The following is a 72,089-nucleotide window of genomic DNA, read 5'->3' as shown; positions in this document are numbered from 1 at the left end:
ATAAAATAGTATTTGAAAACAGATCTCTTGAGCTGGGGATGTGGCTCAGTGGTAGAGTGGTAGAGTGCTTGCTTAGCATGCTCAAGGACCCAGGTTCAATCCCAGGGCCACAATAAAATTAAGCAAAACAAAACAATAACACACCCCCCAAAAAAACAATCACTTGATTAATCTACATAACACTACATGATCTCGGTAAAGTCCAATTTGTCCCACAGAACAAACTTCTATACAAGGGGCTCCCTACCTGACCCTCCAATAAGGGTGCAGCACTTGCCTGCTCCTACATCCCTGTATTCACCTTACTTCTTTAGAGAACACATCAGCTGTTTGAGATAGGGTCACAACAGGCCCATCTTAAAAAGTGTGTCTTTGTGCCTCCATCATCCCCTTCATTCTCCTCTCCCTGATTTCCACACAGCTCACTCCTTGTATATTTCAGCTTCTCAGAAGTTTTCCATGACCACACAATCTAAAGAGCCATGAGAGAGTCCCCATAACATGAAATACTATCAGAACAGATTCATCCTATCTGCCTGCTGTGAGAACCCAAGTTCCTCAATCAGGAGACTCAACTGTCCTAGCATGCACAGCCAAGATGCAGTTGAGGCACTAACTCCTTTTGGAGAAAATACAGAAACACTGAAGGTGGCCCACATGCCAGGGTAACGTTGCCACTGGGCCATTCCCTTGGATGCCCATTAGAGTGCAGTGTATTTCCAATGGCTTCACATGGCTATATTTTGTATTCTTATAAACGAATAGAACTCTTTTCCATATCATTCATCTGCAACTTGTTTCTAGTTTCTCCAAGTGTCTGGCTTTCTTTAAATGATCATTCTTTCATTTGTCAAAACTAGAAAGTCAACCATGTCAACTGGCGCTTCCTGGTTTACTGAGCTAAGTTTACTTATTTCTTTGTGCACACTCAAATTTGAGATTGGGGAACCCATGAATTGTAAGGCTTAGCACATACTTGACATCACATCAAATGTAATTAATCATTTTTACTCTTTTTGCACCAAGTACTACAGAGCTAAGACTTCTAGACATGTACATTTTTCTATCTGAAGACTGACCATATTTTATTTTTATCCAATAGTACATCTACATGTTGAAAACTATTCTAGCCACTTCTAATGCTGACAGAGTGGCCCTGCTAGAACTGTCTAATGATGCCATATTGCCCCCTACACAGGCACTTGAACACATGGATAATGGGCGAAGCAGTCCTAGTCCCCAAAGGAGACTCTGTTAATACTGTATAATCTATGCTTCCTAAATAAGACTTCAGAGAATTTGATTCTACTAAGGTTAAAATTTCTAAGATTCAAATATGTTTTATAAATAAAATTTCGTACCTGCTGGTAGAGGTCCACAATGCTGGTTTGGCTGCCATCTGTTTTTTTAAATGTATCTCTGGGAGTCTGATCCCAATTGACGGCATCTACCCTGTAGGTTCTGTTCTTGTATCTGTGGTGTAATCCCAACATAAGAGGGTATTCCTGACTTAGTCATTGCATACAAAAGTATTTTTAATCCTCCAAGTAATTGGAGGATATATTAATACTCAATTTACATACTGTACAACTCACCCATTTAAGGGGATTAGCCAATGGCTTTCAGTGTATCTGCAGACTTGTACAATCAACAATCTTAGTATATTTCTACCTCCCCTGAAAGAGCATCAGAACCACAAGCAACCACTCATTTCTACCCCAGTCTACTAACCCTAAGTCAGCTAGAAATCAACTTCCTACCTCCTAAGAGTTGCCTTCTCAAGTATCATGTGAATTGAATTATACATGTAATCTTTCCTGACTTTCACTTAGCTTTATGTTTTCAAGGTTAATTTGGGATGTAGCAAGTGTTGGTAACTGATTTCTTTCTATTACCAAATAATGCCCTATTATAACCAGAAGCAATGCCCCATGTGTATAATCCCAGAGACTAGAAAGACTGAGTTAGGAGGATGGCAAGGTCCAGGCCAGCCTGAGCAACTTAGCAAGACCCTGTCACAAAGAAAGAGGGGGCTGGGACTTTAGCTCAGTGGTGGAGCACTGCCTAGCATGGGTGAGGCCCTGGGTTTTGTATCTAATATCAAAATCTTATATACATACAATGCATATGTATACACACAAATACATACATATTTTCTGTTGGATGGATGTATCACATTTGTTTATCTGTATACCACTTGATGAACCTTAGGGTTATTTATACTTTTGGTAATTATGAAGAATGTTATGGACGATCTAGCACCGATTTTGGCAGACAAAAATTTTCATTACTTGGGGTGGGGCTGTGGCTCAGTGGTAGGGTGCTTGCATTGCATGTGTAAGGCACTGGGTTTGATTCTCAGCAAACCACATAAATCAATAAAATAAAAGTCTCTCAACTAATAAAAATATTTTTTAAAAAATTTTAAAGTTTTCAGTTCTTTTAGGTATATAACTAGGAGTGGAATTTCTTGGTCATGTGGTGTGCTATCTTTAGTCTGACATTTCTTCAAATAATATTTTTCAAAGAAACTACATTATTTTACATTTCTACTGCAATGTAGGAAGGTTGGTGCTACATTTCCCAAATACTTACCAATTTGTTAATATCTAGTTTCATTTTAGCTATCCTCATGGATGTGGAGTAGTACCTTACTTTGAGTCTCACTGGCTGATGATGTTGAACATTTTTTTATGTGCTCACTGGCCCAGAATATCTGCTTTGGAGGAATGTCTCTAGAGAAATGTCTAATCAGATGATGTGTCCATTATTTAAACATTGGCTATCTTTGTGTTGGGTTCTGTTCTTTATATATTCTGGATACATTTTCTTTTAAGACATGTTACTTGCACATATTTTGTCCTTGTCTGTCAGTTGTCTTTCCACATTTTTGACAAGATGCTTTGAACAAAAGTTGTTAACTTGAAGTTCAATCTACTTCATATTGTTCTTTATCACTGTGCTCTTGATGTCCTATCCAAGAAGAGTTTGCCTAATAAAGTCAAAATTTACTCCTATACCTTTAAAGAAAATTCTCCCTTTAGCTCTTACATACATATAGGTCTATTTTGAGTTAGTTCTGGAATTAAATTTGGGTAAACTCTGTGCATTGTGTGAGGGGTCAGATGGATATCCAGTCACCCCAGCATATAACTGAGAAGACTTTTCCCCCTTGTTTAATTATCTTGACATTCCTGTCAAACTAAGTAACTGCAAAGATGAGGGCCAACATCTGGACTAAGCTCTATTACAGTGGCCTGCAGGTCAATCTTTGTGCCAGTATCACCCTGTCTCAATTATTGTCACTTTTTAATAAATTCACAGTTGGGAAAAGTGAGTTCTCCAACTTTGTTCTTTGAAGATTGCTTTGGTAAAGTAATTGGTTATTCAAATCCACTGTCTTATCAAGTGAATACTTCTTGTGTAGGAGAAAAATTAAGATAAAATGTTCCAATAAAAAAATAGCCAATGCATTATACTTAAATGCTGATTTTTAAAATAGCCTGTCATTCACCCAAAAAATAAAAAGAGAAAAGAAATGCAGAAAAAACATGCTGCTCTGGGCAAGCAGACCCAATGAATGGGCATCAGGGACTGAGGGACAGTAGAGCCTAGAGACCCTCTACCAGGCTGTGTAACCAGATGAGATGAGCAGCAAATAGTTCTTATGATGTAGAGTTCATGCTATTTCTAGTCCTAAACTTCAATCTTCAGTGATTCAACAAATATAGGAACATCTTTTGTTTGGGCAGAAGCAGTAATCAAATTGATGATTGTGTAATAATTTTTAAAAACTTAGACTTACTTTGTAAAAATAATTAACCCAACAAATTCTTTGACTACTTTCTCTTTGGTATTTCTTGCAGTTTTTTCAAATATCTTCATTACAAAATCATAAGAAGTTTCCATTCAGAGTACTTCATGGCTCAGGTTGGCACAGAGAGTAAGGCTGTTTTCATATGGAAGAATGGAAGGAATATAACCAGACAAGATTTCCAACCAGCAAGCAGAAGAAACTGCAGGACGGGATGAAGGTCAAGCTCTGCACATTAAGCAAAATGTTTCAGGGACTGAGCTCTGGGTCTAAAATAGATACAAGTCAACTGGTTTTGATTTCTTAATTTTAGCAATAATTTTACATAAATATATATGTAGATATATGTACACATATATAGATATAGATACATATATATACATATAAATATATGTAGACATATACATATGTATATGTATTATATATTTTATATTATACATATATTATACGCAAACATATATATGCACATCTCAACTAATAATATAGATGTATAAAATAAGTAAAACTGCTATTAAAATTTTTTCAGAGAGAAAATTATTTCTCAATTTTTAGTTGATTTAGGCTTCCTACATTGTTTATTCAATAACTGAATACTGGGGTCCATCCCTAATATCAAAATCTTACGTAAATATAATGTATATGTATACACACAAATCCACACATATTTTCTGTTAGATGGATATATCCCATTTGTTTATCAATATACCAGTTGATAGACAGAAGTTTAATTGCTTTGCAAGCAAAGGAAAAACACAGGGGACTCTTATACCAGAGGCTGTGATTCTACACCTCAGGGGGAACAGAGGGTTTTTAATGATGTGATTTCAGGTGTGTCTGGTCCTACTTCACTTGCTAATCTGAGATATAATCATTTTTAAAACCTTCTGGTGCCATCCCCAACTCTGAATTTCTTCACTCCTGTGGTGGATGTGTGCTCAAGGACAGATATCTGGACAAAAAGTAATCCTGTTTCCCCCCAGATTATGTACAGGGAGACGAAGATGAAATTTTAAAAATGTCGATTTTAAAATAAGCTTCAGTGGCAGAGCATCATGCTGGGGTATTTCATGTTAAGTTTTTATTTTAATTTATACTTAACTGAACTTTATTTGCCCATGGTGGGTGGGTAGTATTGTTTAAAAGGGCATCAATTTTATACCAGTTCATATAGAGCAACTTTCTAAAAATCATACATTAAATCTGTAGAACATAATATTTTTCACTTTATACAAACTTATAGTTGTTGAAATCACTTTTATTCCTGCCACTGGAACCCATTTGCTTCAAATTCATCTGCTTCAGAGTTCTAGAAATTTGGAAATCAACTGAAAGGACTCTTTGTGTCAGAGTTGGGGAGTTGACCACCTGGGAGGATAAGGAGGTGTGGAAAACAGTATATGATGGATGGGGAGGGAGATAAAGCTAGAAAGAGAAACAGGATCCCATATGGGGGAGCTCCCATGGGACCTGATGATGCCCAAAAAACACTTGAAGAAACAAAAGAGAGATGGTAGGAGCAAAAGTAGGGCTCTTCTGAGCCCTTTTGTTCCCTGACAACTAGGTAAGACACTTGTTGAGGGTAGGGATGCCCAATGCTCACTGTCCTCCCTGCCCCACTCTCCACTGGAAAATGGCTCCCTAACAACTGAAAACACAAGTAGAAGCTGTTGAGGGTGTAAGGGCCCTTTCCTGGGGGCTGCTCTGTGAGTTCATCACACAAAGTTGGGAACAGACAATTCTATGGTGGACCAGTATTTCATGGAAAACAACATGCTCATGAGATGTCACATGATGGAGTCCCTTATTCCATCAACTGCCAACCACTCTACAAGCACCAGCCCAAGAATTCCTGATGCTCAGAACCTGGTGATCTCATCTTTAGAGAACAATGGGACTGGGGCCTTCTAGGGACTCCCATTGGTGGGCAGAGTAGTGGGTGAGTTCACTCTTTCCAGAGCCATAGGCCTGGTAACCAGAGTGAAACTTACGGATTCACAAAAGGAGGACATGGGCCTTCCAGGCAGTAAGTCAACCCAGACTTTTGAGTGTGGGGGACAAACTTTCAGGGAAGACCCTTTGCATGAATGGGGGTGGTGGCTGCCGGAATGGAGTGCTATTTAATTAAGAGACGGACTCCTCTAGGAAACTAAGGACTCCTCGAAGGCAGAGACCATGTTCTGCCCAAGCAGAAAAGATACAATTGAGGTCCTTGCCCTTAGTGAGGCTTCTTGGTCTGAATGACTGCATGGGTCCCAGACTGGGAGCCAGAAAGCCTGTCTTGAGTCTGGGCAGGTCTGGCCCCTCTACACCTAGTGTTCCTTATCTGTAAAAGGCTAATGGGGTCGCTTACATGCCTTGCAAATATAGTTTGACTGAATCAGGAAATTATTAGGCATGTCTTTGAGAAGGGTGGGAGGGAATGAGAGGATGAATGAGCCAAATCCAGGGGAGGAATGAGAAACAGTTCAGGTCCCAAGCTAGAGCTGTCAGTCAGCTTGCCTCTTTTCTTTTTTTTTTTTTTTTTCTTTTTACTGCCTCAGCATGGGTCCCGTGGTACCTCGGATTGTTGGGGCTCTGCACCATAATAACTGGTGGCTGCATCCTCTTACTCCACTGGCGGAAGAATGTGCAGAGGAGACAGCGTGCCCAGCAGTGGGTGGAGGTGATGAGAGCTGCCACCTTCAGTTATAGCCCACTGCTGTACTGGGTCAACAAACGCCGCAGATATGGCATGACTGCTGCCATCAGAATAGACCCTCCCCAGGCTATTGACAATACTGACATTCAACTCCAAATTCCGGATCTTCCATCAGAGCCGCACCCCCGTGAAGACAGGCATCATGCCTTCAGAGGCGGAAGCCCTAAGGAGGAAGCCTCTGTTCCCCTGCAGCCTGCTCTGGTGGTCCCACAGCAGCCCTCACCTAAGGGGATGCCAGAGCGCCAGACCCCATCACCCTTCCCGATTGTCTTTCCAGAGATCCCCTCTGCCCCTCCCCTCCACACCCTGAACTTTCCTCCCATGCTGTCCCACTCTGCCTCCTACCCCTTTCTCAGGGCTCCTAAAAGGCAGGTCCCCTTCTATTTCCTTCCCGCACTGGCCCAAGGGGTGAACTTACCCAATGTGTAAACTTCAGTGTCGAAGCCTCCTGTCACTGAAAGTGAGAGATTCAGGGGCCAGGTATTATAACCCATATAGATGTCACATAGTAAAGTTTTTTCAAAAGTCAGAGTCATTTGTGTCTCATTTGCCAGTAGGAAGGCAATGTCCTTCCCCTGTGTGATGGTGGCACACGTCTCACCAATACAATGAGAACTGGAGGCTGGCTCTGAAGAGACACATTGAGCCAATACTTGTGGATGAACTCAATTCCCTCCATCAAGTATTCAATGTGTTCAAGACCCTGGGCTAGGTCCCCAAAGGCACTGCTCTTCTGCAGGATGGGAAGTAAAATTGCCACAAGAGTAACAATTGCCAATGGCACACAGCTACAGCAGTCCACAGTGGCTATGCCACTGGCCAAGCAAGTCATCATGAGGTCAGTGAACCACACCACACTATGTGCTGACTGGGTGATGTCCATGATGTATCGATTCTTAGCTGGTTGTTTCTCTACATTATTTCTAACAGAACAACACTGCAAAATGGTTATTATGATTTTTCTTTTACTGATGAGGAGACAGGTTCCAAGGTTTCTTTTTTGTTGTTATTTTCTCTGAGCCTCTTCTCCCATTTACATCTGCCTGGCATTACAGTTCCTGGTCTTTCCACCCCATGGTATCCCTTCCCTAATCACGTCTTCTTAAAACATCCTTGATGAATGAATGCTTCACTGTGTGTAGAGTGTCATCAGCTTGGTCTACAGATTTGCTTACTGGAAGGGCTGGTGGTAACCGCCTAATATTATATGGAGTAACACATCCAAAGCGTGTATCTTAAGATATCTATGGCTGCACAAAAGTTGAGTCCCCTGTCATTCTTCTACATGGGAATATTAATAATTTTTATACTTTCTGGATAAGGTCCAAAAAGGAGACACAAAGATAATTATGAGATATTTGCCCCAGTTTAAAGATAAGAAAACCTGATTCTGTCCCAAAAATTTTTCCCATTTACTCTAAAAATGAGCAAAACCACTTACCATAATTCATCTAAACTTTAAATGTACATGGCCCTGAGAGAAGTGCCTGGTTTTGCCTATTTTGTGGTGTGTGGTGTGTGTGATTGTGATTCTCAGAAGTTAGTAAACATGTAGCCAATTTTTTTCTTCCCCCCACTCCCCGTGTGTGGGCTGAAGGGCTTAGATCCAGCAACTGCAAAGAAAGCCTGATTCCTATCTATATGGCCTCTAGCAATATATTTTAAGCCATTTTCATTTTTTAAAGTTAAGTGGAACCATTTCTTCCTTGTGTAAACACGATCTTATATTGTATCTAAAAATACAAAACAGGACTACGCAGATCTTCTCTGGAAGAACAAGGGCAGAGGCTCACTTCTCCCTCACCTTGCCCCCTGGTCACCTTGCCCCCTTCAACTCTGCAGAGACCTAAAGCCCCTGACATATAGTCTTCACTGCTTCACACCCAAGACTCTAATTCTGAAGGTAGATTCTAGGACATTAATTTGTGCCAATGATCAGTTAGCCCCTGCTTTCAAAGGAGGAGAGAAGCCATAAACATAAATCAAAGAAGATTTTCTTTTTCTAAAGAATCAAGGGATGGGGGAAGGCTTTGTAACACACAGTGACAAAAAACATGTTTTATTCAGATAAATTAAAATGGCTATCACTGATATGAAATGAAGCTCAAACTGAGTTATAAAAACCTTGAATTCACCCCCTAAACTGAACCAAAATTGCTTATATGTGACCAGAATAGCTGCACTAGAACAAAAGTAGATTTGCATTACTTCATATGAGAATACAAGTTAGGTTAGGTTCATATAATAAAAAATACACACTCTGTAAAATATCAGGATATCCAAATGTGTTCTGGTTTGGGTATGAAAGAAACAAAATCTAGTTGGTGTTGGTAAATGAGCCAAGGAGATGCACAGCAAACAAAAAGCTGTCAATAAAAACTGCTTGACAGGACATTGACCCCATGGGAGTCAAAATTCTCCACTGTGACCAGCAGGGCCAGCACAGGAGGGTAGAGGGGTTATGTGCAGCAATGCAAAGAAAGGAAACTGCTGTAGAGTGCAACACAGCCAGCAGCAGAGGAAGGGTGTCCACTCCTCAGCTTTGTTGCCTCAGACCCATTCCTGGGTGCCAGGTACATTGCAGCATCTTGAAGCCAGGCACTTTATTCCTCTGGGAATTCTACAGGACCTGTTGCCTCTCTGAATAATGGAGAGGCTCTTTAAGTAAACATTATGATTCCAGATTTTATATATATATATATATATATATGTATATTCAGAAAGCAATGCTTTGGGAAACTAAAGAAAGAAGAAGTAGGAGCTGCCACACAGAATAGCTAAAGGATTGCAAACGAAAGCCATACTCAGATCACTAACCCAATCTTTCTCAGAGAGCTGAGGATGTGGCAGTTGATGCTTTACTATAGCTCAACACAAGGACTAGGCTGGGTAAGTGAGGACCCCATACAGATATAAATCCCACATTCACAGTAAGTAATTGGTTTCTGGGGCTTGTAAGCTGGTATTCTTAACTAGAACAAAGGAAGTTGAGATAAGGACCTGTGTCTGGAGACATGGTAGTTTCTCAGGCAGGATGACAAGGGATCACAGGCCTGAGTGCAGAATGGGTGCATGTGTGGCAATGACCCAGCGATTCCATTCCTAGGCATATATTGGGGGAAGAAAACATATCTACAAAACCCTGCACAATAATATTCACAGCAGTATTATTCCTAATAGTCCCAATGTGGAACAAATCAAATAACTCATGAATGGATAAATAAACATGGGCTATGTCCATACAATGGAATATTATTCAGCCAAAAAAGAAATGAAGTACTGCTACATGCTACAACATAAACAGACCAGGACAGCATTACACTACAAGAAGCATACCCAAGGCCACTTATTATGATTTTGTTCATAGGAAATATCCCAAACCCAGCATCACTCCTAAAAGACACTCCAGTCCCATTAGTGATCACTCTCACTCTCTTCTACTCTCAGCCCCCAGTAACCACTAATCTACCTTTCATCTCTATGGATTTGCCTATTTTGAACAATTATTATAAATTATATAAGATGTGACACTTTTGTCACAATACAGGAACAAAATAGTGGCTCCATAAATATTTGCTGAACCAGTGGAGAAGCAGTATAGAAAGAAAGGATATATGGTCTAGGAAAAGGTCACACAATTGTAGAGGTAGGAGAAATGTCATCTAGTCCAAATATCTAATTTTGTAGGTGAGAAAATCTAGATCCCCCAAAATCCTGGACTGACCCAGGGATAGTCAGACATAGAGTGACAGAAGTGAGAATTAGAACACAAAAGGTTTGATTTACAATGTAGGAGTTTTTGTAGACTAACTCTTCAAAATAAAAGTTCCCTTTTTCCTTCACTTCATCTAATATGATGCAGTGATCAGTACCTCCTTAGGTGTAGGGCTTCCTTACTTGCTTGTGTCTAAACATGGTTGAGACTTTTTCTGGTGTTTTAGGATGAATTTGTTTCAAGAAAAAGACCCAAATCATTTCTCAATATAACCAGGCCCTTTCAACCTCTAGTATTTGGTTACTACTATTGTTTCTCCCTTTGAGCATGTGTTTTGTGGAGATCTCCTACTAAAGTACAAGCTCTCTTAATTTTGAAAGCTCACAAGCTGGCAGCCCCAGGAAGTATGACTCTAGAGCTCACCCATTCTCAGAGAATAGCTCTGACATGTATTGTATCACCTTATTCTGATTCATTATCTAAAAACTAAAAAGATATTTCACAACTATAGATTTTAGGAACAGAACTCTAAAATGTCTTCTGCTTATATATTTGTTTGAATACTGGATCCACAAACACGTATTATTCACTCGTTTGATATGTTTTCTCTATGATGAGGATTAATGATCTTCTTGACAATAAAGATTTCTGTGATCCTTTGAGGAAAAAAAAAATTGACTCCAGCCTTACCTCTTGACTTCTACCTCATTCTATTTTATACTCATGGAACAATTACTATTTTACCCTTCAGTTTGTGAATCCAATACAAAGATTAACCAGCTGTTGCTTTTTTAATTCAGAAGTAAACCATCTTTCCCCCTCCATTCCAAGTGAAGCAAAACCCACAATCTATTAAGTTTGTCCAAAAAAGTCATGCTTGATAGACTAAGGATTTCTTTTTTTTTAATACTAAGAATTTCTATACATTTTCATCAAACTTCTAAAACCATAGTTTTTACAGGAAAAATCTATCAACTGGACAATATATAACAGATGAATTCTGAATTTCAACTAGATGGCCTTTTTTACATATATATGATATGAAGGATAGCTTTGCTCAAAGGAAGTGCACATCAGAAAAAGTGGGTTGAAAAGATTCGTAAAACTAGAAGGGAACAGTGATTTCCTCTAGTATCAATCTGACCCCTTCATTTGACAGAAGAGGAAAGTGAACTTAGCAAAGGAAGGACAGTCTTCTCAAGAAATAGTTGTAGAACAAGACAATGTCCCAGCCAGAGAGAAAGGAAGGAAAGGGGAGGGGAAAAGAACCTCACCCTAAAACTCACACCATGTACAAATATTAATTCAAAATGATCATGGATTAAAATGTAAAACATAAACCCATAAAGAAAAGGAAAGTGAAGCTCAGCAAGGGAACTTGGTTTGCCAAAGTTCACCCAGTGACTTAGACTTGTCACAGAGCTTGTTTCAATACATTATTATTCACCATCTCAGCAAACTCCAATTGGCCCTGATAATTCTCTACTCAGGCTCATTCAGAGTAAATGGTTGCCACTCTGTTGACTGGATATTTGTTCATGCTCTTGTGGTCTTGAAAAATCTGTGCTACTTCGATTACTCATTCAGCCTTCACTAGGCAACTGCCCTGTGCCAGCCACCTTGCAGGATTAGAAGCTGGAAGTCATGTTTCCCATCTCAAGGGACTCAGAGTTCATGGGGGAGAGAGTGGAGTCTCACCCTAATGAGATTTAAACCCCTTCAGGGCAACAACCATTTTTCCTTCCTTTTCTCCAGGTGAGCACAGCCAGGGGAGCGCTGGGCACACCTGGCACATTTTGGTGTTGGCCAGTCTTGAGGTCCAGGACACTGGCTGCCCTGGTCTGTAGAGAGGACTGGAGTCTACAGAGATTAAGGGGCAAACCCTCCATAAGGTGAGAGAGGAGTGCAGGTCGTCCCAGGGGACTGGGGGCCACCTGGCTCATCTCTTGGTCTGCCACAGGCAGTGGATACAGGGGGACCCGCCAATGGCGGAGAGAACCTGGCAGACGGAGGAAGACCCCCAAAGCTCCACAGGCGCCTCCTCCCAGGGCACAGCCTGTGGCTGCCTGGTGGCTAATGATGGCTGCAGGGCCCTCACCCAGGTCTGTCCCTGCAGTTCCTCCAAAAAGGACCTTAAACTGCTAGATGGCAGGATGCAGGGGTCCCACTGTGTTTCTATTTCCTTCTCTGTCTCCTTTCTGTAGTTTGGAATTTTTTTCTGGTGGAAAGTCGTGGGTCACCCATGGCCTCCCCTCTGTCGCCCCCTCAGCCCCGTGTTTCTGCTTCTCCTCAGAAAATTTAGGTCCCTCGGGGAAAACTTTAAAATTGAACTTCCAATTTCAAGAAGAAGAAAATTTCAACATGAAGTGCTCTGGACTCACAGGGCCCAAGCGCCCTTTCTCCGGAGACAGGGCCTACTAGGACAGCATTCGCCTCAAGGGTCAAAGCCTCGCTCTCACCCTGTTGCCCTGGTTCCTGGGCCTTTTCCAACTGACTTCTCGGTCTCATGAATAATCAGCCCCGCCTTCCTGGGCGGGGCGAAGCTTCCTCATGAATAATCAACTAGTCTCCTTGGGCGAGTCGACGCTGCCTCATGAATAATCAGCCCAGCCTTCCTGGGCGGGGCCGAGGCTTCCTCATAAAGAATCAGCCAGGCCTTCCTGGGCGAGGTGATGCTTCCTCTTGAATAATGTATTTTTCTCTTTTTTTTAATTTAATTTTTTATTTTTTTTATTAGTTGTTCAAAACATTACATAGCTCTTGATACATATTTCATACGGGCTTTCAGGAACAGGAGGCGGAGTCAGTCTCATGAATATGCAAAGCAGAGGAGATTGGCAGATAACGCTCTCCTGCCAGGAGGGGCCCCTCACAGCCTGCTCCAGCTCTCAGTACCGAGCCCTCCAGAGCCATTGCTGTGTCTCTCCCACCTTTCTGAGGGCTCTCGTCGCTCTCCCAAGCTGGAGGGACCCACACCAAGCTCCTGCCGCCTCTGGAAGCTGGCGTCTCTGACTGCCGCGGGTGGGTAACCTGTAGGTCAAGGACAGCCTCCTGGGGCTTTCTGAGGGAGCACTGCCCTCTGAGGTGAGGCACCAGCTGGGTGGGTGAGGTCCCAGGGACCTTGGTCTCCTAGGTCAGGCCACTGAGGTGGGGTCCCAGGCAGACCCGAGGCCAGCGCAGTGCGACGTGGGCCAGGGCTGACTAGACTCCGGAGGGACCTGGGGGCCAACGGAAGGATCCAAAGGGCAGAGCGCCTCAGTCTTCCAGGGCATCTCCCACCTCTTCCCCGCCAGTGACCCTCTATGTGTCATTATGAAAATGAAACAAACTGTACATCGAGTCCCCTTACCCTGCCCCTGAGCGGAGCCCCTTCTGCAGAGGTCGCCCCTGCTGCGGCAGGACAGGGAAATCAAGAGGAAGGGGATTACTGTATGTTTTCTTCATTTACATCTAAGATCACCTCTGCAATCACATAGGGCAAGGTGGTATTTTTAAAAATGGTGTTGGAATAACACGAGCATGGAGAATAATAAACTCTTATCCTTCATCCAAGCTATACACACACACACAAAAAAAATGTTTTTTAGATTTATTCTACATCTATATTCAAAATCAAAAACAAATTTTTTCTGATATTGGATTGGGGGAGGTAAGGATTCTTATATTGCAGGACTCAATGCATTAAACCAAAACAGAAAATTGGTAAATCAGCCCTGATTAAAATCATAAACATCTCATTATCAAAAGATATCATTAAGGCTGTAAATACATCAGCTATCAACTAATACAGAATCTATATAGAGAATATACAAAGGAACCCTAAAAATCCATAAGCAAAAGATATTTCAACGTTAAAATGAACAAAGCACTTGAGCAAGCATTTCACAAAATACATTCTAACAACCAACATAAATCCTAGGGGTGCTCAGGATATGACCCAAGAAATTCAGATTAAAACTACAAACAGATGCTCAGCAAAATGGTTAATGAATTTCAATGGTCAATCTCAAGGGTTGCTGAGGATATGCAGTCACTGGAACTCTCATGCATGCTATTTGTTAGTTCCTTATGAAACCAAACATACACCTACTCTAGGACTCAGGACTACACCACATGCTCAAGAGAGATTAGTTCACTGCCCATGAATGACTTCTACAAGAACATTCCTGGCAGCATTATTCCTGATAGCCAAAAGTTTGACAAAATACAAACATCTATCAACAGAAAACAAAACATTTTTTATATAATCATACAATGGACCATGATCAGCAATAATAAAAAATCAAGTACTAGTACACAGAACACCACAGCTAAGTCTACTAAACATTATGCTGAGAGGAAAAGTTATACATAGGGCTGGGTGTGGCTCACTATTGGAGCACATGCTTTGTATGCACAAGGCCCTGGCTCCAATTCCTGCAAAATACACACACACACACACACACACACACACACACACACACAGTGTCCAGGAAGCAGGTGGAGCCAGTGGGAAGGCCCTATGCTCTAAGTTCTGCACCAGGACCCCTCATGGCCCATCATGGTGGTGACTCCCACTGAGGGGACCCAGCACCAGAAGAAGGGAAGCTAAGGAGCCTGAAGGCCCAAGGCCTAGGCCACAGTGGCACAGCACCCACCTGGCCTGCTGAGTAAGTGTGGCCTTGAAGAATCTACCCTATGAGAGCACATGACGAGTGCCACTCAGAAAAGTCTCTGTGGCAAGGAAGGGAACAGAGAATGTGGCTTCTGCTACGGCCACTGCAATGCCAAACGCACAGGCAGAAGTTCCTAGGTCACTACCTGGCTGAGCACATTCATGAAATCCAGGACTGGACCTTTCCAGCCAGCAGGGAGAGGCCTAGAAGAAGAGGTCAGGCCAACGTGGAACAGGAGGGGAAGGTAGCAAGCAAGCAAGAGGGGGACAGTGACTCAGAGGATGAGAGTGAGGCTGAGGAAGAGAGTGAGGACAAGAGCAAAACAGAGAATGAGGAGGGCCCTGAGAAGGAAATAGAAGATGCACAAGAAAAGGAGGCAGAGGAAGACAACCAAGGAGAGTCTGAGGAGGGAGGAGATGCCACCAAGGCAGAAAGCAAATTTCACCCAGAAATAGAATAGGAAGCAGAGTGGCCCAGAGGAAGTGTCCAGACCAGGAGTTGATTTGAGCCCAAATTGCTAGAAAGATAGGCAGCTCCTCTGTTTCCTGTGTCTGGTCATTGAGGCTCACCAGGGCCACCAGTTCTCCACTCTAGGTGAAGCCTTCAAAGAACTCAGAGTAAGTATTGGTCATTGAGAGCACAGGCCTAGGGGTCAGGTTTCAATTCAGATGACCTAGCAGTGACTACATGGACTTGTCCCTCAAAAGCTGGACTATTCAACTTGTTGGGAGCTGTTCTTATTCACAGCTGTTCTTTTTGGTTGAACAACTTTGAGAATCCCATGAAGGTATGGACTTTAACCTGAGAAAAACTACAGTACATACAAAACCTAGTATATAATTTCTAAAATATCACAAGCCTCTAGTCTCTGGATCCCAGGCAAAGCAATCCTTGAAAGTTTTTAACCCCACTTTGGTCAGTGTAGAAATCATCACCATTGTTAAAACTAGTGCCTTGACTGAGAGTTCTTGATAAGGGGATCTCTGCCTACTTAAAAACAGGAAACCATGATTTTATCAAATGAATCCAAGGGATGATTCCTCCCTAGGATAATGGTTTGGATAATGACTTGATGTGTGCCTTAGATTGCTGCTTTTAGGTTCTATGTGTGAAACTTGGTAGGAGAGTAAGAAAGCCAAGTCTAATGGGGATGGAAATGAAAGTTCTCAGGTTCTCTGTTTGACCTTTTACTTATCTTGGACCTTGCTGGTACCCTGAGAACAGTCTTTGGCAAGCCTTAGATGTTGGTAAACATTTGTTGAAGGAATGAATTTTCAAATGTATTTGTGAAAGGAAAGTGACCACAATACTCAGAGTAACCAAGAGATCTGTATTGCAGCAGTAAAAAAGAGGAGAGAGAGAGAGAGAGAGAGAGAGAGAGAGAGAGAGAGAGAGAGAGAGAGCGCGCGCCTGGCAGGGGAAGGTTTTTATAGCCCTTCTGCTGTTATGCCTAAATCTAATCGGGTCTCTGGGTTTGCAAGCTGCCTTGTTGGCACAAGGTTGGTTAAGTATTCAGCCTTGAGCGGGGGCTTGAGCTTTTGGACTTGATGGAAACAGGTGATAAAGAACCTGAAAGAGGGGTGTTGAGTGGCCAGGTCATCCTGCAGCTAACACTTGTTTAGCATGCCCTGCATACAACTTAGTTTAGCCTGTCCTGCACATAACATTCCTCCCTTTTTTTTTCTAAGTGACATGGGGGTGGCATAAAATCATCCGGCTACTTCCTGCTTAATGTTGGGGCAGTGTAGAACCTATGAGGGAAAATGGAGGAATTTCTGGGGGACAGGTCTGGGAACACCAGGGCAGCTAGAAATAACACCCAGATGCTATAGACTGTTATTTCAGCAGGGGCAAAGTCCACACAATTCCTTGAAGCCATAAGTCATCAATGGTATCAAACCAGTCCTGGGTGGAGGAGATCCTTGGTATCAGCCACTGGACCTGTTGTAGGGATTCTAGGAAGTATTGAAAGTGTTGTCTTCCCGTGGCTTCACCAGCACCTGAAGAGGATCAGTGAGCAAAAATAGCATGAGGATTAAAGCAAAGGTCAGTTTTTGGCAGGAGTTCCACGCTGCAGGACTAGCAGAGAAGAGGCCATGAGGAGGCTTAAAAGGGCATAAAGGCTCAAAAATTCAGGGTGGCAGACTAAGAATTTCTCTGGGTTCCTTGTCTCTTGCTGTCTGATTGGCCGTAGTTTTTGCATTGTCAGCATCGGGTGCAAGCTCCTTGAGAGGAGATGGAGTCATCTAGGTTGTGAAGCAGTTGGCAGTCCCTGAAAAGAAACTGGTTAAAGGTATGGTTAGAAATTGTGTTCATCTGTTTTGGGAGGAACTATATTATGCATGGGAGGAAAGTGCAGAAGAGTATTATGCCTATAAGAGAGACTAAGAAGGGCTTGACAAAAGGATTTGAAAAGAATTCCAGAAAAGAAGTTTGGGTAGTAGTTTTAGTCAGTTGGGTTGGAAAGTCAGTGAGTTTGTTAACATTCTGTTCTACTAGGCCTGATTCATTCACATAATAGCAGCACTCTTCCCTTAGAAATAGGCAAGTACCTCCCTTTTCAGCTGTCAATAAGTCTAATGCTCCTTGGTTTTAGAGAACCACCTGAGCCAGAGGTGACCTGTCTCTGGAGGGAGGAGAGTGACTCTGCTGTAGCATTGAGAGCTGCTTGAAGCATTTTGTGAAGGTCATCTTCAGTCCAGATAGAGTGCCCTGTATCTCCACCTGATACTCCAACTGCTACAGTTGCAGTTACAGAGATTCCTATCAGAATAGGCAGGAAGGCTGCATGCTTACTGTGTGGAGAAGTAGAGTGAGACAAAAAGTGTTCAAATTCTGTGGTGCTATATAAAGTAAGTTGAGGGGTTACTTGGACAACAAAACAGGGAGTGGTTATATTGTCAGGGATGTAGGTCATTAAGGTTCCATTACACCAAAGAAAGTCTCCAGGATTTGTGTATTTGTTTGTAGAAGCAATCCTGTAATGCCACCATCTGTCATGTTGGGTGTGTGACGAGAGGCGAATGCAGAGCCATGGGGGCAAGGAAGAGAAATTGGTGTTATCGGGTGTGGGTTCCCACAAAGGGATATTTGAGGCATTTTACTGCCAGTGGGGGAGAGATCATATGAGAATTTGAGGGGGACTGCAGCCAGGAGGGGCCTTTCCAGGGAGGCACAAGGAAAACAGTTTGGGGGATTTAGGGTGAGGACTGTCGTGTTTAGAAATGCCAGTGTGTTTTGGATGATTTTGATCAAAGTATGGATCTGAGAACTAGGTTTGGAGGGGTCTGAGGAGGAGGGACCTTGGAGTTCCTCTGTCTTTTTAGTTAGGACTTTTTCAGAGTGCTCTATGTCTGAGGTAAAGATTGTTGACTTGGTCGGGGCCTGTGTTGCTATGCTCCTCCCTTTCCATAAATATTCAGAGGGTTTGGTCTGGTAGTTAGCCCAAAAGGGAGGGGGCACATGTGACTCCTGAGGCCCATCATGGGTGGGCTGGGTCATAGATTTTTAGTTCAAAATGCTATTTTCTCATCTTCTATGTGCTCTGGCCTCTTTCCAAGTCTCCTCAGGTATCAAATGGAACATATTGGTATCTAGTTTCTGGTATCTGGCATAATGATGGATTCTACATGACCAGTAAGGACAACCTTTATAAGTGTCTGGACACCATTTACAATAATCTTGGGTCTGATTGAATAGATAGCAGAGATAGGGTCCTATTCAGGCTGTTTTGTAGAATCAAGAATTTGCAAGAGAAATGGTAATAGGGGCAGTTGAGTTGAGGGGCATGTCAAAAATGGCACTTTGTTCAGTTTTTGATATGGATCTATCCTTCCATTGATCAACTACTGTGAATTTCCATATGTAGGATCTGAATGAAGGAGATATGGGAAAAGGCAGGGTAGGCTAAGAGGAGGTAAGGGAGGTAGACCCAGATCTGGAGGTTATTCATTGTTTCTTGGAGGACCTGGTGAAATGAAGTTTCAGTGGGTTAGTGGGAGAAGGGCTTCAGGCATATGCCAGTGAAGAAGAAAAGGAGGTATCCACAGACTCAGGCTCAGGAGCTGATGCAGGTTTTAACCTAGAAATGTGAATCCAGGGAGTTAGCATTGTTGGAGACTTTTGAAACCTCACAGTGGTGGGGGTATATAGGGTAACTTGTAGGGGTCCTTCCCATTTTGGTGACAAGGGAAAATCTTGGTGTTGTGGGAGAGAGAAGAATACCCAGGCTCCTTGCCTTAGGGGAAAAGAAGCATGAGTCCTCTGGGGGTCTGGGAGTAGGGTTTCTTGGTTTTACCAGAGGTGAGAGTGTATAAAGGAGAGGAGAGGGAAAGAGAGACTTTCTGGTAGAGTCCACAGAGAAGCTATGACACCAGGGGAAAAGGCAGGATGGCCATACATGACTTCAAATGGGGAGAGAAGGGTGGGTTTTCTTGGTGATACTCTAAGTCACAATAAGTCAAGGGGAAGAAGTTTGGCCCAATCTAGGTGAATTTCAAGGGTAAGTTTGGTTACAATTTCTTTTATTGTTTGGTTGGCACACTCCACCTTTCCAGATGATTGTGGATGATAGGGGATGCGCAGGTGCCATGGGCTGTTAAGAGCTTTAGCAATATGCTGTGTAATCTGAGAAATGAATTTGGGTCTGTTGTTGGACTGAAAAGATGTGGGTATTCCAAATCTGGGTATCGTCTCAGAGACAAGGATAGAGGCGACTGTGGTAACCCACTTGTTGGCAGTTGGGAAGGCTTCAACCCACCCTGAGAAAGTATCTACTAGAACTAGTAGGTATTTAAGTTTGCAAACTGGTGGCATGTTTGTAAAGTGCAGCTGCCAGTCGGCTGCTTGAATGAGGCCCTGTGCTTGATGTGTAGGGAAGGTTCCAGGTTTCAAAAGGGTTTGAGGATTTGTTCTTTTACAGATGGAACAGTTAGAAGTTAGCTGTTTCAGAAAGTGAACATCCTTGGGGCTGAGTGTGAGAAACGAGTTTGTAAAAGCTTTTAAGCTTTGGGAGTTAGTGTGAAAGATGGAATCAAGGTATGAGAGCATGAATCGGGTTTACACTGGGGATTTGGGTTGTGGGATAACTGGGGCTAGGGTACAATGGGGCAAGGGCTGCTAGTTAGGCTTCCTGATAAGCCCTTGAATTGCCTCTTGTAACAGGTGAAGAGTCATGTTGGTGTGGAAGGAGTGAGGCTCTAATGAGATCAGCACTGGTGACTGTGGAGCCCCTAGTTGTAAGAAGTCCTCTCTCTTTCCATGTGGCAGAGTGGGAGAGGATTATGTGATAAACATATTTAGAGTCTGTGTATAAATTTAGGGAATGGTCAGCCGCCAGGTAAAATGCCCTAGTGATGGCTATAAATTCAGCTTGTTGGTTGGTGGTGTGTGGAGGTAGGGATTTTGCCTTTATTGTAGAAAATTTTATGCTGAGTGAGTCAGTCAGGGAGATAACAGAGTATCCTGCATGATGATGGCCATCTAGTGTGAAGGTGCTGCCGCCGTCTGTAAACCAAGTGTAAGTGGCATCGGGCAAAGGCCCTTGATAGATATGAGTGAGTCAGAGGATAAGGTTTTCTAGTACTTCAAGGCAGTGATGGGAGGAAGGTGTTTCTGTTTGGGGAAGAGGAGTGGCTGGGTTTAGGGCTGAGCAGGCCCTAAAGGAAATGGGGGGGATCATGGAGGAATGAGACCAGAAGGAAAAGGATGTGGCAGGGAGTAAAGGTCTTTAAGCGTTTGTAAGTGAGAAGATCCTCCAGAGTGTGAAGGGAAATGATAATATTTGTGCTACCAAAGTCAGTTTATTTGTCTCCTATAGTAAAGTGTGTGCTGCAGCGAGAGCATGCAGGCATGGGGCCTGTCCCCTAACAATTGGATCTAGTAGTTTGGGAAGGTAAGCGACAGGAGCAAAGGTGGGCCCTTTATTTTGACTTAACACCCCAAGGGCTAAGCCTGTTTTTTCATGAATAAAGAAGAAAGTTTTGTTGGAAGTCTGGGAGATGTAGGGCTGGTGCTTGTAGGAGGGATTGTTGTATGGAGAGAAAATAAGATTTAGGTGATGAGGGGAGGGGCTCCTGTTTGTCTCCCTTGGCCATTTCATATACTGGTTTGGCCAGGAGTGAGAAATTGGGAATCCAGCCCCCATATATCCTGCTCGAAGGATAAGATTTTCTCCTTAGTTTTTAGGATTGGGGTAGTCACAATTTAGAGCTTTTTGATCTAAAGTGATTGCCTTGGAATCTTGGGAAAGTTGGACTCCAAGGTAGGTGACCTGGGTTTGTGATAATTGTACTTTTTGGGGAGACATCTGGTAACCCTTATCAGCCAGAAAGTTAAGAAGTGTGTTGGTGTCAGTTTTGGAAATATTGAGGGAGCGACTGCAGAGGAGTAAGCCATCTACGTATTGGAAGAGAGTCAAAAGAGGGAGGTTGAGGCTCTTTAGATTGGTGGACAATGCCTGACCAAAACGTGTAGGCAGTCACTAAAGCCTTGAGGGAGGAAAGTCCATGTTAATTGCTGAGATCATTGAGTATCTGGATCTGTCCAGGTAAAGGCAAAGAGGTCTTGGGAAGGTGGGACCAAAGGAATGTTGAAAAAAGCATCCTCTAAATCTATAACAGAAAAATAGGAAGTTGAGGCCAGAATAAGGTATAGGAGAGTATATGGTTTTGTAACTAGTGGTGGATAGGTTTGATTGCCTTGTTCATGAGGCGAAGATCCTGGATAAAACAATAAGTCCCATTGGGTTTTTTGACTGCAAGAATGGGAGTATTGTATGATGAATGTGTGGGCCTAAGAAAGCCTTTTTTGAGAAGGCTGGAAATGATGGGTTGTAGTCCCTTTTGACTGGACATAAGGAGGGGATGCTGAGGCTCATTTGGAATGTGATAGGTATTTTTAAGTGTACCTCAACTTGGGGGCATTGAGCCAGGGATGGAGTCTCTGTGTCCCAGATTAATGGTTTTACTTGATCTTGAAAATGCAGAAGGGAATGATCTGGTGTAGCCTGTAGGGCAGCCATGAGTATAATTGAGGGGATGGAGGATGGTGAAAACAGCAGAAAGGAAATCATGGCCTTAAATTTAGATAGAATATCCCTGCCTAATAGGGGAATGGGGCATTGGGGCATCACCAGGAAGGAGTGTGAGAATGGTGGCCTAAATAAGCAGGGTAGGGGTGGGGTGGTTTTGGGATATATTGTTTTTCCTCCTACCCCAACATTAGGGGACTGAGAGGGAAGTAAGGATCCCCAAAACTCCTGTAACACTGAGAATGTTGCTCCAATGTCTAATAAAAAAAGAATTTTGCAACCATCAACCGTAATTTGGACCCTGGATTCCAGCATGGTGTTTGGACTTGTTGGGACAGGAGTCAGGAGGCCCCCATCAATCATCAGTGGCCAGTCCCATGAGATTATCGGGGATAGGGCCTGGCTGAGTACCTCTTCAGGTACAGGGACAATAAAAGCCCAGTGGCCCATCATGGAACATTTTGGGCATGGTCTGGTAGGCAACCATGGATTGAGGCAGGCCCTGATCCAATGTCCTTCTTGTCCATACTGAAAGCAGGCCCTAGGGGGTTCTAAATTTGGGGGATGATCTTGCCACATAGGAGATGAGTTTTGAGAGGGCCCATGGAGGGCCTGAGCCAGCATGTGGCACTTTAGGCATTTAGCCTTCTTATCTCAGTTATGATAGACCTTAAAAGCAGTAGCAAGAATCTTGGTCTGGGGAGTGAGGGGGCCCATTCTAATATTTTAAGTTTGATCTGAATATCAGGAAAACTTTGGGCAAAGAAATAATTCATCAGTAACTGTCAGCCATCAAGGGTTTCTGGGTCCAAATTAGTGTATTGCAGGAGAGCCTTAGTAAGGTAGTCCAGAAAGCCTGGGTTCTCATGTTTATCTTGGATAATTTCCTGAAGTTTCTCAGAATTGACTGCTTTCTGGGCTGCCCTTTTTAGACCTGCTAGAATACAAGTGGTGAAATAATCTGGGTTTGTGAGGCCATTATTGGTGTTGTAATCCCAGAGGGGTCTTGTCTGAAACTGCTTGGGGCCCATTGGTATGTGCTAGATTGATTGGTCTGATGGATCTCGTCATCCATGAGTGCAAGCCTGTTCACAGACTTGTCTCCTCTCCTCAGGAAGTAAAGTATTGTAGAGGATCATATAGACATCATGGAAGGTGAGGCTATAGGCCTGTGTTAAATATTGAAATTCTTTGATACATATAACTGGGTTGGAAGTATATGAGCCTAGTCATTTTGTCAATTTGGGAAAGGTCAGCCATAGAAAAGTGGACAATGCCTTCAGTACCTGCTACCTCACACAAGGGGACAATGATTTGAGAAAGGGCAGTGGTTTGGGTTTTTGATCTAGTGATTGGAGGGGAGAAAAGAGTTTGCTAAAGTAGGAGTGACAGCAGAGAGGCTGGGGCAGAAGGTTGAAAGTGAGGACCTATTGGTGATAGGTTGGAGGTTCATCAGCAGGGTCAAAAGTAGTGGATGAGTCCGGAGAAGGAGAAGGTTGGGGATCTGTGGTTGGGGGAGTTGGTTTGCAAGCTAGAAGAATTTGTAGAGGTTTGCAAGAGGGGCAGACAGCAGGATTGGATCAGAGCAAGAAGGAAGCTTGGACATAAGCGATCTCTACCCATTTCTTCAAATGCTCACAGTAGTTGTAGAGACCCCTTAGAATGGAGGGATCCTGAGACCCAAAAGGGGGCCATCTGCTTTGGTTGTCTAAGGGATAAGTGGGCCAGGCCTGGGTGCTATATTTGATCCATTTGGGGGGTTTGATGTCTGGTGTCAAGGAGAGGGTTTTGAATTATCCAAGAGGCATTGTAAGGGAGAGTGGACCAGCAGAGAGGACGCAATACCCATGTCGCAAACATAATATAAGGGTGAGAGAAGGGGACACAAACATAGTATAGGGAAGAAGGAAGGAGACGCAAATGTAGTATAAGGGAGAGGGAGGAAACTGATTTATAGGCAAAAGGGGAGAAACCGCTAGAGCCAAAAATCAGGAGTGCCTAGTGGCAGGTTGGAGCTGCAGAGACTGAATTCTGTCAGTCAAGGTTCCCATCCTGGATGGGGCCAGAGCCATGGGAGACCTTGGACAAGGCTTTTCGGGACCCCTCCTTGAGAGAGAGACCCGGGACTCCCAGGGCCGCAAAGAGGAGAGAGAGCAAGAGCAAGGAAAAGAAAGAGGAAGGGGAGGGTAAGCATATCTCTAGTGGCTGAGTCTTAAAGTGAGAGGACTTTATGAGAGCCACCAAAACAGTGAAGTTCTGGGTGGGGTGTGATGTTTAGTTCTCTGTTTTGTGTTCCCGGACCTTACACAGATTTTTGAGGGTGACCTACAAAGCCTATGCTAGTAAACTACCAGCTGGGAAGGGGAAGAGAAATAATTTTGAACCCAAGAGTTGAATCTGCCTAAGGAAGGAGTCCCTGAGGGCCACCATGGCCTTAAAGGCTACGGTGGGGTGTTTTCCTTCCCGCAGGTGGGTGAAGAAGTTTGCTAGATGATCAATGATCAAATCCTCCTGACACCACCATTGGGTTTAGGACTCTAGGAAGGGAAAACTCACCAATCAAAGGCCGGGGGTGGATGTAGTTCTGGCAGTTGAGAATATGGGTTCAGGCCATCCCGTGAGTGGGACTTCTGAAGGAAGAGGGACCCAAAAGTGGGTTTTAACCCTCCTTCTTGGTTTTGGCACTGATGAAAGAAAAGTGGCCACAACACTTGGAGCAACTAAGAAATCTTTATTGCAGCAGTGCAAAAGAAGAGAAAGAGAGAGAGAGAGAGAGAGAGCGAGCGAGCGCCCGGCAGGGGAAGGTTTTATAGACTTTCTGCTGTGCTCCTAAATCTAATAGGGTCTTTGGATTTGCAAGATGCCTTGTTGGCACAAGGGGGTTAAGTGTTCAGCCTTGAGTTCAGCCTTCAGCAGTGGTGGAATGTGTTCATCTTTGAGCAGGGGCTTGATCATTTAGACTTAATGCAAACAGGTGATAAAGAACCAGATGGAGGGGGTTTGAGTGGCCAGGTCATCCTGCAGCTAACATTTGTTGAGCATGCCCTGCAGACAACTTAGTTCAGCCTTTCCTGCACCTAACAACTTGCATTATGGATTCTTACAACAAGCAAGAGAAACTGCTGTTGTTAATCAAGTTGAGAAGTTTGTGAGGTTAGCATTTAGTGATTAGCACATTAGTAATGTCTTTTCATGATGGCTTTTGCTCCTAAGCAACCTCAGAGTTGCTGGCATTGGGGTCAGAAAAAGTGTTCTAGTACTTGGAATTGCACCAGGGGAGCTTTACCATAGACCCACACCCCAAATTTTTTAAAATTTTTATTTGGAGACAGAACCTTGCAAATTTGCTGAGGCAGGCCTCTAACTTGTCATCCTCCTGCCTCAGCCTCCTGAGTTTCTAGGATTGCAGGCATGTGCCATTGCACCTAGCTGGATAACAAATATTTTGATAATCAAGATGCCTTGTATAAAAACATGTACAGTAATAATTATAAAGCAAATAGTGATATAACGTCCACCCAGGTAAGAAGTAGAATATTACTAGCAGTGTTGACACCACCCATGTCATTTTCCAGTTACATCCATCTTTCTCCACATAAGTAACCATTCTGCTGACTTTGGGGTAGTTTCCTTGATTATCTTTATACTTTTACCACCTATGTATGCCTTCCTAAATTTATTTTAACTTGTCACTATTTGTCTTATGTTTTTATTATGCATTCTTTTAAGTGTTGCTTCATTTTTAAAATGTTTATGAGATTCCTCAATTGGGTGTGGTTCATTTTTATTGCTATATTGAAGTCTATTTTATGAATATGCCACAAGTTACTTATTCAGTCACATATGAATGTTTTTGGAGTTTTGGACTGTTACAGTGTAGGTATAAACATTCTTTTTTATGTGTCCTGGTATATAACTACTTGTATTTTTAAAATGGATGATGAATCTAGGAGTGAAATTGCTGAGTCTATCTTCAGTAGTACTAGATGCTACCAACTGTTTCCCAAAGTGATTGTACCGATTTGCACCATCATGAAGAGTATGAGTTCCTGTGGCTCTATATCTTTACCACCACTTGCTGTTGTAGAGTTTTTATTTTTTGTCAATCCCAAGGGTATTTAATGAATGGTATCTTATTGTGTTTTTCATTTGCTTTTCTCTGGTTACTCATAACACTGAGAATCTATTGTATTTCCTCTTTTTGTGAAGTACTTTGTCGGGTCTTTTGCACTTTTTCTATAAGATCATGTATATTTTATTCTCATTAATTTACAGGTGATTTCCATGAATTTTTTTATGTCTTTGTTGTTTTATATGGGTTTCAAATATCTTCTAATTTGTGTTTTTTTTTAAAAAAAAGATTGTTCCTTGAATGAAGATTTTAATATGCTAAAATTTATCAATACTTTCTGTGTATGATATGTGCTTTTTTTGATCTTATTCCATTTAGTGTCAATTTTTGTTTAGTGGAAGTGGAGGTCCATTTCATTTTTCCCTCCATACAGATAACCAGTTGCTCTAGCAGCATTTATTGAAAAGAACACCTTTGGCTAGGTGTGGTCGTGCTCATGTGTAATCCCAGGCTTTCAAGGCTGAGGCAGAATATTTGTAAGTTCAAGGTGATCCAGGGCAATTTAGTTGGATCTTGTCTCAATAAAAAGGCCTGAAAATTTAACTCAGTGGTAGAGCACCCATGTATTCAGTCCCCAGTATTGCCCCCACCAAAAAAAAAATCCCTTTATATACTGACCTGCTGTGACATCTGTGATATATCAAGTATTAGTGAATATGTTTCTTGGCTCTTCTTTTCTGTACTGTTGTAGTATATTTTTGTGTGAACAAGATGTTTTCCCAGTTGCTATAGCTTTTAATAACTGTAGAGCAAATCCTTCTACTTTGTTCTTCTACCAGAGTGTCTCAGTCAGCCTTATTCTTTACATTTTTATAGGATAGAACTATAAAACATTTTTTTCAGGAAATTTTGGGGCTATTTTTTTAAATATTGTATTGAATTTATAAACCAATATAGGGCAAATTAATACCACTACAATAAGAAGTCTTCTGATCCATTTCTTTATGTTTCATTGCTTCACAATAATATAATTTTTCCTGAAAGATCCTTTACCTTGTGAAGTTTATTTTTGATACTTTATAATTTTATAGTGTTATAAAATATTTTTAATTTGTTTTCTAACTATGTATAGTAATTTGATTAGATTTTATATTGATATTTATATTAAACTATCTGCTAAATTCTCTTACACATTCTAATAATTGTAGTATTATTCTACACATGTGATCATAGTATCTGTGGACACCGGCAGTTTTTGTTTCTTTTCAATCATAATACCTTTTATTTGTTTCATCAACCTATAAAAAAGACAGTGGATTCTCAAACCTGCTTTTGCATCTAATTTTTTAAAACCTCATGTCATGCAATCTTTGCAAACTCCAGTTTACAATTGCACAAGAAAGCAAGTAGAAAGATGATAGCTTAGAATTATTAAGAAAATAGCTTAGATCTTAAAACCCTTTCAATCAAATAAGGAAAACGAAGGATGAACATTTATTGAACACCTTTAATACAAAACTCTATGCTATGTGCTTTACATATACTTCTTTGCTTCTTGAAAGAGATGTTATTAGTATTTCTGTTTCACAGTTGACTGAGGGAAGTTAAAGAAGCACACAGCTAATAAGTGGCCAAGCTAATATACAGGTCTCTCCCACATGTTTCTGCTGACCTTGAACAAATTACTCAATTTTTCTGTTTTCCATCTGTAAAGTGGGAGTATTTGCTCTTCAGGGGCTCTAGGACAGTGAAATAATGAATATTAAAGCTTCTGAAAAACTCAAAGGCTCAGTCAACCCTAACATCTGGTATTTTCTCCTAATCATTCCTGTGGGTGATATTATATGCCCAGAGGCAGAATAGCAAAATGGTTTAAGAGCACATGTTCTAGAACTCAGTTGTTTGAATGCTGTTCCTGGCCATGTCATTTATGGACTGGATGATCACTTTGATCTCTTTGAGGGTGGTTTTTGTTAGAGTTAAAATTTTTCTAGTTGTACCTTACTCATAAGATAGAGTCCTCAAATCCATGGCAGAAGCTCAGAGAGTGGTTTTGACTTGTAGAGCCTGGCTTTTACTCCTAGGTTATACCCATACTTCTAAGGAAGTAGTTCTTCTGAGACTTCAGCTGATAACTTAGGGCATTTAGCAAGGCCTCTACACCTTGACAAGGCTTGATCCCTACCTCTATATCCCTAGCAATGTGAAACTGTTGATATCCTTGCTCAGCTCTTTAGCAATCATCTGCTGATTTCCACTTGGTTTCTGGGAGTCTTACTCTGCTTGTGCACAGCTTAGGATTTTGGCAATACCTAAAGGGAAAATCACACTAGAATTTTGGGCTAATTCTTTGTAATTCCTTCAACCCTTTATTTTTATTTTTTCCCTTCTATCCCTTGATGTCCCGGTCTTGTTGGCAGGCCAAAATCCCACCTCTTCATTCTTTATCTTTCTCACCTTTTGGTCCTTCCATTCTTTTGGAACCATCTCCAGAAAGGTTTCTAAACCAATCACCCCACTGCAATTTTTCTTGTCAGATCATGAATACCTTTCCATTGCTAACTCCAATGATCAGTTCTTAGTTCTTTTCTTACTTGATCTTTTAGCAATATTTGACCTGGTTAATCACTACTTCTTCCTACAGAATTTTTCTTCCCTTGTCTTCTAGGGTGCTGTATGCTCCAGGTTTTTCTTCTCAACTAAAACTCCTGTTTCTATTCCTTTGCTAGAGACTCACTCCCTCATTTCCTTCAGGACTTTGCTCAGATATCACTTCAAGAAAACCTTCTCTAATCACCTTGTGATTTAAGATTCCAACCCCATTCTTATCTCACATGATATGTATTTTATTTATTTATTTACATATTGCTTAGTTTTCCCATTAGAAGTAGTAGGCTCCGTGGAAGGAAGGGATTCCCCCACTCTTTGTGCACTGCTATATTCTGGTGCCTAGAGCTGTGCGTGGCACATTTAAACATACAGTAAATATTGGGTGAGTGAGCAAATGCAAGAACAACTTATCCCCTGAAAATTCATTCATTCATCGGGTATTTATTGAGTATGACCTGCGCTTCAGGTTCTGTGCTAATATGTAGTGTTATTGTAAACTCCTCTGCACCTGAAGATGCCATAGTGAAATCCAGTATAGATGGAGAGGCATGTAACTGAATGAAGTAATATTCAAAGTAATTTAAGATTGTCCTTCAGAATTCTAAGCAAATTTATTATTTATAACTTTTTTGTAAACTATGAAGTCTGCATACTTCATATGGAATCCCGCAAAATATTGACACACATTTTGTGGGTTTTTTTGTATCTTACTTATAGAAAACTATTGAGGAGAAAAAGGTTATATCTGGATATATTTACGCCCAAGAAGAGCTACAAAGGGTATCAGCACTGAAGAGTGAAGTTGATGAAGTGAAAGGACAATCTCGGATGACACGTCTGAAATGGTGATTACACTTTCTTTTGGTTTCTTTATTATCTTCTACTGCTGGAAAACAGATGTTTTTGTGTTTGTTTTATTCTCAGTGAAATGTTCAAATTTTCTTCTCTGCACAGTAGGTTTTATGTTCTTTCATCTGTTCTATTAGTCTCTCTCTCTCTCTCTCTTTTTCTTTGGAGTAGGAGGTGCAAGGGTACTGAGATTTGAATCTTAGGGCTGTTTTACCACTGAGTCACATTCTCAGGCCTTTATAATTTTTTTTTAAGAGAGAGTGAGAGAGGAGAGAGAGAGAGAGAGAGAATTTTTAATATTTATTCTTTAGTTCTCGGCGGACACAACATCTTTGTTGGTATGTGGTGCTGAGGATCGAACCCGGGCCGCACGCATGCCAGGCGAGCGCGCTACCGCTTGAGCCACATCCCCAGCCCGAGGCCTTTATAATTTTTATTTTGACACAGGGTCTTGCTATGCTCTGAGTCTGGCCTTGAATTTGTTGGCCTCCTGCCTCACCTCCTGAGTCTCTGGGATCACAGGCATGTGCCACGGTGCCAGCTTTATTTTTGTCAATTGCTTTTCAGTTTTTTATTTTAATAAGGATGTTCAACCTATAATAGCTTATGCATATTGTGACTTTTTAGATACATGTATCTAACATTAAAGAAATTTTTACCAGAAAATAAGTTTTCCAAAATCATACACCCTGGCCTAATGAAATTATTTCCTTTTCATGTATGTCCTTGGTATTTCTGTATATTCAGGGCTGCTGTTCAGCCAGAATGCACCCACACATTTTCATCAGGAATTATAATATTGAACTCTTTTCTTGTTGGTAAATAGCTGCTGCCCCAAACTCTCAGAGTAAATTAGTCTACATTGGACATTCCCCTAGAACACTCTGGATTTTACCAAAATCTACCTCCAAAAAATAAAAACTAGCATTTACTACAGCAGCAGCCTCCAGGACTCTGTTTGTCACTATAACTGGTATCCATTCTAATTGGTTATCAGTTATGCTATTCAGATTATTAAGTATTTTTAATATCACTCCATTCATATTTACATATCTTTTATATAACTTATAAAACCATATATATTTAAATAGCACAATATGATTGTAGTCTATATATGCAACTTTGGAATATATATTATTTATTCAATATTAAGGTATCATATTGTTTTTAAAAACAAAGATTTTTTTTCCAATAAAGTCAGGTACAGATAAAGTGGGAGACCATCTTCCTAACTGCTTAGTGTTCTTCCAGAGGTCATATGCAATGTTGAACACCTCATAAACCAGGAAGTTTCCATGAACTCCCAACCTTATTTACTCAGTCATAAAATGGGGATAAAAGTACTTATTTAGTGGGTTACTGAAAGAATGTACTGGGTCAGGGCTGGGGTTGTGGCTCAGGGGTAGAGCACTCGCCTAACATGTGTGAGGCTATGGGTTCATGTAAAAATACATAAATAAAATGAAGTGTTTTTTTTAAAAAAAAAAAAAAAAGAATGAACTGAGTCAAAATAGCAAGTGCCCTACATATGAAGATCATCCTGCAAATGGTGACTTTCCTGATCCTGGATCCTTCTATCAACACTTTCAACCCATTCTTGTTAATTTCACCCTAAATTCCTAGAATTTGAATTACTGTGACACAGGATTTTTAAAATTTAACCTGAGGGTCAAACCCAGGGCCCTGCACATGCGAGGCAAGTGCTCTACCACTGAGCCACAACTCCTAAGCCAATGTGGTGAAGTTTTGGGCCTATTTTTTCTTCTATTAGGTGAAGGGTCTCTGTTCTAGTGTGTTAAGTTCTTGATCCATTTTGAGTTGAGTTTCTCAAAGGGTAAGAAATAGGGGTTTAATTTCATTTTGTTACATATAGATTTCCAGTTTTCCCAGCACCATTTGTCACACCACAAATGAAGAGGCTATCATTTCTCCAATGTATGTTTTTGGTGACTTTGTCTAATATGAGATAACTGTATATGTGAGTTTGTCTGTGTGCCTTCTATTCTATACCATTGATATACATGTCTGTATTGGTGCCAATACATGCTGTTTTTGTTACTATCACTCTGTAGGAAAATTTAAAGTTCATTTATTTCCATATAGACTTTTTTTTGTACCAGGGATTGAATTCAGGGGCATGCAACCACTGAGCCACAACCCTATTTTGTATTTTATTTAGAGACAGGGTTTCACAGGGTTGTTTATTGCCTCCTTGTTGCTGAGGCTGGCTCGAACTCAATATCCTCCTGTCTCAGCCTCTGTAGCCACGGGTATTACAGGTACATGCCACCATGCCCAGCTAAACATTACTTCTTTAGGGATCACTTTCCTGCCTTGCTCTGTGGTGGCTCCCATACACCCCCAGACTGCTCTGCAGCATTCATCACATGAATCTGTCTTCTCACACCCATTTTCTCCACAAGGACAAGTATTCTGGCCTTGTATGCCTAATGAGGTGCCTGGCATGGAGATGGAGCTTCCATTGTTATGAGTGATATCCTCATATGTAGTTAAAGGTTCTTCTCAACCATAAGTAAGTGAGCAGATGACCACATACATGAATGAACACTAAAGATACCACTGCAGAGATTCCATTAACCATGGATGCTGGGGTGCTTACTTCATCAGAGCTGATCCCTTCCATAGAAAACAGAACTTGGTCAGATAATGCCACTCCAGGCAGGTCTGACAGAGCCAGGAAGCCAGGTTCCCAGGTCAACAGAACAGAACACAGGAGGTATGGAGAAAATTTATGGCAATGCTGGGGGCAGGAGGACAACCCAGGGGAAGGATGAAAGTGGTATTTGATGACTCATTGGCCCAGGGTCACCTGAGTGGCTTCTTCTCTGGCCTTGGCAGCTCCCCACCCAGTCTTCCCCACTAAAACCATCTGGGCAAGACATGAGTGATCCAGTGCCCTGAGAAGATCAATGCAGGCCTGAACATGGGGGTGGTTTCTTTCTTTTTTTTTAATCTTTGTGAAATAAAATAATATGCAAAGTACACAAAGAGTATCTGTGGAGATTGATGAATTGTACCATGAGTGTGGCTGACACCCATCACCCCAACCAGGATTTGCAGCCTCCCCAGCACCATGGAATCACACACATATTCTCCCTGACCTACTGGTGACACCCCTAAGGTGGCTGTGGCCCTGGCTTTTGTCATTACCATGTCCTCACACCCCAAATAGTAGTTTGCACGTCTCCTGGTTTTGAAGGTCTTAAGGATGGGGACATACAGCACATTTTGTTTTTTCCACTCATTATTTTGTGAATCATCATCTGGTTGTATGGAGCCTGTTTACTCACTGTGGCTGCATTAAATCCTGTGCCTGAGAGCCTCATAAGCTGTGCATCCTGTTCTGTTGATGGACAGTTCTGCTATGTCCGGCTTGTGTACACTCTGTGTCTTAATTTGAGGCTATTCTTCTGGATGGTTTGCAATATCAGTGGGAGTTTTGAGGGGAAGGGAAGGGAGGAGACATTGGAAGCAACTGTGATCATGGGGACAAGCAGGTGAGAGGCCTGGGTACAGAAGTAAGAATGGGCCTATGGGCACCATGAAGAAAGGGCACGGCACAACTCCTTTGATAGTTTACTCCTGTCTGAGACTGGAGGGGTGTTCTTCACCTAAAAAAGGTTTGGCTGCTATGGGCACCCCACAGCCCTCTGGACTGGGCTACCTGACCCCTGCAACCCTCTGGGGTATAAGCTAGTTCTGTGTACATAGAGGAGCCAGGCAAGATAGTTTATTGCAAAACACTGCCCATGAAGCACAGAGGAAACACCACCAACAGGCCAACAATTGTGTCTCCTTTCCTAGGATGGGTGTTTGGGAGGTTCAGGGATTAGCTGTTACACATCCAGGTGCTGGCCTGCTTGGAGATAAGGTAGCCGGAGGCCTGGAGTGAAGAGACTTACACACTGGCACCTCCCCACATTTCAGCTGTCCTGGGAGCCAGGCTGCTCAGTGGAACCCAACTCTTGATAGCTCAGGGCAGAGCTCCCCACCTTTGCAAGAAAACTTGTCTGTGGCATCACCCCAAATCTTATATTTCATTCTTGTATGTCCTGACCAAAGATGGCCAGGAGTTTCTCCTATCACAGGAGAGTGGGAGCTGAAGGTCCAAACCTCAGTTCTTGGGTTTGGAAGAAAGAAAACTTAGAGTCAGATGCTGAAAACCATAAAAGAGAATTTTATTAGTAGTAAAAGTAAAGTAAGGCTCAAAGAGACCCCTCAAGAGTCATCTCCCAACAGAGAACATGCTCAAGGTTGTATCCCAGCAGAAAACAACAGGAAACAGTGCTGTCTCTGAATTTATTGGTGTTTTTTGTTGCCTTGAGAACTGGGTCTACCTTCAGCACTCTGCCAATCACATGTTCATCCCCTTCATGTTGGGTGGTGGAGTTTTGACCCTAGTTGGTCCTCTCCAGAACTGCCATGGTGGCCTTCTTGTTCAGAGAACTTCATCTACAAGTCAGTCCTATGTTAATATGAATATTCAGGTTAATAGCCAGGCAGAATTTACCTTAATGCCCCAGCACTACTAAGAGTATTTCCCTTCTGAAATATATTGAGACAACTATGGCCATAAATTCTAGCTTTACAATGACCCCAAATGATCCTGTCAAGAGTTAGTAATAGCCCCATTAATCTTCCTTTCTGGATATATAACTTGATTAGGTCTCTTTTCCCTGTTTATTCTTTAAGGTTTCCACACCTGTTGTTTTTCTGTAAGTTATCTGTTTACCCATTTGCCTTAAAAGTAACTTAAAGAAAACTTTTAAAGTAACTTCAAAGAAAACCCATGACATTGCCATGTTATTGGTTTGCATTTCACTGGTCACTACTAACTGCAACTAATACACCCTGCCAAAGTTGGAGACCCTAAATCATATGGAGGACAAGGGTGATTAAATCAATTCATTACCAATTTCCTGCTGATCAGAGTAGGTATCTCCCATACTTGCTGTCAGTGAAATGCTCTTGATTATGAGTTAAGGTCTATCCAGGGGGCCACAACATCTGATTCAGGAGAAACAGATTGTAAAATCATCTTAGAGGCAAATGCCCTGTGAGAAAAACAAGAAGACACAACTATCACAATATGATCGATACGATAAGAGATAGAGAAATATTGGATACAATGAGCTGTTCCAAAACCCAGCAATTTCCTCCACCAGAAAGTTTTAGAAAACCACCAACTAAAAACTTGTCTCCATGACAAGTGTGGTGAGGACAGAGCATCTTTTGGGGAATGCAAATCTGGTTTTTATGGTGGGGGTTACTGGAGATTAAACCCAGGGGCAACTCACCACTGAGCAACAACCCCAACAAGTTTTTATATTTTATTGAAAGACAGGGACTTCCTGGGTTGCTTAGGGCCTTGCTAGTTTGCTGAAGCTCACTTTGTACTTGCAATCCTCCTGCCTCAGCCTCTCCAGCCACTGGAAGTAAAGGAGAGGTACTTTCCAGTGACCTCTCCTGCCAAATATAGGGCAAGAAGTCTTTGGAAGCTTGCCCTTAATTGTGTGGTCTTTCTTCTAATGCCCTCACTTTCTGTAATGATGACAGACATCTAGGTTCAAGGGTCCTAGAAAAGAGGTGAAGAAAAGAAAAGAGGTGGCCATGAAGAGCTGCAGTCCATAATTGTATTGGTCTCTTATTCCTCTTTTCTCCTTTCTTAAGTCCCTTAAAGTTTCCTCCTGGTTTGATCATAAAAGACCTGGTGGCTACCTGTAAGGGAAGTCCCAAGGCCTGATACCAATTTTGTAATTTCTAATATCTGGAGCAAGTTGAAGAATGAATTTACCTTTAAAATAAGTTGCCTTTCAAGAGATGCAGGATCTAAGTGTGCATATTTGACTAAGCCTTCCTTCAATCTGTCTATAAAATCCCTGGGATTTCACCCCAACCCCTGATCAACTGATGTCAATGTCATGGAATAGGTTTCATCCTACTGTTTTTAAGTGCTGCCTGGAGACAAATGATCAGTGATCCCTGTGTCACCTTCCAAGTGATTCATCATAATTCCAATGAGGATGCTCAGCTTGAACACTATAAGGGCCCACAGGGTATAAAGTGTAAGATGTCAATCACCTTAGCAACTTCTGTCCCCTGATGTCTGTTTGTTAGAGGTTGATTCTAAATTACTGTTACATGTCTCCAGATTACCTTAAAAGCCTGGGTTAAATGTTAGAATCCCTCTATATATTTATCAGGGTCATCAGTAAACCTTCCTAAATGCTGTTGGGTTTGCTTTAGATCTTTCATAGAAAAGGCACCTGCACTCTTATCAGTCAAGATTCTCCATTCTTCTCTTGTGATTAATGTAAACTTGCAGTGGGCTGAGTAGGGACAGACTCATGATGAGGGAAACCAGGGTTGTGGGAAATGGGAGAAGGTAATGGTGGGTACAGAGGAGAGTTGGAGAATTCAATTTTGACACACCAGAGTGGTAGGTAAATTGTTGAGAGGAAGGGAGGTGTGTTTTGGGTGTACTCTAGGCCAGTAATGTTTTGACTCATCATTGCTAGAAAGGCCTCATCAGTGATGCACATAGCACATAATTTTTTGAATGCCTTAATGAAAAGAAAGCCTATATTTAGGGGACTTCTGGCCATTTTCCTGCTTTCTGCAACATGAATCTAATGGGGGAAAGAGTATTGTAGTTTAGATTTCCTGAAGATAAGTCTGTCAATATGCCCCAGGAGTCCCTAGCCATACTGACAGGCAAGAGAAATGAATGTATGAATATGTCCCTCTCATACATTCCATGTTAAACCCAGAACCAGGAGGCATCCCTGTATGGTTCCATAAAACTCTGTGTTGAATGACTTTCCAAATTCATCAACTTGTGCCTCATAAGATGAACTCTGTTACTGAAGTCTGTAATCTTATTGAATATTTAATAACCTTATGCCAGCCAGTTGATATAACTTGGGAAGTAACCCTTAATCCTTTTGCAGAGAAATTTAAAGAGTAAGATGGGCATGATTTTGAAAAATAGGGGAGGAGAAGCAGGGGTTTTTGTTGTTTGTTATAGTCCAAAAATAACGATGGGATAAGTGACATAGAAAAGAGAAAGAGTCATTGTATTCTTTGGTTTTCCCTTGGAATAAAGGTGAGGGACATAGGGTCCATGCAAAGTCACTATAGAGTAAGAACCATAACTACCATTTTGGTGAAGAAAAGATACCAGCTAAATGTTCTTAGCTATGAGGGATCTTCAACTAGTGCCCTGTGAGATGATTTGTAAGTAGGTAAAGGTGGTGAGCTCATTGCCCTCCAGATTCTGAAAGAAGCCTCTAAAAAATGGTGGTGTGATGCTCATTACTGAAGAGAGTCACGTGGACACCATAAGGCAACAGCCATAACAGTGGAGCCTCATTGCCTCTCTGATGGCCTTGCTCAAAAAGATGCCACAAAACGCAAGAGAGAGTGTACATCAACATATCAGCAGGAAAATACAAAAGGTGTCACTAGAGTTATTAACAGGAAAAAAAGATGAACAGTGACAATATAAATGACATCAGATAAAGTATGAGTGTGACATATGGAAGAACTTTCAGCAGAGGAAAGTGTAGACAGAGAAACCCAAAGCAAACTGCAAGATATCAGGGGGCAAGTTAGACATCATCTCAACCAAAGCTGGAAGAGGAACAAGTTGAGTTTGAAATGCCTTCCTGTCGATGGCTGTCAATCTGAGTCAAGGCACCTGGTTAGATGTCAGTAGAGAGTGGGGAGTTGAAGCTCCAAATCTCAGTTCTTATGTTCCAAAGAAAGAAAATTTGAAGTCACACACCAAAGGCAATGCAAGATAACTTTTTTCTTAAAGTAAAAGTAAAGCAAGGCTCAAAGGAAGAGCATTCTCAAGACAGTGGGTCAGCTGCCAGTAGAGAACAAGGAAGGAAAGAGTGCTGTCTCCAAATGCATTGGTATTTTATGGTTCCCTGAGAATTGGGTCCACCTTCTCCACTCTTTGCCAATCAGAGGTTCAACTCCTTCATGTCAGGGGGTAGTTTTTGACCTTCATTGGTCCTCTCCAGAACTGTCATAGTGGCCATCATATTAAGGGGGAGGGGGCTTCATTTACAAGAAAATACTCTTAGTGTTGAGTATTGGGGTCAATGACCAGACAGAACTTAACTTTTTTCTCTTTTTCAATGCTAAGAAAATTTCTCTTGTGAAATTTATTGAGACACCTATGGCCATAAATTCTAGCTTCACAATGACCCCAACAGACTCTGCTAAGAATTAGTAAGTAATAGCCCCATTAATCTTTCTTAGTATATTTCTCAATTGATTCCCTTTGTTCTGATTATTTGTGTACCTGTTGTTTTTCTACATTATCTGTTTACCCATGTGCCTTAAAAGTAATTTAAAGAAAACCTTAAAAGCAACAAAAAGAAAACCCATGACATTACTTGCCTATTGTTGGTTTGCATATCAGTGCTCACTACTGTGATCTAGCATCTCTCAGCCCTTGAGAGAAGTGACAATGGCCTTCTTTGGTTTGGCAGGTAGAGGTCAGAGGAGGGTCCCTTTGCCTTGGAGCTGGCAGGCTGCATGGCAGATGAACAAAATCCCCCTGCCTTCCACAAAGACCATGAAGGAGATCAGGTAGAGGGTGGGGGTCAGTCACAGAGCTACCTTTGTCAAGATGTCCCTCCTCACACTGTACAGCAGCCAGGCTTCCTTAACCTTGATGAAGTTCTTCACTGATCTTCAACAGTTCCATGGACAGATTTGACACAAGTCCTCACAGAGAAGAAATTAAAGCAGAGCACAGCTGTCCAAATTGCCCCAAGATAAGCACTAAGGGGGCTGGAATTCAGGTCCCACCACCCTCAGTCAGGGCTCCTATCTACTGGGTGGCAAAGAGCCAGGCACACATGGACACTTGCCTGGGCAGACATCAAGCTGTGGCTTCACCAGACTGTGGTTCTGATGGAGTTGGTGTCTGGTGCAAAACTTTAATTCAACTGTTAGCTCTAAAAACAGGAAAGCAAATGTTGTAATCAATAAATTGACAATATTATGCTACAAAATTCTGATGTCTTTTTCAGATTTAAAAAATCTAATGATATCAAATATTATTACAGCATAACATTTAAAACAACACAAAATGCAAGCATGGCTTTCAGATTTCTCACAAAACATATTTTCCCCTAGAATAAATACCTTTTGGGGGGTATATCACAGCATTTCAATATAGGTACAAGTTTTATCATGCACCTTTGATGTTTCTTGGGAAGTCCCTGTAATATAACCTGCCTTTAGTTTTTTGTTATGAATGACTTTTCATAGAATTCATACTGTGACACAGTCTGAGAGACTGTTTCTGTGTGCCTTTCAAGAATAGGGACATTCTACCATTTCAAGCAGGCACTGATGTAGGACACAAGAAGCTGGACACCTGAGGAATTTGGAGGAAGCAGATTTATTTAAGCTGCAGAAATCCAGAGGGGCTAAGGCCAAATAATCTCTGGACCCCAGGTCTGGATATTCTCTGAGATTTCAGTGGGTGGTTGCACAACACAATGGTTAATGTTAACAATTACTTTTGGTTCCATGTTTTTAGGTTAGACAGAGGTTTCACAATTTTTTACTAAGAAAAGAGAAACTTTTTTTAAGTTGTAGATGAGCACAATACCTTTATTCTCTTTATTTATTTTTAAGTGGTGCTGAGAATCAAACCCCAGGTCTCACATGTGCTGGGCAAATGCTCTGTCACTGAGCGACAACCCCAGCCCTGCAGGCCTTTACAAGAAACCTGGCCTTCACAACAAAGAGGAGCTCAAAGCACAATAAGCTCCCTAGAAATCCTGCTCACTTCTTAAACAATATCTTCTTGACTAGAAGAGAGGCTTATATCTTACAATGAAAGTGGAGGTCTTTGATGCTCATTTTTAATTCTCTAAGTCAAAGAGCAATGTCATATCATAGTTGTTCTCTTTTTAAAACAGCTGCTTCTATAGTAGACCCACTAGTTATAATGTAAAGAGGAAACAAACATGGAAGCAATAAACAAGGTCATAGCATAATCCCTGCTATGTCAATTAAGCTTTTGAATCCACCAAGAATGGGAAACCATCATCCAAATAGTAAGCTTGGATCCTAGCCGTAATGCCCTTTCAGGTTTGAACTGGTACATGTGGTAGTTTTCTGATATTGTTAACTATGTGTTTGATTGTTATCAGTCCTAGAGTCAAGACAAAGCAAAGGACTCTGTATATGAAAGAACTAAGGGGTGGCAATGACAGCACAGGAGCCATCTTAGAGGGAGAAACAGTCCATTTTCCTGTTGGTGAGTTTATCTTCCACCTTGTGTGGATCATCCAGCCCAGAGTGGCTGCAGCAGGGCTGATGTTTCCTCTAGCTTTGGGCACATGCAGGCTAGTCAGCTTCCAGGGACTTGAGCAGTGTTGGTGTCCTTCTGATCCTTGAACTTCTCTGGTGTTTCCTTCTTCCTGATGCTCAGCTTAAGGGGTGCAAATTAAGGAGGAGAAGCTTCAAAATAATGTACATAAGAATAAGAGATTTTATTTTCAGGAGGTTCCAAAGCAGGCCAAAAGGAACAAAATATTACATAATGTATATTTAATGTATGGATATCATAATGCATGTGTACATACATGTATTGACATATTTGGTGACACTCTAAAGAAGAGTAAGGGATTATGGACAGTGCTCTGTGTGGAGGTGTGGCAGGGGTGAGGGATATCACAAGAGGCTTGAACTATATAGATTTATCTCAATGTAACTTTAAACAAATTTGAAAACAGCCTATAATTTCACAAGCCTGACCCAACATTGGCTTATGATCTTCCATATATTATTATTTCATCTAAAAAATGAAGTGAATTTTAACCCCGTCTCACAGGTCAATTGCCTTCCAAAGGTGCATTTATTAGTGGGTTAGCTTTAATCTCAGAATATATTTCTGTGTCTAAATCATGTCAAATGCCTACCTGGCTTCCAAAGTTTAGGTAGTGCTCAGCAGCTTAATTTTACCCCTGGCTTATCTTCCTCACCATCTTTACTTTACCAAATGCAAACCCAAGGTTGTGCCTAGTTCTGCACCCTGGTCAAGGTCACCCAGTAAAGAGGGATTTGAATCCAGCTCTACCAACTCTGAAGTCTTTACTTCTCCTCACACTACCCTTTAGCCAGACAAAACTTCCTAACTTACATTTTTCCTTTCTTGATAATCTCTTGAAAGAAGACAGAGTTAGGCTAAATTTGGTAGATCTAGGAGGGTATTTTCCCAATAGCTGTTTTTCTCCAAGTCTAGGTATGGCCAGTCTGGCTGTCCCTAGCCTGCTGCAATGTGCTCAGGCCTCACACCACTGCCCCGAGACCCAGTGCCCAGATGCCCCTATCTCCAAGACACAGAGTCCCTGCAAGGATAAGTGGAGGGGTAGAAGAAGGAGACACGGTGGAAAGTTCAGGAGAAGGGACCCAGAAGGTGCTTCCAGGGCTGGACTCCCAGAGCATCCAGAGATCCCTCTCCAGCTTGCCCTACAGGATCAGGTCCAGACCTGGCCAGCAGCTCCCAGGCTCTGACCCCGCCCCCACATCAGTGAGCTGGACCCACCTAGCCCCACCCACTGCCTGCTGTGAGGACTACAGCCTTTATTTAAAGCTCTCACTTGTTTATTTGGATGAGTTCTCTGAGTTAAAGTCACAACTCTTCAAGGGTCTTGAGGACTCATGGCTGGTCCTGGGGTGAAATAAAGGCAGGCAGCATGCCGTGAAATTTGGTGAGGTGAATGTGATGGAGAATGCCCAGTTTCCCAGCTCTTGTACATTTTTCTCAGAGCAGCAGCCTTGGGGTCAATTCACTGCAATGGCACCATCATGAAATGGTGGCATCTGGTGGCAATAGCAGCATCCGGCTGCTTTGAGCATAGAGCATCAGGCATCAAAAGTCAGTTGAGTATTGGCATGGGGTGGGGTTGTCTGTGGAGGTGTCAACATGCAGCTGTGATTTGGGAGTTTCTTGCTTCCTACTCATGGTGGCATTGACTGTGGAAGAATCCAGAAACAGTGGTTGTGACAACAGAGGCATCCAGCCATCTGTATTTTCACCCTGCCCTAGTGACAAGAGTCTGGCTGCAGTTGCAATGAAGTTGGCATCCAGTGCTGAGTGTCACTGTCTGGTATCCATGTTAAAGTCTGGTGGCAGCAGGGTGGAGCTCCAGAGTCTGGCAGGTGTGGGAGCAACTTGCAGCCTCGGTATAGGGGTTGGACATCAGGCCTGGGGTGAAGTGCAGTGACATTGGGTCCTTGGTGGGCAGAATAAGAGTCCAGCTGGAGTTTGGGAGTTTGTTTGCTGTAGATGGCGGTGGCACCAGAAGAGTCCTGAAGCAGGGGCAGCAACAACAGGCAATGTGCAGCAGGGAGCATCATCATCCTACAACAGAAACTGGGGTCTGGCTGCAGGGCCACGAAAGTGGCATCCAGTGGCCAGGTAGGAAGTCAGGGTGACTGCAGCAAAGAGCTCCAGGCTGGCAGTAGCAGCAAGGGCATGGAATAGTGGTCATTAGAGTGAGAAGATGACCAGTAGCTGGGATGGCCTCTGTGGTGGAGGCTCCAGGCCCTGGTCTTGCTCCTGGTGGACTGGCCTGCTCAGAAGAAGCACTCAGGAGGCATCGGTACCCAGGCAGCTGCAGGACCTTATGTTGCCCACAGCTGCCATACCTCACTCTGGCCATGAGCCCACTGGGTGTCTGCTCACCACATCCCCCGATACAGCCTCTACTGAGGAACTAGGCTGTCTGCCAGGTTGGGGTGACCTTGGGAGAGAACCCCACCATCCCCAGCCACATCCTACATGGACTGTGGGGGCAGAGAGCAGAGGCCCTAGGACATCTTCACCCCCATAGCACATTTCTGTGGCCGAGGGTGGCAGAAGACCAAGACAGAGAGCTTTGTGCCCTCAGGCTCTCTTTGCCACCTGTGCCCTTCACACTTGTCCTGCCCCAGGGATGCACTTGGAGGGTGAGGATTTGCTAGGCCCCCCCCACCTCCCACCTCTTCACTCTGCTGCCACAGCCCAGGGGAGATGTGGCTGGGGAGGGAGGGTGTCCTCTCCAAAGGCTGCCCCAGCTGGCCTACTTGCCTCTCAGAGGCTGCAACCCAGGGAGGGGCAGGGCAAACACAAGGATCTGGTGAGCAGTCAGCTGGTGGACTCAAGGCCAATGCCAGGCATGGCTGGCATGGGCAGCATAAGGTTCTCAGCAGCTGTCTTGGTACCACCAGCTCCTGCATCCTCCTTCCTGATCAGGCAAGCCCTACCAGGAGCAAACCAGCCACCTGGAGGAGCCACTGCAAAGGCCACCACAGCCTCCAGTCACCCTCTGACTCTTTGGCCTGCTGTCCCAAGCTGTCACCATTACTGCTACCAGAGCGCCACACTGCAGCCTCTGGAGTCCCCACATGGCCACCAGAAATGCCATGGCTACCACCACTGCCCTGGGACCAGACTCCCGCCACCACCAGAGGATGAGGATGCTCCTGTCTGGAGGCCTGGCTTGCCACTGCCACCTCCAGACTCCTCAGTTGCCTTTACCACCACTGCCATAATGGAACTCCAGGCAGCAACACCTCCTCAGATGCCCAACACCAAGGCTTCACTGCCCAGGCTCCTGCCTGTTGCTGTCCTCCAAGCATGAAGTCAAGTTTCCATCCTGCACTGATACATCGGCACTCCACAAACTGCCTTAGGACAGCTAGGCTCACTATGTGACATCCTCCCCACATATGGATGCCCCTGCTACAGGATCCTGACACTGCTCCTGGTCTCTGGGAACCTCCAATGTGGAATGGTGAGGCTGGCCTCTATAGCTTCAGTCCTAGAAACCAGACTTCTTTCACAGCCACTGGACACCTCCACAGGTGCCACCTGCACCCCCATGCCCTTCCATGCCTGTTGCCTCTTCATCTCTGTCCGGGGATTAACTCACTGATTGGGTTAAAGCTCTCAAAACTGAATCATTTGACTTATAAACCTTGCATTGGCTGATCCATGAGCTTCTGGGGACTACCTAAACCACAAAACATCTTCATCAAACAGCTTAGCAAGACCTCCTTGATGACTTGCAAGAGCTTCTGCATCAGCACTTGCTTCTTTGCCTTGCACTTTTATTTTATGGAGAGGAGCCTCTTGCCAAGAACATCATGGACCAAACTCTGGCACCTTCAAACTTCTTCTGCAGCTTTCTCACTTCTCTTGTCAGTAGAACAATCTAAAGTGATGGCCTTATCTGCATTTGGCTTCAGCTGAATGGAATGTGGGTTGTTTCTTCTTTTCTCCACACTATGAAAAGTTTTTCCATATGAGCAATAAGGCTGTTTTTGATTTCCTGTCATTTGCATATGCCCTGGAGCAGAACTTTAATTTCCTTCATGAATATTTTCTCTGCATTCTCGATGTGACAAAGTAGAGTAAGATGCACAGCTTTTTATGTGAAGTGCAAAAAATAAGATTCTTCCTTTTCTTTAAACAGTACAGACCATTACTGAGTCATTAACAGTTCTAACTTCAATAGTGTGTCTTGGAGAATAAGAGGATGGTGAGCCATGCTCTGTGGAGCAATAAGAATGCACATATTAAGGTTGTTATCTTAAATGAACAGGATTTTTAGTGCTACATTACAGTTAAAATAGTTAATATCACAGATCAAAGTACGAGTTATAATGGCCTGAAATCTTCAACACTCATTAGGCAGTCACCTCTGCTCCATACACAGGGGCCTCTATCTCACCTTCTCCAGGATGGCCTGTTTGTGTCCTCTCCCACAGCACCATGAGCTCTACATGGGCTCCATCAGCAGCTACACAGTACTGATGGTGGCACAGCCTGGTGAGTGGATGAGCATTTTTAGGTCAACATAAAAGACTGTCACTAAAAATACTTACAATGCCATCCTAAAAAATGAAATAATTGCCATCACAAAAAAATAAAATAGACAGTCTCAGAGGGAAGTGGAAGGAGAGCTGAGCTGGGGGGTCTGGCACTGGATAATGCTCATGAGCTCACATGTGGAAGGTGCCATAGAAAACATTAGAACTAGGGCAGTGAGGATACATTCCAGGAGAAATGAAGGGCTGTGGCCTAATAGTTTCTAGACCTCCTGCCTCTAATGTTTTGGTGCCCGAATTTATGTTGCTGCCAGGAAAGGTGGCTGGCTCTCTTTCAAAGGATGGGATGGCAGCTTGGAGCACCATATGTACCATACATATATACCAAGTAGAAGATAATGTTCAATGTCCACTGACTTGCTCAGTGGCAGCTAAGCTGCCTCCTCTTCTTGAAGGTTCACAGTGGCCACTCATAGCTCCATATCTTCCTGTGTGGTCAGTGCTGGTGTAGGGCCAACTTCTGTTTTTCAGGGCTATTCCTCCTCCTTCACAGGGAATGTGATAATATGCTCCCCCAAATGTAAACAGGTAAATTAGGCCATGGCTGCTGGAGGAAATTATATCACTTGGGGTGGTGCTAGAGCTGCAGGAGAAAACACCCCAAGGCCTTTCCTTGAGTCTTTCCCAATTCACACTAGAACCCTGCCTCTGAGAATAGCCCAGGCCCTCCCCAATAGGACATCTTCGCAGACTAGGTTCCACCAGCTGCAGGATGTTAACATTGTGTGTCTTGGGACCATATGGAAACATCCCAAGGGCACCAGCAGAGATTCCTCTGCACACACCTTCAGTCATCCACCCCAGGCCCCATCATCAGAGAGCTCAGACTCACAGGATCTGTGTTCTTCAGCTGGGGAAGGACATGGAAGGTCCCCTCTGATTCAGGCATAATGAGTAACAGGAAGGCCCTGAGGTATTTCAGGTTGTCCAAGTCTTGGGACCTCAAAAATATTCTGGATAGAGGTACAGCAGAGGGTGCTGTGGAGTGTGGAGTGAGACAGGGAGCCATGAGCAACTGGGCCTCTCCTTTAGCTGGAACCTCCCAAGGTCCCTGCATCATGGGCTTTCCAAAGAGTGGCCAAACAGGTCCATGCACCAGATCAAAAGGGCAACCTTTGAGGCACATGTGTGGGTAAGGGGCTCCCCACACTTGCTGTCCAGTCTCTGTACAGAAAAGTATGGGCAACCCAGGCTGGGATTGGCTGTGTTGGGGAGGGATCCTCACAGAGCCTGGCTCTGAGGCCCCAACCACTTCTCTGTTCCTTGGGTGTCCAGAATCCCACTGTACCACACTATGTCCTTTCTACAGTGTAAGCCCCAGAGTTGAGTCCTCTGCTGGAAATCACACAGGGTGGAAATTGGGGTTTGCCCAGCCATGTTTTACAACAGCCCACCAATTGGCCCCTCTTGAAACAGGAGCCCTCCCGACTGACCCAAAGACCACTCACTTCTTTCCTTGAAGCTACTCCTCACGAACATCTGGCTGCAGGTTTCTATACCTAGAGAGGGTGAGGAGGCTGTCACCTCTCACATCCTGTGCCCCTCATCTGCCAAAATGGCTGGTGGGCTTGACTAACTTCCTGATAATCATGGAAGTTCCGGAGGGCTAGGAGGTTTGTCTGCATTGCTTCCTAAATGAGAGGCCAAGTGATGGCCAATAGTGGTGTTACACATACGTTTGAGCGATGACTGAGCTCAACCACCTAATACCTAGCTACCTCAGGGCCAGAACCCTATTCATTTCTCCCCAAGGGTCCCTGTTCTGACTACATGCAGGTAGGAACACTCCCAGATGTGATCCACAGACTCCTTCCCAAAAGTGGAAATTGCTTTTCCTGAAGCCTCAGAGTTGTGAGGTCTGAGGCAGAGAACTTTCTCACAGGGAGAGGTTGTGCCCACAGGGTAAGATCAGAGCTGCAGGCAGCATGTTACACAGAACCAGGCCTGAGGCAGACACTCCTTGGGCTCATCCTACTCGGTTTTCTAAACATCCAGGCAGGGTTCTCCTCTGAAAACACTACTTTCCCCAGAGCTGACTGAATGCCCAGAATTCCCAGCACCAAGCAGGAGATGGCCATGTGCCAGGGCTTGGAGCTGATACACACCTTTTACACAGCAGCTCCAGCACCTTCTGAGTACTGTCCAGATTTTGGTAGGAATGTTAAAAATTCATGGCCATAGGAGGCATTCCCCTCTGCGGGACAGGAACCAGGCCATTCCTCAGCTCCCAGATGAGTGCTGTGAAGGTTTCCACTAGACAGGACACATCCATTGATGAATCTTGGTCATCTTCTCTCTAGGTTGAGGAATCAAATAGGGACACTGCAACATGGAAACAGTAGCCATCTTCAAAATGACTCATTGCCATACACTCAAGTTAAAATGAAGGATTTATCTCTGTATTCTTGAGATATCACACACACACACACACACACACACACACACACACACACACACCTCTTGAGGGTCTGTAGCAATCAAGAGGAATTTGAGTGGTGGCCTAGACTGTGGTCACCTGCAGTAAACAGTCATGTCTCACCTCTGGTCTCCTTGGGAAAAATTGCCAGAGTTGTCAGGACCCAGCAGTGACCCAGTACCTCCACACTCAGAAACGGCCCCTATTCAGGGCTTTTCTGAGGCATGAGCATCCTCAGATCAGTAGACAGGAACTCTTGTTGCTGGGCTTGCTGTCTCGACACCAGTTAGCACACAGGGACTGTATCTGACTGTTGGTGCCTAGCTACTAGGGTTGCAAGTTCTGTATGTTTTGTGACCAAAAAGTGAGGTCACTTCCTTGGGGAGTCCTTACCTGAGTCCCATTCTCACACAAGATGGTTCCAAAGGCCCCCTGGGATGTGGGCTGCTCCCATCTTCTCATGACACATGCACCAGTGGACAGACACAGTTACACCAACACACCCTGGATCAGGTGCACATGGCCAGGTATAGGCAGCTCCTCTGGTTTGGGACAGAATGTGGTTCAGACCCACCTCCTCCTTCAGGTTATGTGTGTGACCCTGAAGAAGTCATTTTGGCTTGCAGGGCCTCCATGGCTCCCCAGTGTGTCCATTAAGGATTATTATACCACCTGTTTTTCAGGTTGTCATCAGGGGAATGAACCCATACATACATGTACTCCCTGAGATACCCTAATGCTAAAGTTATGAGTCTGTAATACACAAATCTACAGATGACACAGCATTGGAAGGTGAGGGACAAAGGATGACATGCAACACTACCATAACCTGAGTCCCACAGTGAGAGAGAGAAAGTCAACTCCTGTCTTGGCCATGGTCCCCTCTCTGCACCACTGGAAGGCTATAGTGACTGATTTTCAGAGATAGCCTCTCCTTTGTCAGAGACCTGCCAATGGCTTCCTGTGAGTTTAGAATTGTCCCAAGGTCTCTTCCCATTGTATTATGTGGGTACATTACAGGGGATCCCAAAGACCATAGCATCCTGGTGCCCAAGGCCTGTAGCTCCCTTCCCTCCAAGTGGATCCACATCAGCATCTGGTTTCTAAGAAACAGAAATCAGCCAGGTCATAAAGATCACTTCTAAGTTTGAGTCGAGGGAAGTCTCATTTCTGCCTGGCTCCATAGCCCCACAACTGGGGGCACTGCTGGGATTCTAGATCTCTGGGGGAAAAGTTTGTGTGGCAGCAGGCAGAGAGACCCAGGGATCCCATGAAATGGCAAGGGGATGGTATTTCTGTGCTTCCCTTTCTGAGTGCCTCATAGAAGAGAAAATATGTGGGTTGTAAAATTCACTGATGCACAAAATATATCAAGAAGCAAGAATGGTGTGAAGTGGCTAAGATTTGTTCAACAGCATGGTCCTAACCGCAGGAGTGGATACTCTGCCTTCGTGTCTTTAGGAAAAGGCTATGTTGCTTCTTTTAAGGAGGCAGCAAGCCACTTTCCTTTGTTTTGTGTGCAGTTCAAGACAGTTTCCTCCTATTCTTCCAACTAAAATTTTGATACATGACCCCAGAAACATGAACAAAGATGTATCTCAGGAGGCAATACTGACTCAATAGCTAAGGATACTGGAGCCAAGAGAAGGACAGACAATTCAGGACTAGAAATGGAACAGGAGACCATTCCCTGCAGGGGACACTCACTAAACTAATACATGACCACTGAGCACCCTGTGCTCACTCTTGAATAAAACACAAGGAGCTGATGTCTTTCCCTCTCCGAAGGAACTTCAAGAATTAGCTAACTCTCCCAGGTGACTCAGGATCATCTTCCTTGTACAAAGGGAGCTAAGTGGCTGCTCATTACCTTCCTACCAAAGGTGACAAGTGCATGATGCTAAGTTCTTTTAAACTATACCAAACTTAAAAAATTGTTTATGCTCTCTAAAAATACCAGGAGAATCATCACCTCAAAATACCATAAGAAAAAACTAAATGGGAGAAGATTACTTAAGCAAATTAAGAAATGATCAGGATTCAACTTCCAAATGACCTAAATGGCCTTGCAGCTCCTGGTCCCTTTGCTGTGGCTTCCAATGGACAGCAGACTCCTTATGTGCTGATTTTGCCTTAGTGACACATGACCTAACAGGAAGGCTTTCTGTACACAACAGCTGCTTCACCCAAGCATCTGGATATACACAACTGCAAATGTTGAAAGTAGCACTAAATAATGTCTTTCAAGATAAATAGGTCCTCTCATCAACACATACTAAAATGAGATAAAATTCTACTAGAATACAAAATGTAGACACTAAGCTGACCTAACACAATGTTTATTAAGCATGTTACTTATTGACCCAAAAATTATATCATAAAGCATTTCTAAAAGTCGTCATCCTTATTCTTCTTTGAATTGCTTCTACTCATCTGAAAGATGCCACATCCTTAATTACTGATTGATTTAGTGCCTTCACATTGGAATTTATCCTGTGAATTAAATGTCTTAAATTAAGAAGCCAAATCACAAATTTCCACCAAATCATTTATAAAAGGGAAAATGGCCTTCTCCACCCAATTCTACACAATATGGCTGAAAAATATCCCAACAAAACCAGAAACACACTGAAAAGTTTCCATATGAATTGTGGAATGACACAGCACCTTCCAAGAATTGAAGTCAGTAGCTGCTGTGTAGTAAGGGTCTGTACATTTGTTTTAGTAGCACCACCTACCACTGTGTTTCTGGCCCATGCTCAGGGACATGATTTCTTCAACTCTTCATGGTAACACAATGAGATGGGTACACCCCCCTCTATAGATGAGGAAACTGATTCAAGCAAGTAAAAAACAAGAAGAGGAAGAAGTGTGCTTTGTCACTCTGCACTGGGGAAGCTGAGGGCAGGCAGCCAGACCTCGGGGCAAACAGACCCAGCACCTCCTTCCCAACCTGCCTCTCTCCAAGCTCAGCACAGCATGGCCTTCAAGGGGCTTTGGGGTCTTTACAGAAAGGTGTCTGATGGTCACAGCTCAGAAGTCCTGCCTGCAACCTCCTCAGGAGGAGGCCATGTGGGAAGACTCAGATTTAGGGTGGCCCACCTCTCCATCTCTGTCCTGGGCTGTCCCTACTTATCTCCATTCCACCCCTGCTCCCTCAGAGGCTGCCAGCTGCTTGCTGCCTGAGCACCTTTGAGCTGCCCTTCCCACTTCTTGGCCCAGCAGCTCCTGTCCATCAATAAGCTCTCAGCTCCCACGACACCTCCTCTGAGAAGCCCATTCTGACTGCCACCCAGGAACACCCTGACCCTCTCTCCCCCCTTTCTGTTTCCTCAACCATTTCTGAATTCAACCTATTTCTTTATCAGTTTGCTTGTCTTCTCTTGGTCCCTCCTTCTAGACCATGGGCTCCAGGAGGGTAGGGGCCTTCCTTGTGCTCACTGTGGTCTCCCCAGCTCCCCAGGACTCGAGAGGAGGGCTTGGAAGCTGTGGAAAAGGCACAGGGTGAGGATCTAATGAGAAGTGTGCAGGCTGCCACCTGGGGGAGGGCCCGCACCATACCCTGCCATTCTGGCCCCCTGATCTTGGCCTGCCAGCCTTCAGATCTGTGAGAAATCAGTTTCTGTTGTTTCAAAGCCATACAGTTGATGGGTCTTAGGTACACCTGCCTTCAATGATTCAGACCTGGGCAATGTGAGCCAGATTTGGATAATGCACTCTGGACACTTGGAGGTATCCAGGAAAGCTGGGGATGCTCTCTCCATGCAGCAAGTAGGTGTCTGTGTGCACAATATCAGGGTCTGCTCACCTGATCCAGTGGACACCTGGCACAGAGTAAGCCTACAGGCAGCACTTAGGACCAAAAGCAGGCACAGGGGCAAACTCAGCCACCTCTACTGCAAGGGGCTATGCTCTAAATGCAGCTGCTCTCACCCCTTCAGTGGGGACATCTGTGGCTTGCCTCCTGGGCTTTCATCTCCCTGTCTCATCATTTAACCTTGAATATTTTGGGTGACTCTTTCTTTCTCTCACATGGTGACTCATCCCCTCGAGGCTTGACACTCAGATCAATCCATCCCACCATGATGGGCACAAAGAAGCAGTGACCCAGGCTGGCCCAGCCACAACAATCCCATGACTTTCATTATCATCATTAGGCAGGGGACACTGTCTTTTCCTCCAATGCCAAAATAGCAGATTGTGCCCCTAAAGCTGCTTGGCAACATGCCACCACCCCACTGAGAGAAGGTGAGCAGGAGAAGGCAGTGCAGGGAGATGGAGAGAGGCAGTGTCCTGATGATGTCACTGCAACCTCTGGATAAAGCTGTGCCTGAATCTGTGTTCATCCACACTTCCCAAACACGTGAACCAAAGCAATCCACATTTCAGCCTTTCTTTCTCCTGTAAAGTTATGCTTGTTTACTTCTTGTTCTAGCTAACTTTGTTAGGGTTTATCCAATTTGAAAGATGTACCCACTTTGCTGCTTCACAGCTGTGTGGCCTGGGCTCAGTCCTTAAACCCTCAGGGATTCAACTTCCTTGCTAATAAAGAGGAGTTGCTACCTCCACCTACACAAGAGGAAGTCAGCCTTGTAGATTATATGAGACAAGGCAAAGCACTTAGGATTGAGGTTTGATGAATTGAAGTTCCTAAAATTCTAGTCTACTAATTAAGCATAATTTACTGAAGAATAACAACAGGGAATGCTTTTAAATGTCTGACTCCTAGGGTCTCAGCTAACTGAATTTTCAATGTGGCCTCAGTGTGGAAGCAACTGTTGTGTCCCTAAGAATGCCCACAATCTGAGCTCCTAAAACATCAGGCAGAGAAAAAGAAAAAAAAAACTGATCTAACTTCTCATATAACTAAAAGAAAAACACAGTGATCCATCTGAATTTAGAACTCTGAAACCCCTCACCCAAGGGCTCAGGACAACTCCATGGGAAGGTCAGGAGGCTCCCCCCAAAGGGATTGTCCCTTTGGACATCAAGAAATACCCCTTGCATTCAACATATAGCACAGCTCTGGGGCCTGCAGCACCCCCACCCAGGGCTTACCCAGGTGAGCAAGCTCATGCTCTGAGAGCATCTGCAAAGTCATCTGTGAGCAGAGGGCAGAAACTGACCCCCTGCAGCTGAGTCCACCTTGCTCCCACTGGAGTGAGCCAAGCACACCTTCCTGCATACAGATGGCACCACTAGGACAGGTCAGCAGCACTGCTGCATAAGGGGAAAGAGACTGTCATTCCAGAGGTTCAGGTGCTACTAAGTGGGCAGGACCACAATTTGAACCAAGGACTGTCTAATTCCAAAGTCTGGCCCTTTGCCAACTCCAACTCCACACTCCTAGCATAGGTCACAACCACCTGTGGGCTGTTGGTTCCAGCTGCAGAGCAAGGTAAAGCAGGATTTGCAGCCAGATCCCTGGGTGAACCACTCACCATCTCTGGGACCTTAGGCAAGTTACCTGCCATCTCCGTGTCCCAGCTTCCTCATGCACAAGTGAAGGTGTTTTGTCCACAGAGCATGGGGGTGGTTAAATGTGATGGTCTATAGAGCAGACTCGGTATCATATGGTGATTTGTTGTTTTGTTTGTTTTTATGCCTTTATTTACTTGGGATGTCTTTAACTGAGCCCTGGGCTTCCTGGAGGGGAACAAGCCTTATCAGCTACTATTTTATTATATCTTAAGTGCAGCCTTGGCAAATTATAGGTGGGGCCTGGTCACAGAGGGTGGTGCCAGCCAGTGGCTAGACCCTAGGGCTCACCAGAGGTGGTGGTCAGCTCTAGAACTTCCTGCACTTAGAAAGCAGGAATAGGGGGATGTGAGAAGGGACTTTCTAGGAGTCACATGGTTGTTAGGGACAGAGGTCTGGGTACAAGGACGCAGGCCATGTCCTGTTCCATCAGGTGTCTGCAGCCTTAGCAATTGCAGGCCCATGGGGGTGACAAAAGTGCCCTTTCCTACTTGTTAACCCATGACAAAACCCTCCCCCCAGCTACTACAGCACCCCATGAGGCTTTGGCAGGGAGACCCAACAGGATGGCACAGGAGACACAAGCAAACAAGAAAGTCAGGCCCCTCCTGCCACCCTCACTACTGAGAACCAGGGAGATCAAGGCTACCAGACACCCGTCAATATCCAAAGCACCCAGGAGCTGAGCTGCCAGAGGCCTGAAACAGCCTCAAAACACATCCTGTGGGTGGGACTGCATTATTCATGAGAAGTTCTGCCCCATGAGCCCACACACAGGCTCAACTGAGTGAATCTTACAGGACTCAGGGGACCCAGAAATGTCCTTCTTGGAAGTTCTGCACCCATTCAATGGACAAGAATTCTGCAGCACCTCCTCTGCATGCTGGAAAGTGGAGGCTGGGCCTGGGGTTCCCAGCCCAGAGTCAAAATTCTACAAAGAACAGGCAGAAGGTTCCTCTCTGGCCTGACACCCTGGGGACCGTGCTTGCTCCCCACTGGTCCCTGATACTTGCATGTTCCTCCTCTGGTCCAAACTCCCCCAGGGCTCTCATGTTACCCAGAGTGAGGATCAAAGACTTCAGCAGCCAAGAGGCTCGGCATGGTGGGCCCTGTTCTTTCTCTGACATCATCGTCACTCTCCTTCACTCTGCTCTGGTTTCATTGGCCACCTTGCTACTCTGTCTTCCCAACTCAAGGTCTTTGCAGGTGTTGATAATTCTGCCAGGAACACCCTTCCTGCAAAAGTGTATGTCCTCCCTTCCTTCAATTCTCTGCTCAAACATTATCCCCTCAGAGAGACCAAGCTGACCACCTCTGGTGAGCCCTTTCCCTCTCTATCTGACCTTCATTTCTGCAATGGAACTTATGTATCTACCTGTCCTCAAACTGGATTGTACTTTCAATGAAAGCATGTGAGTAAGTGCTCAATCTGCATCTGCATGGGAAGGAGCTCCTCAGTGGTCTTAGTGCATCCACCACATGATGCCACCCCTAACACACACACACACACACACACACACACACACACGCACCAGGCTGGCCCAAAATGTCTACATCATGCAAGATCTCAGGCTGATAGCTCACAAGGTTTCTGTATTGCTTCTCTGTATTCTCAGAGTTTGTTCAGTTCACTTCAAATGACTCTTTTGAATCCTTGGCCACTGCCCAGTCTATGCAGAAGCCCATGTATGGAAGGCCCTCTCCAGTGAGGACATTATTAACACCTAACCTTCATGTTTGTATTCTTGCTAGAGTTTGCCCTGTCCCCTTTCCATCCCTCATCAGTTCTTGCACGCTGTCTTTCACTTTGGATCCAGGCACATATTGATCATAGTGATTTTAAAGTCCTGGCCTTACCATTGCAATATTTCTGCCAAATCAGAACCTGGCTCCCAGGCTTGCTCTATCCACACTGCACATTCTCTCTGTTCATATCACATGTGCCCTATGTGTCCTTTAGAGCCCTACATATTAACCATAGTTGTTTCTCTTTCTCAGTTGTCCAAGGCTCTCTTCACTGCATGTTTCAGGATGGTTCTAGTGCTGCCTCTGTCTCTTCAAATGATGCCCTTTTGTTAATGCACTTTTCACATTTAGTCCTGCTGTGGACATGATGTACTGGGGAAAAGGAACTGAGGCCTGTAGGCCTCTAGATATATTTTATATTTTATTGGCTCAGAGTTGTGGTGTGATGATGAGCTGTATTTTTTAAGGGCTTGTGACTTTGGTTTTCCTAGGGATATCTTCATAAGGTCTGAGTCTTACAATTCCGTCTTGTGAAAACTGCCATTAGTATATGAAGGTCCTAGAGTTGCAGGGTGAGGTATGGAGGGAGGAAGCCTTCTTTCATCCTGAGATCAGTCAGTAAGTGAGCCTGAGACCCTGGGCTGTGACTTTCTCAAGTCCTTCTCATTCCTCCTCTTCAGATGTGACTGGAAGTGCAGAGGGAACTGGAGGTAGATATTTCCATTCTCCCCAATAAAAGGCCAGAGGGGGATAGATTTGGAGCTTTCTCTTTCCCCAGGCCAGGGAGACTCTGTGGGAACCCAGGCTGGTTAGGCTCTGCTCAGATGGTTTCTTCCAAGGGCAGATGTTCTGTTCATGAAATGAGAATGGATCCAGGTGGACCTAGAAGCCAATGCCTCCGTTTCCTCTATCCCCACTGGAAACATGGGGGAAGCTTTGTCTGACCTTCCTCCTGAACAGCTGGTATGGTAACTGGAGGGAGACGTGTGGAGGTATGAGGAGCTCCAGGAGATTGGTTCTTCCCTTGGGGCCTTTTAGTTATATAGTGGGACCACACTGCACCTCCAGCCATTCAGCAGTGACAGTGTCAGCTTTCCTACCCAGCTACAGTCTCCAGCAGAGGTCCCTGCTCAGTTAAGCTGATGGTATGAATTTCCAATGACCCAATTTCAGGAGCAGTGGTTGGCCCTTGAACCTCCATCCATTCTGGGGGCTGAGAGCTATAGTCATTTTCAGTTTAGACTTCCCTGGGAGGGCTGTGAGCATGGGGATGATGACCACAGAGCTCCACATGCATTGGCCCACAAATTGAAAACCTTTCAATTTTTCCTTATCACTAACATCTGATAAAGTTTTTTTGTTCACACAGAAAACACTCTACTACCATCCCAATGCCAGAAAGTGGGGAGATATACTCAGGGGGCACCCCTCCTTTGTCAAAGCAGAATGACACCAAAGCCTCAAGAATATGTTAATCCTTTGAATTAATTTTTCCCTAGGTTCAAAAAAAAAGTGAGTTTTCTTGTTCTTCCTGCCCAGGTGTTCTGATGCCAGGCCTGCACTCTCTGTTGAAGATGTCCATGATGGTGATTGGCCCAAGACTCACAAACTGCACAAAGGATCAAAAGGAAGAGGCCACCTCAGAAAGGGCAAAATGTGGGCAGTGGGGCCCCTGGTGGATGTGACAGATGATGCAGACCCTTCAAGACCAAGGAAGTGGGTGACAGGTGGCAGCTTGTACAGCAAGTGTGAGTCTTCCCTTTACACTTCCAGTTGGGGCACTAGATCAGGGGCCAGCATCCCTTCAACTCAAGAAACATTTGAATAGGCCAGAAAAGGGGATGCTTCATTTTCCAAGAATGCATCTATAGGCCAAGGCACATGGTCTCCTTCGGAGTGATGGTTGAATTCTACATGTTTGGGGGAGCCCAATGTACTCGGTTGGGAGTCCCACAAAAGTCATGTAGTGTACCAATACATGAGGTGGATCTCTCACCCATTCAGCTTCTCCTGCCAGTAGCTATCTGGCTCCATCACCTACTCCATGGCCTTTGTCTGGAGTGGTGTCGAATCCTTCTCTTTCTAGAAGAGACAGGTTTTCTCTTCTCAGCCTTGATTTTTAACATCTCAGGACTCTCCTGGTTAGAAGGGGGAAGGAGGCATTTTTGGTTGAGCATGGCAGCATTCCCCCTTGATCTGAGTCAGTTAGGGACCTGCTGCCAGGTACTTTGATTGGCTGCCTGAATTTTCCAAATTAGTTAGTCAGTGTCCAGCAGAGGGAGCTCTCCACAGTCCCAACCATCCACCTGATGATGGAGATCAGAAACTGAGAGCCCAATCTGTAACCAGGTGGAAAGGACTCTGACCTGGTTTTAGGGAGGGACAGAGAAGGTCAAGAGGAACAATCATTGAACACATGAAAGCTTGATGTATTCCATCTAGGGTTGTCTCCTGAACAGACGTGTGAGATTTATAGAGGGGTTGTCAGCTAACCAGGGACTGTGGGTTCCCAGGATGAGCGGGACAATCATCTTCTGGTGGTGTCTTTCCTCCTCAGATGTGGTGAATGAGGGTTAGGAATGTCTGAGCAATGAGGAGTACTACATGAGGGCCTGTCCACTTATCCATGAGTTGCGCTTCTGATCTCTGATTTTTCTATGTCATAAGCAGGATTGAGTCTGCTTCTAGAATGTCTGAGAAGGGTCCTGAGGAGAGGGTGTTGTCCTAGAAGAAGGAAATTCCTGCATGGAGGTCAGAATTAGTTTCAGCAGCTGTACAGAATATTGGGTGCTGCCTTCATATTTTCAAGGTGGAAAATGCATTCTTCTTAGTGAGGTCTGAAAGGGTCTTCCATGTGTAAATAGTGATAATTTAAGTTCTTCTTTTCCTATTTTTATGCCTTTAATTTCTTTCGTCTAATTGCTCTGGCCAGTGTTTCGAGAACTATGTTGAACAGAAGTGGTGAGAGAGGGATTTTAGAGGGAATGCCTTCAATTTTTCTCTGTTCAGAATGATGCTAGCCTGAGGCTTAGCATAGATAGCTTTTACAATGTTGAGGTATGTTCCTGTTATCCCTAGTTTTTCTAATGTTTTGAACATAAAGGGATGCTGTACTTTGTCGAATGCTTTTTCTGCATCTATCGAGATGATCATATGGTTCTTATTTTTAAGTCTATTGATGTGGTGGATAACATTTATTGATTTCCGTATATTGAACCAGCCTTGCATCCCAGGGATGAATCCTACTTGATCATGGTGCACAATTTTTTTGATATGTTTTTGTATCCAACTCACCAGAATTTTATTGAGGATTTTTGCATCTAGATTCATTAGAGATATTGGTCTGTAGTTTTCTTTCTTTGAAGTGTCTTTGGTTTAGGAATCTGGGTGACGTTGGCCTCGTAGAATAAATTTGGAAGTTCTCCCTCTTTCTCTATTTCCTGGAATAGCTTGAAAAGTATTGGTATTAGTTCTTCTTTAAAGGTTTTGTAAAACTCTGCTGTATACCCATCCGGTCCTAGGCTTTTCTTAGTTGGTAGTCTTTTGATGGCTTCTTCTATTTCCTCGATTGATATTGGTCTGTTTAGGTTGTCTTTATCCTCCTGACTCAATCTGGGTATATCATATGACTTAAGAAATTTATCGATGCCTTCACTATCTTCTATTTTATTGGAGTATAAGGATTCAAAATAATTTCTAATTATCCTGTATTTCTGAAGTGTCTGTTGTGATATTGCCTTTTTCATCCTGTATGCTAATAATTTGAGTTCTCTCTCTTCTTCTCTTCGTTAGCATGGCTAAGGGTCTGTCGATCTTATTTATTATTTCAAAGAACCAACTTTTAGTTTTGTCAATTTTTTCAATTGTTTCTTTTGTTTCGATTTCATTAATTTCAGCTCTGATTTTAATTATTTCTTTCCTTCTACTTCTTTTGCTGTTGTTTTGCTCTTCTTTTTCTAGGATTTTGAGATAAAGTGTGAGATCATTTATTTGTTGGTTTTTTTCTTTTTTTAAGGAATGAACTCCAGGCAATGAATTTTCCTCTTAGAACTGCTTTCATTGTGTCCCATAGATTCCGATATGTTGTGTCTGTGTTTTCATTTATCTCTAAGAATTTTTTTAATTTCCTCCTTGATGTCTTCTATAACCCATTGATCATTCAGTAACCTATTGTTCATTCTCCAAGTGATGCATGATTTTTCCTTCCTTCTTTTATCGTTGATTTCCAGTTTCATTCCATTATGATCAGATAAGATGCATGGTATTATCTCTACTCCTTTATACTGTCTAAGACTTTCCCTGTGACATAATATATGTTCTGTTTTTGAGAAGGATCCATGTGCTGCTGAGAAAAAAGTGTAACTGCTTGATGTTGGGTGGTATATTCTATATATGTCAATTAAGTCTAGGTTATTAATTCTGTTATTGAGTTCTATAGTATCCTTATTCAACTTTTGTTTGGAAGATCTGTCCAGTGGTGAGAGAGGTGTGTTGAAGTCTCCCATGATTATTGTATGGTGGTCTATTATTAGACTCTTGAACTTGAGAAGAGTTTGTTTGATGAACATAGCTGCACCATTGTTTGGAGCATATATATTTATGATTGTTATGGCTTGTTGGTGTATGGTTCCCTTGAGCAGTATGTAGTGTCCCTCTTTATCCCTTTTGATTAACTTTGGCTTGAAATCTATTTTATTAGATATGAGTATGGACACTCCTGCTTGTTTCCGAAGTCCATATGAGTGATATGATTTTTCCCAACCTTTCACCTTCAGTCTATGTATGTCTTTTCCTATCAAATGCGTCCTCTGTAGGCAGCATATTGTTGGATCTTTTTTTATCCATTCTACTAGCCTGTGTCTCTTAATTGGTGAGTTTAAGCCGTTAACATTTGGGGTTATTATTGAGATATGGATTGTTCTTCCAGCCATATTTGTTTATTTATGTTACTTAACGTGGTTTGTTTTTCCTCTTTGATTATTTTTTCCCTTTACTGTACTACCTCCCACTGTTGGTTTTCATTGTTATTTTCCATTTCCTCTTCCTGTAATGTTTTGCCGAGGATGTTTTGAAGACATGGTTTTCTAGCTGCAAATTCTTTTAACTTTTGTTTATCGTGAAAGGTTTTAATTTCATCTTCCATCCTGAAGCTTAATTTCGCTGGATACACAATTCTTGGCTGGAACCCATATTCTTTTATTGTTTGAAATATGTTGTTCCAGGATCTTCTAGCTTTCAAAGTCTGTGTTGAAAGATCAGCTGCTATCCTGATTAGTTTACCCCTAAATGTAATCTGCTTCCTTTCTCTTGAAGCTTTTAAAATTCTCTCCTTATTCTGTATGTTGGGCATGTTCATTATAATGTGTCTAGGTGTGGATCTCTTATGATTTTGCACATTCGGCGTCCTGTAGGCTTCTAGGATTTGTAATTCTGTTTCATTCTTCAAGTCTAGGAAGTTTTCTCGTATTATTTCGTTTAACAGATTGCTCATTCCTTTGGTTTGGACCTCTATACCTTCCTGTATCCCAATGACTCTTAAGTTTGGTCTTTATTGTCTGATGTTCTATCTTCTTAGTGTTCTACTCTGCTGGTAGTATTCTCATTTGAGTTTTTAAGTTGGTTTATTGCTTCCTGCATTTCTAGGATTTCTGTTTGTTTGTTTTTTATAACCTCTATCTCCCTATATAGTTAATCTTTTGCTTCTTGGATTTGTTTATGTAATTCATTGTTGAAGTGATCTTTCATTGTCTGATTTTGCTGTCTAATGTCTTCCTTGAGACTCCACATCATCTGAAGCATGTATATCCTGAATTCTTTATCTGACATTCTATCTGCTGCAGCTATTACCTATTCTAACGTTGAGTTGACCTGCATTGCTTGTGGTCCTTTCTTTCCTTGTCTTTTCATACTGCTCGCATTTCTTTCTGCTTGGTTAAACTGTTGTGTTATTGAATTTTCCCCCTATATATTTATATTGCTCTTGTATAGTTGCAAAATCTCCCTTGCAGGGGTGGGTGGCAGCTGTGCTCCTCCTCCGCTGGGCCCCTTCTCCAGGTCGCGTGATCTGCCTACCTTGCGGGCAATGGCTGGGCCCCTCCTCCAACAGTGATGATCTGTCTACCACGCTGGCAGGTCGCTGGGCCTGTTCTCCAGGTTGCAGGTCTGCCTACCTTGCAGGCGCAGGTGGCGGCTGTGCCCCTCCTCCAATTGGGGTGATCTTTCAACTAGGACGGCAGGCCGCTGGGCCCCTTCTCCAGCATGCGCGGTCTGCCTACCTTGTGGGCGGCAGCTGGGCCCTTCCTCCAATTGGGGTGATGTGTCTACCACACCGGCAGGCCGCTGGGCCTGTTCTCCCGGTAGGTCACAGGTCTGCCTACCTTGCAGGCGCGGGCGGTGGCTCGGCTCTGCCCCTCCTCCAATTGAGGTGATGTGTCTACCACGCTGGCGGGCCGCTGGGCCTGCCCTGCCGGTGGGTCACAGGTCTGCCTACCTTGCAGGCGCGGGCGGCGGCTCTTCTCCGCCCCATGTGGCGGGCCGCTGGGCCTGCTCCACCAGTCAGTCACAGGTCTGCCCACCTTGGAGGCCTACTCATTAGTTTTATATTGTATTATCCTTACAAGTTTTAAAACTATTATCTGTTAAAACCTTACACAAGTACAAATTTTAATGTAACAACTGAAGTTAATTTATAATAATAAGATCATTACCTATAAGACAATCAAGTTGTAAAACTGTATTTCAGTATCTATACTGGCCCCATTTTATAATTTTATTGCTTAGCTCATTAATAGACACAAAGGAAAAATCAAAAAACTCATAAAAACAATAAAAATCTAGGCCTCCTTTTGCTGTGGTGCCCTCTTTGGCTGGACAGCATGGACTTTAACAATCCTCACATGCATCACAGGTCATTTTTGTTAATTGTCCTGGCCAAATAAAAATATTTATTGTCATTTCTTGCTGTTTAAATACTTGTAAAGTGCTGGGCCATTCTCTAATTTAAGGCTAAGTATGCTCCAGCTTATATCAACTTTTTCTAAAATTTTAAAAATAAAAAGGGGGAAATGAAGTCTCATATAATCCCACTAAATCTCACAATTATTTTAAAAGGTTTCAAAATTGTGATATTAAAAGTCTCACTCCTGCTGAGTGACACATGGAGCCCTAGAATAAACCAGATTCAGTAATAACATAGGGTAGAGGCTATGCCTGTATGTTTCCAGAAAACCCAACCTGTCATTGGGGAGACAACTGAAGGACCTGGCCTTTCAGGCTGAGCAGATAACTTAACAAAAAGGAGGTAATAAGTCTCAACCACATGTTTGTGGCTATGCTGGTTCTGTTGAGTTGCCAGTTGAGTGGAGTCAATGGAGAAACTTATTGGACCTATTTTCCAGATCTACCTTTAGTACATCCAGCTTTGTGGACTGGAGAATCCATCCCAGTATCTACTAATGATATTCACATAATGCGAGGTTTTACAGATGAATGCATGTGCCTGGATTTAATTACATTGACTACAGTGGGAATCCACCTATATGTTAGTCCCATGATAAACATGGTGGCTGTTTTAAAAGTAACTTTTAAGGAAAAGAGAGCATACTGGCCCCTGGGACTTAAGGTCAAATGGCTGGACAGTTATTAAAATGAGAGTTGCCCATAAAAAGTCAGCCATTCCCATTAAAAATCCACCAATAACTTACTGCCCTAATCATTCTGCAATAGAATTTGACACCTGTCCTAAATTGACAGAGTTTGTTAATGTCTTGCCAGCACAACATAATGCCTCTAGAAATGTGGATATATTTTGGATTGGTCTCCAAGAAATGAGAAAAGCCACATCAGGATGCTATGACCCCTGTAGGTTCCCTTGGTAATATTTTAACTTTCATAAGGGTGGTATTCCAAAAGATCTCTGGCATTTACTTGCTGCCTCAGATTTTCTCAATTATACTGATGGCTCCATGTCTGACTTTATAAACAACAATTGCAAAGAGGGCTTCTGTTATGTCCTAGAAGCCTGTGTTCAATCTCCTTAGGCTTTAATTACTGTAAATGTAAGAGTGCGGAGAAAAGGTAATAAATATCATGGTACTTTTTAAGAAATGTAATCTAATGAAGCTCATTGCCTCAATAATTTGGTTCAAAATACTTCCAAAGCCCTTAAAATTGGGAGAATATTGAAGAAGAGATTGAGACTAAATTAATGTTTTGAAAATTTATGTAGGAAATGAAGTTTCCACACTCAAATTTGAAGAAAGGCTTAGATTCCATGCTGGCTATAAGCATATCTGTCATTACTGCAGACAAATAATATGCTTCCCAATGGGGTTGAGAAAAAGTCAAATACTATCTAATGGGGTTTAGCATAGCAATAATAATAGCTTGGACCTTGTGAACCTTAGCTCACAACCTTAACACAGCCACCCAGAGATGGGAATAACCTGCCAAGACTCAAACAATTTGTTTTCCCCACTCTTACCTGTTTTTCTGATTATGCTCCTCACTGAATCCCTTTGGTGTATTTCACTATAAATGAAGCATTCCCAGGCTTTTCTCCTTGTTAGCATCAGACCCATCAGTTTTATTCCACTTGTCAAGCCACTGTTTCCAATATTGTCCTGCATCTTTTGTGTTTAGTTCTTAATATTACTATCCAGGCCTTTATTTTCAGCCAACCCACACTTCAGTGGTTACCTCCTCCCTCCCCATGCAGGTCACGAGCAGGAGTGATGTATTTCAAGCACTGAAAGAACAGAGGTGCCAACCTAGATTACTGCAACCAAGAACATAGTGCCTTCAGAACTGGAAGAGAATTAGAGACCTTCCAAGATGAGAAGATCCTAACAGAATTCATGGGCACTAAATCAGCTGGACAGATACTTAAAGGAATCCTACACACAGAAGAGGAAGAAAGATGAACACAACCATGAGAGCTCAGGAAGTGTCTCTAGGGGAATAGATACACAATTGAGAAATGAGAGTGTCACATGGTATCAATTTAGAAAACCCTGAAACATCTGAGAATTCCATGTTTCCTTCTTCAACAAAAAGACAAGCAAAAAAGAGAAGAAAGAAAGAAAGAAAGCCAACAAAAAGATAAGAAACATACCATACCTTTCAGAATAACCTTGAGTACACAATTATTCTTGAGTACAAATTATTCTTTGACTACAAATTACTCTTCAATTTAAAGGTAGAGGGATAGATTGAATCTTTTTTTTAAATCTAATTTCCACAAGAAACTCCCCTCCCCTGCAAAAGTGAGCAAGACTGAAAATGTAAAGATGGAAAATAATTTTCCAAGCAAGTAGAGTGTGGAGGCAGGGAGAGGTCACTATGCTTATATATGACAAACACACTGAAGCCAAAGCCAGGCACAAGAGACAAACAAGGTCACTCTATGTTCATCAAGAGAAATACAGCAAGAAGGTATCACAAAGTCACCAATACATATAAATGCACGAATATTGGAGAACCCAATTTTATCAAACACTACTAGACAAAAAGGAAGCCATAGGCTCCAAAAAAAATAAAATGGGGTGACTTCAGAGCCCATCTCTCTGGGAGGTAGATCTTCCAGATGAACAATCAACAAGGGAATGTCAGAGTTAAGTGGCACTATGGGACGAGTGAACTTCACAGACATTGATAGAAAAGGCCATACAACAAATGTGGGGTACACATGCCACTCACCAGCACAAGGAACATTCCCCAAGGTATATTATGTATTAGGCCATAAAGCAAGTTTTTAAAAATACCAAAAAATCTTATATGCTTTCCAATCACGATGAGATGAAACCAGAAACTAAGAGCAGAAGAACCTACAGAAACCTCACAAACACTTGAAGATTATGCCTCACACTATCAAACAAGTGAGAAATCCCTAGAGTCAGAAGAATATGGAAAGACAACATATCAGAACTTGTGGGATCCAGAAACAGCACTATGAAAAGGAAAGACTACAGGAAACTGTACCTAAAGACAGAAGAGAGAGACCTCAAGTAAATTTCCTGGTGATGGCTCAGGAAAACAAAAACCAGTCTAAAATCAGGAGAAGGAAAGAAATAATCAAGATTAGGGTGAAAAAATGCAATAGAAAGTAGAGGAGCACCACCAAAGTTCATGGGAACAAAGAGTAGTTTTTTGAAAGCATAAAACAAAGTTCCCAAACCCTTAGCTAAATTAACAAAAGAAAAAGAGATTAGACCCAAACCCATAAGATGAAACTTGAAAAGGGAGATTTTACAACAGATACCAAGGAAATTCAAAGGATCATTAGGGAGGATTTTGAACAACTACATGAAAATATGTTGAAAAATCTAGGAGAAACAGACAAATTTAGGGACCCAAAATGAATCAAGAATATAACATTCAGATAATAGGAGGGACAAGTAAGGAGACTGCAGTAGGGTCTTATGACAGAGATAAGCTCAGGTCCCAATGGAGTCAATGCTGAATTTGGCCAGATTTCAGAAGAAGCAATAACACCAGTATCATGTTACCCAAAGTATTCCATAGCCTAGACGTGGAAGGAACTTGTCTAAACTCAGCCTCCAAGTTCACTGTGTTCCTGATTTAAAACCTGACCAGGACAGAACCACAGCAACTATGAGCAGAACAATGTTAGGGGGAGTCCCTGCCCAGGAATGGAACCAGGTGTTGTGGGGGATGGAGACCGTGGTGAGTGCAGTGCAGGTCTAAGAAGTGGTTTGGGGAGGCTGCAGGGGAGCCTGCTCCTGGAGCTTTTCTGCTGCTTTTCTCCTGTAACAGGCACAGTCTAATTAGATTTCTGTTGGACTGGGAGTATTGGGGTGTCAGCCTGGTGAAGGACGAGAGCCTCCACTGGGCTTACTGAAGAGATGACTCTTGTGTGCAGTTTGTGAGCTAGAATTATGACAGCATGAGACAAAGATGCTCCAAAAGTGTTCCATCATTTTCAGGGTCATCATGGTTAGAAAGTTAAGATTCTTTGTGTTTAGCAGACCAGAAGAGGAGAGGGAGTGTAGGTTGACACAGAGTAAGCTACTGACCTTGGGATTGCTCCCATGGGCTATTGTCTTAGGGGACATGGCCCTGCCCCACTGAGGTGGGTGCCCTGGCCAAAGTGCCCTCACAAGTCTTCAAGGGCTACAGCATGCCAGACTCACCATCCTATGGTGGAGGTGATAGGATGCCCAGTGGCCCCATGGAGTGGAGGCAGGGCCAGCTGAGGCCCAGATGGGGGCAGTTGAGGACTGTTGGGATCTAGGCAGCGTCAGTCCTTAAAGAAGTTAGCATCACCCTATCTGGGTAATGGGGTTGAAGTTGTTAAAGCCCAAGCGTGTTCTTAGCGCTTTCTCGTGCTTCTTGTTTCTTCACTGGGGCTGATGACCATGGCCCCAAAGGCAGAGATCAGATCTGGGAGCCAGTCTGGACTCCCAGGTCTCATAGATGGAATATGGGTGGACTTCAAAGTACAGGTCGATTATGGGAGTGTGGTGCTGGTTCCCCCAGGAGAGCTTAAGCCTTTCTGTGTGGGCAGGCTTTGGAGGATGGCAGTAACTGTGGCCACACCAGTGGTTTCTTTCCCTGGGGTGTGCCTTGCTTTCTGTCCCTTGGTCCCCATGGTGGTGCTCTGGCTAGGGGCACTGGAGGTGTTCTGTTCTAACTGTGCCCCATGTTGCTGCCTGTTGCTTGGGGTCCCTTTACTTTGGGAGGAGATACACAAGGCCTCAAAAGCTGTAATGAGTTCAGGAAGCAAGTCATGGCTCCCAGATCCTCTCAATGTCACAGGGACCAAAGGGAAACTAGAGGTATCCTTTCTGGCTGCACTGCTTGTCCCACAAGGTGAGCTTAGGTGTTTCTGGGTGGGCAGGCTTTGAGGGATGGGACTTGGGGTAGAAACACCACTGTTTCCTTGTCCCTTGTTACCCTTTTTTGTGTGCTTTCTGGGTGCCATTGTGGTGCTCTGTCTAGGGGCACTGGAGGTGTTCTGTTCCAACCTTGCCCCATGTTGCTGCCTGTTGCTTGGGGATTCTCCTCTTTGGGAGGAGCTACACCAGGCCCCAAAGGCTGACATTAGTTCAGGGAGCAAGTCTGGGCTCTCTGATCTCCTTGATGTCCCAGGGACTGAAGGGAAACTAGAGATATCCTTTGCAGTGCTTGTCCCCTTAGGTGAGCTTTGGTGTTTCTGGGTGGGCAGGCTTTGAGGTATGGCACTCGGGGTAGGAACTCCACTCTTTCCTTGACCTTTTTTACTCTCTTTGTGTGTTTTCCGGGTGCCATGGTGGTACTCTGGCTAGGGGCAGTGTAGGTGTCATTTCCCAAACTTGCCCCATGGTGCTCTCTAGTTTTGGGGGTCTGTCTACTTTTTTGAGCTTGATACTTCCATGGTGATGTCTGACCCAAGGACAAGTCTGTCCTCGCAGCTGCCATTGAGGTCACTGAGTGTGTCTGGGTTCTGGCATGAGCACCCACGGTAGTGTTTCTATGTTTGTCAGCCACAAGGGATGAGTAGTTTAGGCTGCCCAAGGTTGTTGGGCCCACAGTCAAGGGTGGCATCGGAGCTGCCCCTGGACCTGGAGCCCCTACGTGTCCAAGCTGATGACAGCTGACAAAGCTGGGGGCTCCGGGCTTCATCCCACCAGGAACCCCAGAGCTTGGTGGGACGGTGGCTCCAGGGGTGAGAGGCTGCTTCCCCTGCGGAATGTTTCCTCACATCCTTCGAACTGGAGAGCTGGAGCTGGCTGCAGGTGAGGGCCTGTGAGTACAGTAGGGCTTTGGGCTCTGGTGAGAGCACCGGAAGCTCCTACCCAAGGTGGAGGGAGGCCCCAGATGTGGGGGCTGTGAAGGCATAATAGTGTTCAAGGGGGTGACCCCAAAGGGGGCCACTGGCTATGCAGCCAAGCCTGCCAATGTGCTGAAAGAGGGCCTGGGAGGAAGGGCCAAAGCAGCAATTGGCAGGCTGGGGGAGAGCGGTCCTGTAAGATTGGAGATGGTAGGGTGGGTCTGAGATGAGACAGCAGAGCCCACCAACACTGGGATGTGGGACACCATGGTTGTGCTGCTGAGGGGGAGGGGAGGTCTGACTGAGGCCCACTGATGCCAGAGGCATGGCCCCTCCGAGTGGAGAGGGATCCCCCCATGGGCTTGTGGGGCTATGGCACAGCTGTTCCCAATGGCCTGGGTCTCACCCATCAGAAGACGGTTGATGCTCTGCAGAGCTTTCTTCTTCTCCCTGCCTAGGTCCTCAGCAGTCACTGGACAGGCCACTAACAGAGGTGGTGGCAGCTTCAGAGGTTCCCCTCGGAAACTTGCATTTCCGTGGCCTACTGGTGTCTCTTGTGAGTGAGGACTTCTTCCTGGGCAATGGCTGTCCCGCCCTGCCTTCTGCCACCTTCTCACCCTGGGCCTTCTTTGGGGGAATCCCTGGGGATGAAGAACATCCCAGGGGCGGCTCCCCTTTGGATGGGTCTGGAGCCCTCCTCTTCAGGGCTCGGAGACCTCGAGTAGAGCTGTAGGAGCTGCTGATGGGGTTTCTTTTGGGGCAGGAGCTCATGCAGGTGGCCCGGGAGCTCTCAGCTCTGTCTTTGGAGCTCTGGGTGCAGAGATTTGCCTGCAGAGCCCCAGGCCTCAGCACAAAGGCAGGCACATAGCTATGGGCCCCCAGGGGCCTAAAAGTAGATTGTGCTCTTCCAGTGACCTGGGGACGTCCTCTCTGATGTTCTCTATCTACAGCGTGCTCAGCTTGCTCAGCCACCACTTAGCCTCTGTCTCCAGGAGCTATGATCACAGTCCTCCCTGGGCAGGTTCTTGGGGTGCTGGAAACTGGCAAGGGGCGACTTCCTGCCCCTGAGCCCTACAAGGCGTCTGCTGGCCGGGTCTGCTGACTGGGCTGCAGGAAGCCGTGAAAGCTGCAGCTGACAGCAGCATCTTCTTCAGGAGACCAGGCATGCGAAAGGAGGTGGCAATGTCCAAGTCTCTGAGAAAAGATCCAAGGGTCCGCAGGACCCTGGAAAAGCACCGAGGAGGCACTTTTTGCAACCGCTGAGGAGCAGTTGCAGGGTGGCGGCAAGATGACTTGTGAGTGGTGGCACTGGCCCAGGCAGCCCCGAGTGGCCAACCAGTATAGGGAAGTCGGCGGGGGCCACGACCGGGCTTCTTGTAGGACCCTTCTGGCAGGTTTCTGCCCCCCCAGCGCCGGGGCAGGGCTGAGGGACAACACTTGCCCTGGGAAGTCCCCAGGGCAGTCTTCGCGAAGGCGCTAGTCGGTAATTTTAGCGTCCATCACAGAAGCTTCTTCTTCGGCTGCCCACGCAGCTTCAAGCGAAATGGCTGTCAGACCTGTTGCTAGGATGCAGCTGAGGAAGGAATGAGTGGAGAACACGCGAGCACGTGAGGAAAACCATCCACACTGGGCAAGAGGAAGACTTGCGCCAGGAAATGACGTGCAAATTCCCCGTGCGTGTGCAAAGTTTGCATGCGCGTGCAAAGTCCACGTGCTTGCACCAGATGCTGGAGAAATAAGCGCGGGAGCTGTGTGCCTGGTGTGTGCGTGGGTCCTAGGGGGACTGTTGAGTGCTGGCACTGGGGCTGTGATCCAGGTCCCACTGATCCACCTCCTGACCCAATGAGGTTTCCCAATCATCTGGGAAGGGTTGTAGATGATGGAAAGCCCAAAGGTTGAGGGGTGGCAGCTATGGCTAGGCAAGCGATCTCTCCCCTCAGACTGGTGCAGTGACCCCGCCCCTCCCCAGAGGCGGCCAGGATGGCAGCACAGATGGGCTGGAGTCCAATGGAGGTGAGGGCAGCCGGAGGGTTGAGAGTAGCTCTTGGGGCGTGGAGCAGGTGGGGACTAGGGTGACAAGCAGGTCTTTGGCTGGCAATACCTGCGCATTCTGTAGGGAGACATATCCCTGCCTCTTCAGGAGAGCTCTTCTCTGAAAAGGTGGGCAGTGGCATGGCCCCAATAGAAGCGCCCCCCATACCTCCAAGCTTGGAGCAGGGTGGTAACCTCCCTGGGCCTCTGAAGGGGAAAGCAAGGGCATTAGATAGGCGGTGCACCAGCAGGTGAGCAAGTGGTGGTGGCATCTCCAGGATCTCGCTTGCTGGGGCCGGGTAAGGACACCCTGACCTCCCTTGAAGGTGTGAGCTTGTGTTTGTATCTAGCCTTGCTCTGGTGAGGGTGGGTGGGGCTGGGGCTACTAATTATGCATAATTATTACATATTGTTCATTGTATTACTAGGCAGGTTACAGACTTAGCAACATTATGCAGCTTATTCCTCAGTTACATACTAAGTTGCAGTATGCAATGTTAGCAGCTTTGTGTAGCTCTCAAGAAAGCCCATTGTATAAAGGTACTGCTATGTGGACAGATTTAGGTTCAGTGAAACATTATGGTCTTCTAACAAGAGAGTTCCTTTATTCCCAAGGAGCTGTGTGCCTTAGATTAAGGTGAGGCTGTTAAGACTCTAACATAGAGCTTCCTATTGAAAGTTATTGCTACAGCAGCCAGGCATCCTGTGTCTTTGCACAGAAACTTCCTAGCCGCCAAGCATGCCACAGTCATGAAGACTGAGAAAATCCCAACCCTAATATTTCTCAGCACACTCTCTCTCCTCTAGAAGGTGGCAAGGGCAGCCCACCTAGCAGTAAAACATCAGAGACCTCAATCCCAAGCACAGAACTCCTACAGAGTACTGGGAGGGTTTCTGAACTGGGCAAAATATCAGCGAGCTGGGCCTGGAGGAGCAAGGCAGGAGGGAGCTTCAGCTGGGACCAGTGTCCAAGATGGCTGCTCCTCAAGCCCCTCCCTGTCCATGGGCTCTCTCTGGTCCACTGTACCTGCAGGTACCCAGGTGCAGGCTGCTGGGTGGGGGTGTGGTGGCGCTCAGCTCCCCTGGTACAGTTATACCTGGCGGTGCATCCTCCTGAGCCTGGTTGGTGGTGCTGCCCTGCAGGCTGCAGTGGGGACCAGGCCAAAGAAGAAGTGGAATCACCAAATGGGCCTGTGCAGCCACAGACCAGTGTTCCTTTTCCAGTGGGTGACAAACTAGGAGTTTGGGGTTGGGTTGCTAGAATATGGTCCTGGGGCTCAGTGTCTGGGTCCTTCCCTGTGTCACACAGCTGAGTGGGCACTTATTTTGAAGTGGCCAGGACCAGAAGCTTCTCCACTTCCCAGTGTAGTGAAATCATAGTGCTTTGGGGAAAATGGCTGGGAGATGGGTTTATGTCCCCTACCATAAGCCTCCCCACAGGTTTTCAGGCTAGGAAATTTGCTAGGAGCCACAAGCAAATATATGATGTATGGCACCTTTGGTTGTAAAGTGATGCCAGCTAGCCACTGAGATGATTATGTTAAGATTTACATTCATATGGAAATTGGACTCCCGCTGTTCACCTTGGCCTGCTACCGGACTCATGTTATGGGACTCATGGAGAGTTCCCATTGGTTGGGGAAGGATAGTAGGAGGGAATTCCGGGGGAGGTCCGGGGGACCCCCGGTTCCGGGGAACGCGCGGTTCCGGTGGAGGCCCGCGTGGGAGGACCGGGTTTGGCTTGCCAGCGCCTACAGAGTATTGGCGGCTTTTTCAAAATAAAGTTTTGTTCCTGCGTGAGTGGCTCGTGATTCTGTGCCCAGCCAAGACTGCGGCAGAAATTCTCAGTATCCTCTTTCAGTTACCATTTCCTGCTGCATAGGGAGGAAAAATGGACACCCTCCTAGATCATGCCTGCCTCTGGAGTCAGGGTACTGACTGCCTGGATGGTCGGGGTGACCGAACCTGGGCCACACCTGAGTGGTCCTGAGCCTGGGATCTGCCAAGCTCTTTATTTTCTACTAACAAAGGTAAACACAGTCTTTATTGCTTGTTTTATTCCTTAATAAGTAAGTAATTCATGCTTGTGGTAGATAATCTAGGAAGTACAGATCTACAAACAAACTTAAAAACAGCCCATGAGGAAGGATTCCAGCACCCAAGAGACCCTCACCATTGTCATTGTGGTTCACCATCTTCATGTTTTACTCCTAGGTGTGCTCCCACGCCCACCTTCCCATAGGACAGAGGGAGTTCTTAAGAATGCTTAGGAGGTGGCGGTTTCTCAAGATCTTAATTTTGACATGCTATGTACAGTTAGGGTGGGGACATATTGACTTTCAAAGATTTCAGAGTTTTGGAGGTCTTAAGAGGTGACATGGTGAAATCAGGAAAACAAATACTAAAGAAATTGAACTCATATTTGGCTGGGATTCCTTGGGAGGTGGACTTACCCTTGGAGTATATGAATGATGTTGTATACAAGTGGTGTGCAGACATTTGAAAGGAATCTACATTGTGGTGGTCACAAACACACACATAAAGGATTAATGTATATATATGCTAAGCCACATGAAGGCCTCACTGTGGTTTGTCAAGATCATCCTGATTCACAAGGACCCGTCTTTCCCTCTCCTTAGAGGGAACAGAATCTGAGTCCTGGAAACTGCCTTTGAAGAATCAAAATTGGCTTTGGAGATGAGAAAACACCAATGTTGGAGAGGACTGTGAAGAATTTGAGTTAGAAATTGATTTCTAAATGTGGAAGCACAACATAGTAATACATATTTATCATATTATATATAATATAAACATATAATTGCTTCTAAATTATCAAGTCTAATTTCATAAGTATGTATTTGATCTCCTTAAACATTTATATCATGGGACAAATCCACATTTTTATTCTCTCTGGAAAATTTTTTTTAACTCCCACACTGAAAATTTTTCTTAGAATTGGGTTCAGCTTGTATTTTGACACTTATGATTTTATATATATATTTAAATCTAGAGTTACTTGCACACATCTTCTAATCACTTGTTTTTAAGTTGAATGTGATGATACACACACACACACACACACACACACACACACACATTGATCAGCTGTTATTATCACCCTTTTTCTGCATGAGGCAGCAGAAGCACAGAGAAGATACAGAATATGCCCAGGACCCCACAGTGGCATTCCCTTCTGAATGTTTGTGTCTCCTCCAAATTTATATGTTGAAGCCCTAATGCCAGAGTGATGGCGTGAGAAGTGAGGCCATTGTCAG

General features: G+C 44.1%; 1 long non-coding RNA gene across 1 annotated transcript; it reads left to right on the top strand.

Annotated features, from left to right (window-relative positions):
- The first annotated feature begins 16,994 nt into the window (after positions 1-16,994).
- Positions 16,995-62,998, top strand: LOC308645366. The gene is made up of 3 exons (XR_014021184.1): positions 16,995-17,175; positions 29,312-29,439; positions 62,731-62,998. It is a non-coding gene; the product is annotated as an uncharacterized lncRNA (long non-coding RNA).
- Positions 62,999-72,089: the final 9,091 nt, after the last annotated feature.

This window comes from Spermophilus citellus, assembly GCF_964194105.1.
Source record: "Spermophilus citellus genome assembly, chromosome: 3".
NCBI lineage: Eukaryota > Metazoa > Chordata > Mammalia > Rodentia > Sciuridae > Spermophilus > Spermophilus citellus.
Note: the sequence above shows the minus strand (reverse complement) of the source record. Positions and strands in the feature narration are given on the sequence as shown.